The following is a 72,089-nucleotide window of genomic DNA, read 5'->3' on the forward strand; positions in this document are numbered from 1 at the left end:
ATGGAATTTAGAAAGATGGTGATGATGACCCTATATGTGAGACAGTGAAAGAGACACAGATATAAAGAACAGACTTTTGGACTCTGGGAGAAGGCGAGGTGGGATGATTTGAGAGAATAGCATTGAAACATGTGTATTACGATATGTGAAATAGATCCCCAGCCCAAGTTTGATGCATGAAACAGGGCACTCAGAGCCGGTGCACTGGGACAACCCTGAGGGATGGATTTGGGAGGAAGGTGGGAGGGGGTTCAGGATGGGGGACACATGTACATCACGGCTGGTTCATGTCAGTGTATGGCAAAACCACCACAATACTGTAAAGTTGTTAGCCTCCAATTAAAATAAATTTTTAAAAAAAGGGTTGGGCAGACTTAGCAACTAAATAACAACAACACCATGATAAAGACTGACTCAATATAATGAAGACTGAGAAATCATAAGCTGATTCCTGTGAATGTAATAAATCTCATTTAATGAGAAGGGAAGGGCTGTATTTGATCTCACCTTCTTCATCTTGGGGCATTCTTGCTCTGAAGTTCTCTGCTCTGGCAATTCCTTCCCACACATCCTAAGAGGGTCCAAGCTATTCCTTGTCTCAGAGTGTTTACACATGTATATAAGTTTATCATGTATTTCCTTATGTGTTTATCTTTCTTTAAGTTGCAGATTCCATGAAGCCAGAGGAAATATTTCACCCTTATAACTGTAGTGCCTAATATACTGTAACTGCTTAGTAAGTATTTATTGAATAAATGAAAAAGTTAATAGTCTTGGAAATTTCAGGTCTTTGGTTCTTGTAAAGTGGTTAAGATGTATCAAAGAATAAAACCTTGACTCACTTTTTTGACAACTTCATTCCTCAAGGACTAGATGAAACAGCATCTACTTTTTAAATTTAAATGTTACAAGTAATTAGGTTTTTAGTGATAAAGATCTTGGAGAATATAGTAGTAGAAAAAGAAGAGATTATCAAACATAGGTATGAAAGTGTGATCACAGAATCCTCTAGAGAATGGGAACAAAACCTGTCTGCATATATTATGGAATTCTCTTGAAGGTCGTATAAGTTAAAATAGGTAAGAAAGCTTGGAAAATTTTAAAGCCTTATACAACTTGTTTTTGTTCAGTTGCTAAGTCCTGCCCGGCTCTTTGAACCCATGGACGGCAGCACACCAGGTTCCCCTGTCCTTCATTATCTCCTGGAGTTGGCTTATACAACTATAAGACAGTAATATGCCAGTTTAGGGGGAGGATATTTCACATGTTAAGTAAGTAATGTCATTGCAGGTGGATTGTTTACCAACTGAGCCATCAGGGAAGTCCAAGTAATAGATAGGAATCAGAAAGGAAAGTGTTTCTAAAAATACATATAAAAACAAACCTGATCGAGGCACTTTATTTTAATTTTGAAGTAATAAATGTTAACTGTAGAAACATATATGGAATTAAGATTTAAAAATAAGATAAAATTCCCTTTAAAATTCTTAATTTTAAAAATCCCTTGGAAATAATCATTTTTGACATTTTGTAGATATTTTGACATTTAATTTTTTTATTTTAATAAAAATGGTGCAGTGCAGTTTTCTAAAATGACTTTTTAAAAGATATACTTCTTAGTGGGTGAATAGCTTTTCCCTTATTCAGTCTTATATCTGTTCACTGATTCAATAATTATCTTTTGCATACCTGCTCTATGCAAACAACCATATTTGGTGCTGGGAAGACAGTGGAGGTCATGACAGAAAAGAACCAAAAGTTATTCCATTACATATTTGGTTCTAATACTGATAAATGCTAGGAGGAAAGTACCTGCATTTAATGGGCTGTTTGACCTAGTTGGAGACTAGGAAGTCAGGGAAGGCATATTTTGAAGATGCCTTTGAAAGGAGAGAAGAAATTAACTAAGCAAACAACCAAAAAGCTGGCATATTGCTGACAACTTACTGTAGAAAGATACATGCAAATATGATTTTTGTGTGGGAACAGAGATTGGAGCATCATTAAAAAGTGAAATTCTGAAAATACTTTTAAACAATTCCAGCTAAGAAAAACAACAACAACAACAGGAACAACAACAAAAACAAAACAAGAGAGACATTTAAAGAAAGCAAAGAATAGGAAATATTTATACAATCAAATTTTAGAAGAATACCTAAAAATTATGAAAGAAGGGACAGAGAATAAAAAAACTTTTACTATTCATGGATCAATTTAAATGTCCTGCAATTTGGGGCACCTTCTCTGATCTCCTTAAATAATTCAATTGGGATATCAAATTGAGCTTAATACAGTACAGTCATTCCCTAACAGTTAGAAATAGACCCTGATGGAGTAATTGTATAGACCCCGTGAACTCTAAAGTGTATACTGTACACTGTCTTCATAGATGTGTCTCTGAATCATTTTTCACATGCACATATGTGGATGCCATGCTTAATGATATACAAATAGTTTTAGAAGCACTATTTCTCCCTAACAACTATATCACCCACTTCTGAGTTATATCACAGACTTGTAGGCCATTCCTCTCTTATACCTCATTTCACTTTCACTGGCATGCTTTCCAATTTTATAATTTTTTTGCCATAATTATGAAATTCAATGTTAACTTACAGGATCCTTTAACATCCAGACCTCTTTGTTGTTTGACCTAATTTTCCCCAGCCATTGTGTCCTCCTTCTAACATAGTTATTCATTCTTTATCTTTTTTGTTGTTGTTCAGTCACTCAGTGGTGTCCAACTTTTTGTGACTCCATGGACTGCAGCACGCCAGGCTTCCCTGTCCTTCGCCGTCTCCCAGAGTTTGCTCAAACTCATGTCCATTGAGTCAGTGATGCCATCCAACCATCTCATCCTCTGTCATCCCCTTCTTCTGCCTTCAGTCCTTCCCAGCATCGGGGCCTTTTCTAATGAGTCAGGTCTTTGCATCAGGTGGCCAAAGTATTGGAGCTTCAGCTTCAGTATCAGTCTTTCCAATGAATATTCAGAATTGATTTCCTTTAGGATTGACTGATTTGATCTCCTTGCAGTCCAAGGGACTAAACAAATCTCATTAATTTCAACCTCTCAGATGCTTCCACGTGAAAAAGATCTCCATATTCTCTCTTGGAATATTCCTAAGAATTAAGAAATTTATCATTAAATTTAAATAGTGATTTGTGACTTACAAAACATCCTCTCCTGCATTCTCTTTTGGTCTCCCACTAGACATTGCATCTAGTCCCTTGTGCAATCCTGATAATTGATGAAGTTAAGGTTTTAGTTTATTTTCCTGGAATATAGTTACATCAGATGAACTATAAATCACAAGAACCTTACTCATATGTCAATATTTAAGAAAAATTTCTCTGTGTTCTATTTGGCCACAAAAACCAACTTTCTGCAAGAAAATTATGCAAAAACTAGACTTCTGCCTATTTAAGCATTGAGGTGAACCAAAGGAAATAAAGGAGAGAAGAGGGGTTTCAAAAGGTGAGAAGACTGTGGATATTGCCAGACTTCTTACACTCTTTCATAAGCTTTAAGACATCACAAGGCATGCTCAACTCTTCACTCTCACCAGCTTAGAGCCAGAAAATGTTTAATTCACAGAGTTAAGCATTTAATAGAATCTCCATAAGTGTTGATTAGTGGGCTGATAATTTTCAGGATCCAACTATTTCAATAGTGAATTGGACACTATTTACATAAATTAGTTCCTACATAAGAATAAATCTTAATTTCTAATGACAGAGAGATGTCTTGAAACTGCCAAGAAAATATTGAAGTGAGTGTGTACATGTGTGTTTTCTTTCTAAGGCACAGATTAATTTTTTTAAATGCCATTCTGCTAGCAATTCATTTATTCACTTACTGATTCAGTCGTTCATTCATGTACCACATATTTACTGGAACTTCACTTTCTGCCAGGCAGTAGACTAAATTCTTGGGATATAAAGATGGAGAGAGAACTTTTCAAGGCTTCCAGTCTAGCATAGGTAGGAGGCAAACAATTCAAACAGAAATGGCAGCACGGAGCTCTTACTATTATATTAGAAGCATTAGAAGAGAAAAATAGCTAGTCTAATATAAAGAAATGCAAAGAGAAATTTATCAAGAGAAGATATAACCTGAGATCCAAAGGAGGAGCGTCTGATAGCAGGTCCAAATTGGGCATGGGAGAAGGGTGAAGAGAGTCGGTGTTCAGTTCAGTTCAGTTGCTCAGTCATGTCTGACTCCTTGCGACCCCATGAATCGCAGCACGCCAGGCCTCCCTGTCCATCACCAACTCCCGGAGTTCACTCAGACTCATGTCCATCATGTTAGTGATGCCATCCAGCCATCTCATCCTCTGTGGGAGTTCACTCAGACTCATGTCCATCATGTTAGTGATGCCATCCAGCCATCTCATCCTCTGTCGTCCCCTTCTCCTCCTGCCCCCAATCCCTCCCAGCATCAGAGTCTTTTCCAATGAGTCAACTTTTCGCATGAGGTGGCCAAAGTACTGGAGTTTCAGCTTTAGCATCATTCCTTCCAAAGAAATCCCAGGGCTGATCTCCTTCAGAATGGACTGGTTGGATCTCCTTGCAGTCCAAGGGACTCTCAAGAGTCTTCTCCAACACGACAGTTCAAACAGATCAATTCTTTGGCGCTCAGCCTTCTTCACAGTCCAACTCTCACATCCATACATGACTACTGGAAAAACCATAGCTTTGACTAGACGGACCTTTGTTGGCAAAGTAATGTCTCTGCTTTTGAATATGTTATCTAAGTTGGTCATAACCTAGTGGGTGTAGCATAGCTTAAGATGGAGTTAGCCTGGAGAACAAGGGACATTGGACCACAAAGTTAACTTCACTCCAGCACAATGTTTATGGAGTGGCAAGAGGTGAGATGTGAGACCCAGAAAGTTACTGAAGAGTCTTATAATGTATTAAGGAGGGCTCATAGGAGGTAGTCATGGGGTTTCAAGCAGGAATTTTGGCAAGATCATTATTAGATGCATTTATAAAGTACTGCTGGCTTAATTGGGCTTCCCTGGTGTCAGTGTTAAAGAATCCATCTGTCAATGCTGGAGATGTGGGTTCAATCTCTGGGTCAGGAAGATTCCCTGGAGAAGGAAATGGCAACCCACTTCAGTATTCTTGACTGGGAAATCCTATGGTCAGAGGAGCCTGGCAGGCTGCTGTCCATGGGGTCACAAATGAGTCAGACATGACTTAGCAACTAAACAACAACAAGTTTAACTGTTTTTCTTATATGTTTGCACTATTTTGATCATCAGCCCTGGTTCAGCTAATCTTGCTGACTTCCAGTACCTCTCTCCTCAGTCTGCGCTGTGTAGTGCATTTATCATAGGTTTTTAAAGGTACTTTGTAGACATTTCTTAATGAATTCTCCTAGGAATTTTGTATTTATAATTTAAATATTAATGCTGGAGCAAGACAATAAACTTCAAAGTAAAATGACTCCAGGGGAGGAGGCCAGGAAAGAAATGTACCAACTCATTTTGCCTAATTATAAAGGCCCTAGGAGGCTGATTAGTGTAATATGTGAAACCACCTAGGCAGGAAAACATGATGGTTTTCTAAGGCCTCAGAAATTGCAAATCAAGCATGTTTCAGAATTTATATAATGTAGACTTTGAGTCAAAGTCTATTAACTAATTTTTTAAAATGAGAACACAAGCTCAGGGGCTTTGCTTTCCTGCTCTGCTGAGGAACTTGCAGTTTCTTGTCCCAAGAGACTGGTAATTTTGCCATTCACTATGGCTTCCAAAAAAACACGGAGTCTAGTTTTAGAACAGTGCAGAACATATGACTTGAGTCACACAAGAAACAGCAGTTTAGATATATTGAGTACAACACATACCCAAGTGTTGTACTATGCAATCTGTAGAAGAATAATTTCTACTTCAAGAATAATTCCACCTCTCAATCAGTTCCATCATGGGAAGAAGAAGTTTCATGGGATACTCTGTACCTTCTCCTAAGACAGAGGATTTTCCATCATGCTATCTTGCTTCCAAGTTAATATCTTTAAAAGAAATGCAAAAAAGCAAAATGGCTGTCTGGGGAGGCCTTACAAATAGCTGTGAAAAGAAGAGAAGTGAAAAGTAAAGGAGAAAAGGAAAAATATAAGCATCTGAATGCAGAGTTCCAAAGATTAGCAAGGAGAGATAAGAAAGCCTTCCTCACGATCAATGCAAAGAAATAGAGGAAAACAATAGAATGGGAAAGACTAAAGATCTCTTCAAGAAAATTAGAGATACCAAGGGACCATTTCATGCAAAGATGAGCTCGATAAAGAACAGAAATGGTATGGACCTAACAGAAGCAGAAGATATTAAGAAGAGGTGGCAAGAATACACAGAAGAACTGTACAAAAAAGATCTTCGTGGCCAAGATAATCATGATGGTGAGATTACTCACCTAGAGCCAGACATCCTGGAATGTGAAGTCAAGTGGGCCTTAGAAAGCATCACCATGAACGAAGCTAGTGGAGGTGATGGGATTCTAGTTGAGCTCTTTTCAAATCCTGAAAGATGATGCTTTGAAAGTGCTGCACTCAATATGCCAGCAAATTTGGAAAACTCAGCAGTGGCCACAGGACTGGAAAAGGTCAGTTTTCATTCCAATCCCAAAGAAGGGCAATACCAAAGAATGCGCAAACTACTGCACAATTGACCTCATTTCACACTCTAGTAAACTAATGCTCAAAATTCTCCAAGCCAGGCTTCAGCAATATGCAAACTGTGAACTTCCAGCTGTTCAGGCTGGCTTTAGAAAAGGCAGAGGAACCAGAGATCAAATTGCCAACATCTGCTGGATCATGGAAAAAGCAAGAGAGTTCCAGGAAAACATCTATTTCTGCTTTATTGACTATGCCAAAGCCTTTGACTGTGTGGATCACAATCAACTGTGGAAAATTCTGAAGGAGATGGGAATGCCAGACCACCTAACCTGCCTCTTGAGAAATCTGTATGCAGGTCAGGAAGCAGCAGTTAGAACTGGACATGGAACAACAGACTGGTTCCAAATAGGAAAAGGAGTACGTCAAGGCTGTATATTGTCACCCTGCTTATTTAACTTATATGCAGAGTACATCATGAGAAAAGCTGGAATCAAGATTGCCAGGAAAAATATCAATAACCTCAGATATGCAGATGACATCACCCTTATGGCAGAAAGTGAAGAGGAACTAAAGAGCCTCTTGATGAAAGTGAAAGAGGAGAGTGAAAAAGTTGGCTTAAAGCTCAACATTCAGAAAGCAAAGATCACGGCATCTGGTCCCATCACTTTATGGGAAATAGATGGGGAAACAGTGGAAAGAGTGTCAGACTTATTTTGGGGGGCTTCAAAATCACTGCAGATGGTTATTGCAGCCATGAAATTAAAAGATGCTTACTCCTTGGGAGGAAAGTTATGACTAACCTAGATAGCATATTCAAAAGCAGAGACATTACTTTGCCAACAAAGGTCCGTCTAGTCAAGGCTATGGTTTTTCCTGTGGTCATGTATGGATGTGAGAGTTGGACTGTGAAGAAGGCTGAGCACCGAAGAACTGATGCTTTTGAACTGTGGTGTTGGAGAAGATTCTTGAGAGTCCCTTGGACTGCAAGGAGATCCAACCAGTCCATTCTAGAGGAGATCAGTCCTGTGTGTCCATTGGAAGGACTGTTGCTAAAGCTGAAACTGCAATACTTTGGCCACCTCATGCGAAAAGTTGACTCATTGGAAAAGACTCTGATGCTGGGAGGGTTTGGGGGCAGGAGGAGAAGGGGACAACAGAGGATGAGATGGCTGGATGGCATCACCAACTCGATGGACATGAGTCTGAGTGAACTCTGGGAGATGGTGATGGACAGGGAGGCCTGGTGTGCTGCGATTCATGGGGTCACAAAGATTAGGACACGACTGAGTGACTGAACTGAACTTAACTGATATATATATATATACACACACACACACACACACACAAATATATATATTTGCTCACTCACAATTGAAACTATCCTGTGGGGTTATCTTTAACTTCCTTCACCTCCCCAACCCAGAAGGGAACACAAATTGTTCATTCTTTCTGATGGCTCGTTTCCATCCTCCCAGAAGGCATTCTGGTGGACAACATTGTTAAGTCACTCCTGAACTACTGTTGCAGTTTCCAGACTGAGGGAAACTGTAAGAGCGTTATTTAAATATCTGAAGAACTGTGGTGTAGGAGTCGCAGCGCATGTTGCTTCAGAAGGCAGTGAGAGGACTGGTAGTGCAAGCCACTCAGCAGAGCACTGGTTCAAAATCAGGTAGCCTCACAGAAGAGGGAGTCCCTATTTCCTCCTTCCAAGCAGAACCCAGATGGTTTTCTAAGCAAAACAGTAGAAGAGATTTCTGCATTGGAAATGCAATGGGATTTGAATATGAAGTTCTACGATTATCTCTTTAAAGAGTTAAAGACATGTCTATTGCTACCATTTATCAAATTTCTCAACAGATTGGTAGGAAATTCAAGGTAGAATTAAGTACATAACGGGGAAATATGTAAACATGTTCAATGATATTTTAGGATAACATTTGACTCTAAGCATCTTATTAGGTACTATCTTTGGGACAATTAAAATTAAGCACAGATGTTCATCCATCTGCTTTATAATATTCTGATAATGATTTGTTTATATCAATTTCAGTTTAGTTAATCCCCATGTTCCCATTTTACAGAGGAGAGCAGACCACTGCCATAGGAATGCTGATACTTGCTCTATGACATTTTGCAGATATGTTTTTGTTGAGACTTCATGAAAGTCAGTAGAAGCCTTAAATATCAAGAGTATTTAAGATTTCTTACATTACACTGAATTGTTATGCAATTGTAGACGTCAGGTGAGATATTATAGGCAGGGATGCCATAGTGGATGAAGACGGGGGTTGCAGTTGGTGATTTAATATTACTCTGCATAGAGGTTGTACAAAAGGAACACAAACACAACAGAGTTTTGGACTCCCTCTTTACCAAAGAATAACTTATCACCTTTTAGAGTTTTAAATTGTTTAAATTATACAAATGCAGTTCATACATCCTTGTTGTGTGTGAACTTCATGTTCCACTTCTCTTATTTGACTAAAATATAGTTATGGAATGCCTCCGATATACCAGGGTGTGCAAAATAGATATGGAATGTATTAATCTTTTATGTGAATTCCTCCAAAAATCTTCTGGGCTCTTTCCTTTCCTCCAGCAAATGCTCCTTCCAGTCCACCCCGTACACCACTACCAGAGTTGTTATTTCAAAACACAAGTCAGATGGCATCACTGCCTTAGCTAAACCTTTTTATGGATCCCATTGGTGACTGAATGAAACCTAAGCACCTTTTCCACCATCTGCTTTCATTTCCAGGCTTGTGTCCTAACATCCTTCTGCGTTTTATTCCAGCCATCATGAACTACTTCTTAGAGACTTTAGCACAATTCTTCTTCCATGTCTTCACACATGCTACTTCCTTGATCCTGAAAGCACTTTCCTCCTTTTCCTTTTTTGCTCTAGGCTGCAGAATATGTAGCAAAGACAATTCCCACTGATTTTATTTTTATTTTTCTTGAAAATATTTTCTTAAGAATAAATGATTTGCTCTGTAATATCTTGGTTCTGATAACCCAGTTTGTATTCATGCTACCAATACCCTTCACTATTTATAGATACTCTGAGGAGAGTGGAGGAGGTTAGAAGAGATGATCAATGGGTTTAAGAAGTAGAAGGATGTGGAAGGGAGTCTTTATGAAGAGGATTCAATCAAGGAGGCTGACAGAACATCAGGGAGGCCCTAAAGGAGGCTTCCAACTTTCATTGCCAGTATTGACTGATTACACCACTCAAGAGGTTAGACAGATCACTCTTCTCTAGATTGAGACCTTGTATGCATTTCTGCCCCTTTTAATCTTCTTTAGTATCTTTCTACCATAGGGAGTCATGAATAATTGTCATCTAGTATTATGCTTAGAGTCTCATATTTCTGTCTTCCCCACCAGCCTGGTGTTTCCTGAGGATAACTGACTTAGAGTAAGCTCTTGATGTGCTTCATGGAATGAATAGTGGACTTTGCTTCCACAGAAACTTATGAAAGAAAATAGTATGGCTTCTTTTGTGCCAGACGTTGTGATTGAGTAGGGCTATGAAGGAGAACAAGACAGATAAGATCTTTTCCCTTACAGAGTTTAGAGTCAAGTATATGTTGGTGGTCAGGCAGACAATTTTAATAATGGAGGACCATGGTAGCGTTTTAGTTGCTAGGCCATGTCCAGCTCTTGTGACCCCATGGACTATAGTCCACCGGGCTTCTTCTCTGTCCACGGGATTTCTCAGACAAGAATACTGGAATGGGTGCCATTTCCTTCTCCAGGGGATCTTCTTGACCCAGGGATCGAACCCATATCTCCTGCATTCCATAGGCACATGTTGTTGTAATTAAAATATAATATGATGATGGCAATAATAACATTATATACAAATGCTACGCATATGGGCTTCCCAGGTAGCACTAGTGGTAAAGAACCTACCCGCCAATGCAGGTGATGTAAGAGACATGGTTTCAATTTCTGGGTTAAGATCCCATGGAGTAGGGCATAGAAATCCATTCCAGTATTCTTGTCTGGAGAATCCCATGGACAAAGGAGCATGGCGGGCTACAGTCCATAGGTTTGCAAAGAGTCGAAACTTAGCACATGCATGTGGCTAACTATCCTTAAGGAATAACTAGGTGGATAAAGGAGAAAAAGACAATATAATTTATGGGAAAACATTAAATGACATAGAGATGCAAGTGTATCAATACACATGTCTTCAGACCATGATTCAAATTCACTGTGGCTAGAAGTGAGGTTAGCATAGGAGGCATGGTATTTATTGAATGATGTTTCTGATGCAGCATCATGGTGTTAGGGAAAAATAACCCCAGATAGAGTAGACTTTGGAAACCTGATGAAGCTCTGCAAGACTGTAAGCTCCATGACAGCAGGGACTGTGCATTGACTTTGATGCCTTAATGTCTCACAGCATGTTTAAACATCCTGTGCTTGACTTACGTTTCTGTTCTCTCTTATCTGGCCTGTAAAGGCTTCTCCCGCAGCTCATTTGGTAAAGAATCTGCCTGCAGTGCTGGAGATCCAGATTTGATCCCTGGGTCAGGAAGTTCCCCCGAGAAGGAAATGGCAACCTGCTCCAGTATCCTTGCCTGGAAAATCTCACGGACAGAAGAGCCTGGCGGGCTGCAGTCTATGAGGTCACAAAGAGTTGGGCACGACTGATCGACTTACACTTACTTACACTTACCTGGCCTGTGAGAGCCCTGCTGTGATGAGCAAGGGCACTCCACAGGTACTGTTCCATAATTAACCATGTCCTATGTGTTTAAGAGCACTCTTAATGTGTATTTACTATTGGGAGATTTGGAGGAAGAATGGGAGTTTTGTCTTTTACCTTCATCTGGCATTGATTACTCTGGGCATTATGAAAAAAATGAGTCCAAGATCTATTCTCAAATATTAAAGATGCATTATCCATGCCAAAAGTTCAGTGCTAGAGAGACTGTTTTTCCTACAACACATATAAAATTCAAACAACAGACTTTTTGTTGTCACAAAGAAGATTGCCTTATTTAAGTAAAGTAACTTGATCTGTTCAAGAATTTGAAAGTGTTTCTATTTTATTATCTTTGATTTAGCAATATAGTGCTTGGAAACTACTTCCCAGTATAAATATAAGCTTATACTCAAATCAGCTTGACTCAGTTTGAATACTAGTTTAAGCACTGAGTCACAAATATGCTTTTTGGAATTCCAGCATTTTGCAAACAAGCAGTATAATTTTCTTTTTCCAGATATTCATATCAGTTAAGAGAAAATAGTTGTTAAAAGTATAATAGAATATCAAGCAATAATGCAAAAAAGTCACATGAAAATACTAGTGAAAAATCATAAAAAACAACTTGAGCATTTGAGAGAAACTATTAAAGAGTATTGGGTTCTTGGTTCTCATTTACCTTTTTATCAGCCCTGTTGCCAGTATGTACTCTTAGGTCCTCAAGACTTAAGTAATCTTTGTTTTTCTCATAAAGCATGAGACAATTAATTTATATTTCAAGCTGACATTTGTTCTCTATGGGAACCCACTTTTTCATTTAGTCCATACGTTTTGAGCCTGGATTGCTATATTCCACTTATGCAGAGCTAAGGTAAATGAAGACTATCCTGAGGAAGCTTTATAAAGCTTCTTAAATTATGTGCTTACCCCAAAGACAAGGGAGCCGCCCTGGGGTGAAAACAAATTTTCAATACAAATGATTGGGATGAGGGATCAGAGTGTTGTTAACATTAAAAGAACATGGCATTGCCCTTCCAAACTGAGTCCCTTTAATTCATTTTTAAAAACAAGGCCCACTTATAATGAGCTTAAAAGAAGTAAGCAAGTTTTTATGCGGGGTTTGCTGCACAGATTTGGGCATAATCAGAAATTCTAATCACAAAAGGCTGAGAGAGCATAATAATCATAGAAGAAGGAGGGCCACCAAGTGTCAAACACTCTGGAGGAAATGGAGATTTATCATCTCGGTGGTGAGGCAGGTGAAAGATGAATAGGGTGGTTTAGTGTCACTCCAGTGAATTTAGTGAGGAAGTGAAGGGCAGCCTTTGGGGGATATTTCGAGAAGGAGCTGGGATTTGTGAACTGAAATACGTGTTATACTAGAATGGATTTCAGGAAGCTTACTCATTCTTCAGTCACAGTTGCAACATTATGGATGAGCCCCAGACAGTGTTTTAATGAAACCTTTCAGATCAATTAAATGTTTATTATCACGAGCAACTGCCACATGGAGAACATATGTAGGTTTTCCAAATCTCAACTCTAGTCATTCCAGGAAGGTGAAGATCTAATTATGCATTGAGGTTTTCTTCCTGCTTAATAGAGATATTTGCTAAATAACAGGTTAACAAAGTTAGATGTGTTTTCTTCTTTCTGAGCTTGTGTACCTCTATCTATAGTTAATTTTTCACTATGAATGTTTAGAGGCTGTATAAGTGCCTCTAACAGATGGAAAGAAAAAATTCCTAAGGGTGAGACTAAGAATAAGGAACCTCCTGGTTTTACTGCCACCTCATCCTGGGTATTTCAAAACATCACGTTTGTAAGGTGAGCAATTTGGATTACCAACATATGAACTTCTAAGATCCTTCTTGTTCCAGGATTCAATGAAATAGGAAGGGAACTGTGACTTTATTTCATGCTAAAGCTAGACAGACTCCAGATATCTTCAGTGAAAAAGAAAACCAACTGTGTAAAAGAACAATAGCAACCTAATACCAAATCATAAATCTATCAAAATATTGGCACTAAAATATACACAAAATATTAACAACAATATAGTCTTATTCGGTTTTGTTATATTTATGCGTCACTTTATACAAATATATTCTGAGGCACATATTGCACTGTGTCTCTCCCTACATAAAAAAAAAAAAAATTGATTATTCACCCAGGAAGAAGCCTAGAATCGAAAAAAAAAAAAAAAATAGAGAGAGAGAGAGAAAATAGCAAGTGGTGGTGAGGGTGTTGGAGTCATTGGAACCCTGTGCACTGTTGATGGGAACGTAAAATGGTGCAGCTACTGTAGAAAATGTTATGGCTATTTTCAAAAGAGGAAACACAGAATTACCATTGTTGTTGCTGTTGTTCTGTCAGTAAGTCATGTTTTACTCTATGACCACACAGACTGTAGCTCGCCAGGCCCCCCTGTTCACGGAATCCTCCAGGCAAGAATACTGGAGTGGATAGCCATTTCCTTCTCAAGGGAATCTTCCCAACCCAGGGACTGAACCCGAGTTTCCTGCATTGCAGACAGATTCTTTACCATCTGAGTTAACAAGGAAGCCCATGACCTATCAATTCCACATTTGAATATATACTCCCCCCGCAAAATGAAGGCTGGGACTAAATAGGTATTTGTACACCCACGTTCATAGCATCATTACTTATAATAACTAAAACATGTACAAAGTCCAGGGGTCCATTAATAGATGAGCAGGTAAACAAAATGTGTTACATGCATACAATGGAATACTTTTAAGCCTTAAAATGGATGGGAATTTGACACATGCTATGACATGGACAAACCTTGTAGACGTTATTCTAAGTGAAATAAACCAGATGCAAAAGGACAAGCATTGTTTGTCCCTTGTATGAGACATCTACAGTAATCAAACTTGTAGAAACAGAAAGCAGAATGGTGGTTGCTGGTGGGAGCCAGGGGTGGGGAGTAGTGTTTAATGAGTTCAGAGTTTCAGTTGGGGAAAAAAAGTCGGGAGGTGATGGGTAATGATGGCTGCAAAACAATGTGAATGTACCTAAAACCACAAAACTGTACACTTAAAAATGGTTAAAATATGTTTCTGTTACATATATCTTGGCACCACTGAAAGTATCTTATTAACAAAAATATAACTAATACAGAAGCTCGGATTCGTCTTTGGAAACTGAATCAGTTTAGTTGGCTTCTTGTTCTGATCAGATCTTGGGCTAATTTAAATTTACGTTTCAATTTTTCACTATAAAGGAAGTAATAGTTCTCAAAGAATTAGAGAACTAGATGCTGATGTAAGCGAATGTAGCAAATGCTATCTATATCATGTCTCCAAAGGAAGATGCAAGAAAAAGCTAAACAGGCAGGTCAGAAAGTAAGAGTTAAGTCAACCATGGGCAGGGGTGCCGTGGAGTTTTGAGGAGGATCAGGAGGGTAATTGTAAATAAAGGATTTTAATTTTGGCATCTTTCTCCAACCATAAAATGGCCAACTCCCAGACATTTGTCACTTATGAATTAGTTCCTATTATCATTCCTTTTTCTTTTATTAATCAGTTTCATACATTTTTGCTTCTCCCACTGGATTGTTAGATCCTTAAGAATACAATTGATTCTATAATTATTCCTGATGTCTGTATAATTCATAATAGCTACTTTCCTAAGAAAGAAATGAATGAATGAATGAAGGTGAGGTGAGTAATAGAGTGTCTGTCCTGTCAGGATTTATACTGCAGGAAAATATTGATTTGCTTATTAGCCAAACAATAGGAACATAGCTTAATTGATTGAACCATCCACCCAATTGAGGAAAACATGTCCAAAAGATTTTGTTATTATGCTGGCCACACACACGACTACACTCTGAGGACTGGCACAGATCACCTATCTGCAGCACGGCTGAGAGGTAAGTCTTGATATCAGAGGTACACATGTCAGAGAGGTATCAGAATTCCAAACTAGCTGGAGCAAAGAAACTGCACCAGGCACGTTGTACTTTCAATTAAAATCCCACAAAGACTACTCTGTGATTAAGGGCCGAGCTCTGGAATAAGGGCCATGCCTTAAGACTAAGTATAAAATAGACTTGCCCTAACAAAGACTAAAATTGAGCTTAATAAAATGAAATGATCCACCAGCTATTTAACTCTCTTTTTGGACAAAACTCACAACTCAGAGGAAGATGATGCAATTGAGATTGCCTACATTCTATATTCCACAATAAGAAGCAAACAATCGAAGATTTTTTTACATATAGGGAAGCACCCACATTTTCTTTTTAGATTTTGTTCATCTACAAATGCAGAATAAAGTATAAATTTTGGTGAACTGCAGCCACCACAAAATAACAAAATGCATTAGTTAGTCTAAGACACTCAGTTGTGTCTGACTGTTTGTGACCCCATGTACTATATAGCCTGCCAGGCTGCTCTGTCCACGGTATTTCTCTGGCAAGAATACTGGAGTGGGTAGTTATCCATTCCCTTATCCAAGGTATATTACTGACCCAGGGATTGAATCCAGATATCCTGAATTGCAGGTATATTCTTTACCATGTTAGCCACCAGGGAACAAAATGCATAGAAAATGATGTCAAGATAATAAAAATAATAACAGTTTAACATATATTTACTGTTTATTAAATGGTAGACCCTATATTGTTCCTTGGAAGAAAAGTTATGACCAACCTAGACAGCATATTATAAAGCAGAGACACTACTTTGCCAACAAAGGTCCATCTAGTCAAGCTTTGGTTTTTCCAGTAGTCACGTATGGATGTGAAAGCTGGACTATTAAGAAAGCTGAGCACCCAAGAATTGATGCTTTTGAACTGTGGTGTTGGAGAAGACTCTTCAGAGTCCCTTGGATAGCAAGGAGATCCAACCAGTCCATCCTAAAGGAAATCAATCCTGACTATTCATTGGAAGGACTGATGCTGAAACTGAAACTCCAATACTTTGGCCATTTGATAGGAAGAACTGACTCAATGGAAAAGATCTTGATGCTGGGAATGATTGAAGGCAAGAGGAGAAGGGGACAACAGAAGATGAAGTGGTTGGATGGCATCACTGACTCAATGGACATGAGTTTGAGTAAGCTCCAGGAGTTGGTGATGGACAGGGAGGCCTGGTGTGCTGCAGTCCACGGGGTCACAAAGAGTTGGACACAACTGAGCAACTGAACTGAACTGAAACTATATTAAACAGTTCTTATGAATTCTCTTGTATAATCTTCACAATGAATTTGGAGGTATTTATTTTTATTTTACAGATAGAATAGTCCAAAGATATAAGTTTAAATAATTTTATCAAGGCCAGACACATGCGTGTGTGCATACACACACACAAGCATCGATTAATTTTAAACCCAGAGAAATGAATGTAAATTCCACAGGGTTTTAAGACAACAGTGTTTCCTGCCTGGTGACATAATGAACAGCAGACCAGAAGCACTTGACACACAATCAGGCCACCCAGGACACACAACTTCCTAACTCAGTGCTTTGTGCCAGTTATACAATGGGCTTCCCTGGTGGCTCAGCTGGTAAAGAATCTGCCTACCATGCGGGAGACCTGGGTTAGATTCCTGGGTTGGGAAGATCCCTTGGAGAAGGGAACGGCTACCCACTCCAGTATTTTCACATGGAGGATTCCATGGACTGTACAGTCCATGGGATCGCAAAGAGTTGGACATGACTGAATGACTTTCGCTTTCACACAGTGACTATTGGTGAGATCCTGAGATCCTTATTAGTGGTCACAGATGATCACAGAGCTTTTTTTTGAAGGAATGAACATTTTAGTTGTTTTTAGTAGTGAAATAATCTAAGCATTGTCAGGCAGTATCTGCAAGCCTGAGGCTTTTTATGGAGTGTGATGTGAATAGATAACTTTTAAAATTAAAAATGACAGACCTATTCCTGTAAAAGAGCAGCTAAAATAGGTTTTAAGGGAAAGATAAGGTTTAAAAGAGATACTTAAGAGTATCTCTTCTAATAAAACAAAATTGGTTTAACCATTTAAAATGTATCATTTTAGTTATTAATGCCAAACAATGAAGAATGCCTGAGTTCCCAGTTTGACTGATTGTTCAAAAATATCTCTTCTTATAAAGCATGGCTCTATGGTGTGTTTTTGTGATCCAAGTCCAGCTTTATATGTGGATTTTTAGTGTATCAGACATGCATACATGATGTGTATAATATTGCTGATTGGATGCACATTGAATGGTAATTATTAAACAGCCTATTTTATTCTTTGGTTTTATAGTACCATTAGGGCTTCCCAGGTGGCGCTAGTGGTAAAGAACACACCCACCAATGAAGGAGACCTAAGAGACATGGGTTCAGTTCCAGGCTGGGAAGATGCCCTGCAGGAGAGCATGGCAGTCCACTCCAGTATTCTTGTCTGGAGAATTCCATGGACAGAGGAGCCTGGTAGGCTATAGTTCATGGGGTTTCAAGAAGTTGGACGTGACTTAGCACAAATAGTACCATTAAGACCTGGCCTAAAGCTTCATTTCTCCAAAGGCCACTTAGTTCTACACAAAGGATATATAGTTGCATAGAGCCATTATCTGCACCTTTAACCTTATCTAACTGTTGTCCAAAAGTGTTGTATTGGGCAAGAGAGTTTCTATCATGGAAACAAAACTAAATAGAATAGAAAGGACCTCCATTCCATTCTCACTACGCAACTCAAAATACATGTGCTGATTTGCAATATTTTTACTTTATTTCTGCATTTTTGGATACGAATATCAATTTAATCATTGTATTCTTTTTTATTTTTTTTTAATTTTTATTTTTACTTTATTTTGCTTTACAATACTGTATTGGTTTTGCCATACACTGACATGAATCAGCCACGGGTGTACATGAGTTCCCAATCCTGAACCGCCCTCCCACCTCCCACTCCATATCATCTCTCTGGATCATCCCCATACACCAGCCTCAAGCATCCTGTATCCTGTATCGAACACAGACTGGTGATTCGTTTCTTACCTGAAAGTTTACCTGTTTCTATGCCATTCTCCCAAATCATCCCACCCTCAGCCTCTCCCACAGAGTCTAAAAGTCCGTTCTATACATCTGTGTCTCTTTAATCATTGTATTCTAATTTTAAAGTTGTTTTAATGAAGACAGATATGCAGAAAAAGAATCACTGACTGTATATCTCAATAGCTTATTTTGAAACGAACATTTCCATTTAGTCACTCCCCAGGTAAGCATGATCTTGCTTTCTAAGTCTGTTGTCTGTTCCTACCTCCCCCACCCCCGTGCTTGGCTGTTACGAATAAATCCATACTCACACTTCTGTTGGTATAAACAGAGGGATGGAAATTGCTACATCAAAGCGTAGGCTTATGCTTAGTTTAAAAACAAAACACTAAATCATTTTTCAAAGTTCATTGTTTTCTTTTATTGTTTAGTCACTAAGCCGTGTCCGACTCTTGCAACTCCATGGACTATAGCCCACCAGGATCCTCTGTCCATGGGATTTCCTAGCCAAGAAAACTGGAGTGGGTTGCCATTCCCTTCTCCAGGGGAACTTCCTTACCCAGGGATTGAACCCAGATCTCCTGTGCTAAAGGCAAAAAAAAAAAAACCCGAAAGAAAACACCTTCCGAGCCATGACTAAAGCCCTTGTTTTCTCTTACACTCCTACTAACAGTATATGAGAGTTCCCATTGCCTACGTCCCTAACCAACCTTCTTATAAGCTACACGGAGCTGATTTTTATTGTTCTATGAGTTTGCCAGACATTTTCTTCTCATTGGAGTATCTCATACATTTACACTTAATGTAGTCTCTGGTCTTTGATTATATAAATCTGTAATCTATAATTTGCTTAATTATAATAAGAAAGATGGAGGTGCAGCTCTTCCTCTAGTTTATGTCCGTCAGATGCTGAGCTGCGCCTCTTCACTTTTCAGTTTCCTCTTCTAGTTTAATCAGGGTCACTGCGGAAAAAATGAAGTCCCAATGATAACTTTTATAAGTACTTGACTATGCATATTTATATATTTAGTGCCTTTTATGTGTTAGGCATTTTATATACCTTATCTTATTCTCTCTTCTTTTTCTCATATAAAATTTTATATGAGAGAGACAGAGAAAGGGGACAGAGGACGGGAGGAGACTGGGGTTGAGGGGACGATAAAGAGGTAAAGTATTGTAGCCAAGGTCTGACCCATAGATTTAAGGGCTGGAGAGAGCTTAGGTTCACCATTGTTTAATCTCAAAGTCTACTATTTTCAGAGCATCACAAACGTCTTTTTGGTAGCAGACTGCTCACAGCCACCTGTTAAATATAAAAAGTAATCATAAAGCTAATAGCTTTTATAATTTTCCATGACAAATGGTTCTTTCTTTCTCTAAGAGTTTTAACTATAATTTTCAAATTCTTTCAATCAGGAAATCTGTGCATTTGTACATTAAACACACACATATGTGGATATACCTACAATATATATATATATATATATATATATATAATTTGAAATGTATTATTTCCCCTTTCATTATATATATACATAATATACATATAACATTTAGAATGTATTTTCTTCCCCTTCCTCTCTTTTTAAAAAGATTATAATCAAAGTTAACTAGTCATACATATGTTTTAAATTTTTTCTTAGATAAAAGATTTCTATACGACCCAAGGATTTTTAATTAAAATTATTTCAGGAAATCCAAAATATTTTCAATAGTAATATTGGCTTTATTTCTTAAAATATGTTTTTTTTACCATAGAAGTTGTTAACCAGAATTAAATAATTTATGTGTTCAGATATATGCTGTTGCTAAAAGTCCATTACCTGAAAACTGTCAACATTAGCAAAAGTAATCTAAAGTCATTTTCAACTTCAAAATAGCAAAATAGCCAGTTAATTTTGCTACTTCCAATTTGAATGTTACTATTATACTTTTACACATCCTCCATTTTCTTATCATTAAAAATCATCTTAGAAACAATCAATTCTAATTCTACTATTTGTTACCTACATTGGAAACCTTAGTATTGCACAAATTTAATATTACAGTTGACGATGAAATAGTTGACCATGACTATGAACTTGATGTGAAAGTCAAGCAGGATATTCTAAGAGGATTATACCTGTTTAAGGTCCAGACTGCAAGGAGATCCAACCAGGGCATTCTGAAGGAGATCAGCCCTGGGATTTCTTTGGAAGGAATGATGCTAAAGCTGAAACTCCAGTACTCAGGCAACCTCATGCGAAGAGTTGACTCGTTGGAAAAGACTTTGATGCTGAGAGGGATTGGGGGCAGGAGGAGAAGGGAACGACCGAGGATGAGATGGCTGGATGGCATCATTGACTCGATGGAAGTGAGTTTGAGTGAACTCTGGGAGTTGGTGATGGACAGGGAGGCCTGGCGTGCTGAGATTCATGTGGTCGTGAAGAGTCGGACATGACTGAGCAACTGAACTGAACTGAAATGAACTGAACTGAAGGTAAATATAGGACAAAGAGATGCATCAACATCAATATCAGAATAGCACAGAGAGGGACTTCCCTGGTGGTCCAGTGGTTAAGACTCCATGCTGCCAATGCAAGGGGTGCAGGTTCCATCCCTGGTTGGGGAACTAAGATCCCACAAGCTGCACGGACAAAATAAAAAGCTGGCCTTGAGACTCTATGGGAAACATTAAAAAAAATTAAGTTAAAAGAAGAAGAAAAAAGAAATTGTCGGAGTAGAGTGTGTTCTTGCTGGTCTGGTTTGAACCCAGAATTCTTGGAGGGCTACACTGAGAGGCTTCTTTTTTCTCCTTCCTCCTCCCCTGGGCTCCACCTGGCACATAACCTTGCTCTCAAATTCCTGTGCTCAACTTCCCTTTGCCAGAACTGTTACTATTGTTTGCAACAAACATCCAGAAGAGTTGAGCTGTGCTTCGCCACTTTATTATTTTTTTATTTAAATTTATTTATTTTAATTGGAGGCTAATTGCAATATTGTATTGGTTTTGCCATACATCAACATGAATCTGTCACGGGTGTACACGTGTTCCCCATCCTGAACCCCACTCCCACCTCCCTCCCTGTACCATCCCTCTGGGTCATCCCAGTGTACCAGCCCCAAGCATCCTGTATCCTGCATCGAACCTGGACTGGCAATTCGTTTCTTATATGATATTATACATGTTTCAATGCAATTCTCCCAAATCATCCCACCCTCTTCCTCTCCCACAGACTCCAAAAGACTGCTCTATACATCTGTGTCTCTTTTGCTCTCTTGCATACAAGGTTATCATTACCATTTTTTCTAAATTCCATATATATGTGTTAGTATACTGTATTGGTGTTTTTCTTTCTGGCTTACTTCACTCTGTATAATAGGCTCCAGTTTCATCCACCTCATTAGAACTGATTCAAATGTATTCTTTTTAATGGCTGAGTAATACTCCATTGTGTATATGTACCACAGCTTTCTTATCCATTCGTCTGCTGATGGACATTCGTCTGCTGCTTCCACATCCTGGCTATTATAAACAGTGCTGCGATGAACATTGGTGTACACGTGTCTCTTTCAATTCTGGTTTCCTCAGTGTGTATGCCCAGCAATGGGATTGCTGGGTCATGAGACAGGTCTATTTCCAGTTTTTTAAGGAATCTCCACTCTGTTCTCCATAGTGGCTGTACTAGTTTGCATTCCCACCAACAGTGTAAGAGGGTTCCCTTTTCTCCATACCCTCTCCAGCATTTATTGCTTGTAAACTTTTGGATTGCAGCCATTCTGACTGGTGTGAAATGGTACCTCATTGTGGTTTTAATTTACATTTCTCTGATAATGAGTGATGTTGAGCATCTTTTCATGTGTTTGTTAGCCGTCTGTATGTCTTCTTTGGAAAAATGTCTATTTAGTTCTTTGGCCCATTTTTTTGCTTCTCCACTTTAAAAGATTTTCAGGTTAATGCTTTTCCTGTGATTTTTAAAAATGCAATTTTAATTTTACTCTGGTGTTTAGTGAACATGTGATAAATATTTTAAATATTCTATGTCTGAACTTAAGATAGAACCTGGATTATCACATTAAGGATGACTAAGATATTAATTCAGCTTTCACGTAGAAAGGAAGTTATGTACAGTTGAAAACACAGACAAGCAAAAATAATTATTTTTTGCCTATTTCATGGTTGCTACTATACATACATACATTACCTTACATAACACTTACAAAAACTTCAGAGTAGTTACCATCACCTCTGTTTTATGGACCAGTAAACGAGTATTAAAGAAAGCAAATATCATGTTTTATAGCAAATGGGTAGAGATGAGGATTCAGAGGAGCCTGCTTCTAAAGTCCCTGCCTTCTTAACAAAACAGTTACCTTCTCAGACTTGTAACTACAGTTGATGTCTATTAATACACAGACAAAATTAGAATAAATCTATGCAAGCATTTTTTTTTTCTAATCTGTTTGTTTCCATGCACAGAAAACATGATGGTTCAATGGTGGATAACAGCACAATTTTTGTTATTAAGTGAGCATAGATTCTAATCTTAACTCTGGTGGTGGTGATTTAGTCATTCCATTGTGTCTGACTCTTTGTGACTTCATGGGCTGTAGCCCCTAAGGCTCTGCTGTCTATGGGATTTCCCAGGCAAGAATACTATAGTAAGTTGCTGTTTCCTTCTCCAGGGTATCTTCCTGATCCAGGGATTGAAACCATATCTTATGCATTGCAGGAGGATTCACCCTTGAACCATCAAGGGAGCTCAATCTTGATTCAAATAGCTAATAATTACTTTACCCAAATGGCAACGCACTCCAGTATTCTTTCCTGGAAAATCCCATGGACAGAGGAGCCTGGCAGGCTACAGTTTATGGGGTTGCACAGAGTTGGACATGACTGAGCACACACGTACCTGTTAAAGAGTTAATTAAGCTAAACCAGACTGTATGAGGCTCTGTTTTCTCATTTATAAAATAGGAATAATAGCAGCACCTCCACTGTAAGGTTGTTTAAGTTATAAATGAGATAGTGAAAATGAAGTGTGCGACATAGCTTATAGTAAGAAGGCAAAAAAATTAGCTATAATTATTAGTATATATTGTGAATTTTGAACATACTTAGAAACTGCTTTAAAAACCTGCCTCTTAGTAGGGGGAAAAATTAAGTCATGATCCACTACTGTGCTTGATCTAACAGCATAATTGATGTGCTGACAATCACTAAAAAAGGCATTTCAGTTCAGTTCAGTCACTCAGTCGTGTCCGCTCTTTGCAACCCCATGAATCGCAGCATGCCAGGCCTCCCTGTCCATCACCAACTCCCGGAGTTCACTCAGATTCATGTCCATCGAGTCAGTGATGCCATCCAGCCATCTCATCCTCGGTCATCCCCTTCACCTCCTGCCCCCAATCCCTCCCAGCATCAGAGTCTTTTCCAATGAGTCAACTCTTCGCATGAGGTGGCCAAAGTACTGGAGTTTCAGCTTTAGCATCATTCCTTCCAAAGAAATCCCAGGGCTGATCTCCTTTAGAATGGACTGGTTGGATCTCCTTGCAGTCCAAGGGACTCTCAGAAGTCTTCTCCAACACCACAGTTCAAAAGCATCAATTCTTTGGCGCTCAGCTTCCTTCACAGTCCAACTCTCACATCCATAAATGACTACTGGAAAAACCATAGCCTTGACTAGATGGACCTTAGTCGGCCAAGTAATGTCTCTGCTTTTCAATATGCTATCTAGGTTGGTCATAACTTTTCTTCCAAGGAGTAAGCGTCTTTTAATTTCATGTCTGCAGTCACCATCTGCAGTGATTTTGGAGCTCAAAAAAATAGTCTTACATGGTTTCCACTGTTTCCCCATCTATTTCCCATGAAGTGATGGGACCGGATGCCATGATCTTCGTTTTCTGAATGTTGAGATTTAAGCCAACTTTTTCACTCTCCACTTTCAATTTCATCAAGAAGCTTTTTAGTTCCTCTTCACTTTCTGCCATAAGGGTGGTGTCATCTCCTTATCTGAGGTTATTGCTATTTCTCCCAGCAATCTTGAATCCAGCTTGTGTTTCTTCCAGTCCAGCGTTTCTCATGATGTACTCTGCATAGAAGTTAAATAAACAGGGTGACAATATACAGCCTTGACGTACTCCTTTTCCTATTTGGAACCAGTCTGTTTTTCCATGTCCATTTCTAACTGTTGCTTCCTGACCTGCATACAGATTTCTCAAGAGGCAGGTTAGGTGGTCTGGTATTCCCATCTCTCTCAGAATTTTCCACAGTTTATTGTGATCCACACAGTCAAAGGCTTTGGTGTAGTCAATAAAGCAGAAATAGATGTTTTTCTGGAATTCTCTTGCTTTTTCCATGATCCAGCGGATGTTGGCAATTTGATCTCTGGTTCCTCTGCCTTTTCTACAACCAGCTTAACATCAGGAAGTTCACAGTTCACATATTGCTGAAGCCTGGCTTGGAGAATTTTGAGCATTACTTTACTAGCATGTGAGATGAGTGCAAATGTGCAGTAGTTTGAACATTCTTTGGCATTGTCTTTCTTTGGAATTGGAATGAAAACTGACCTTTTCCAGTCCTGTGGCCACTGCTGAGTTTTCCAAATTTGCTGGCAGATTGAGTGCAGCACTTCGACAGCATCATCTTTCAGGATTTGAAATAGCTCAACTCGAATTCCATCACGTCCACTAGCTTTGTTCGTAGTGATGCTTTCTAAGGCCCACTTCACTTCACATTCTGGGATGTCTGGCTCTAGATGAGTGATCACCATCGTGATTATCCGGGTCATGGAGATCTTTTTTGTACAGTTCTTCTGTGTATTCTTGCCACCTCTACTTAATATTTTCTGCGTATGTTAGGTCCCTACCATTTCTGTCCTTTATTGAGCCCATCTTTGCATGAAATATTCCCTTGGTATCTTTAATTTTTCTTGAAGAGATCTGTAGTCTTTCCCATTCTGTTCTTTTCCTCTATTTTTTTGCATTGATTGCTGAAGAAGGCTTTCTTATCTCTTTTTGCTATTCTCTGGAACTCTGCATTCAGATGCTTATATCTTTCCTTTTCTCCTTTGCTTTTTGCTTCTCTTCTTTTCAAAGCTATTTGTAAGGCCTCCCCAGACAGCCATTTTGCTTTTTTGCATTTCTTTTCCATGGGGATGGTCTTGATCCCTGTCTCCTCTACAATGTCACAAACCTCCATCCATAGTTCATCAGGCACTCTATCTATCAGATCTAGGCCCTTAAATCTATTTCTCACTTCCACTGTATAATCATAAGAGATTTGATTTAGGTCATACCTGAATGGTCTAGCAGTTTTCCCTACTTTCTTCAATTTAAGTCTGAATTTGGTAATAAGGGGTTCATGATCTGAGCCACAGTCAGCTCCTGGTCTTGTTTTTGTTGACTGTATAGAGCTTCTCCATCTTTAGCTACAAAGAATATAATCAATCTGATTTTGGTGTTGACTATCTGGTGATGTCCATGTGTAGAGTCATCTCTTGTGTTGTTGGAAGAGGGTGTTTGCTATGACCAGTGCATTCTCTTGGCAAAACTCTATTAGTCTTTAACCTGCTTTATTCCATATTCCAAGGCCAAATTTGCCTGTTACTCCAGGTGTTTCTTGACTTCCTACTTTTGCATTGCAGTCCCCTTTAATTAAAAGGACATCTTTTTGGGGTGTTAGTTCTAAAAGGTCTTGTAGGTCTTCATAGAACCGTTCAAATTCAGCTTCTTCAGCATTACTGGTTGGGGCATAGACTTGAATTACAGTGATATTGAATGGTTTGCCTTGGAAACGAACAGAGATCACTCTGTCGTTTTTGAGATTGCATCCAAGTACTGCATTTCAGACTCTTTTGTTGACCATGATGGCTACTCCATTTCTTCTGAGGGATTCCTGCCCACAGTAGTAGATATAATGGTCATCTGAGTTAAATTCACCCATTCTAGTCCATTTTAGTTCACTGATTCCTAGAATGTCGACATTCACTCTTGCAATCTCGTGTTTGACCACTTCCAATTTGCCTTGATTCATGGACCTGACATTCCAGGTTCGTATGCAATATTGCTCTTTACAGCATTGGACCTTGCTTCTATCACCAGTTGCATCCACGGCTGGGTTTTGTTTTTGCTTTGGCTCCATCCCTTCATTCTTTCTGGAGTTATTTCTCCACTGATCTCCAGCAGCATATTGGGCACCTACTGACCTGGGGAGTTCCTGTTTCAGTATCCTATCATTTTGCATTTGCATACTGTTCATGGGGTTCTCAAGGCAGGAATACTGAAGTGGTTTTCCATTCTCTTCTCCAGTGGACCACATTCTGTCAGACCTCTCCACCATGACCCGCCTGCCCTGGGTTGCCCCTTAGGGCATGGCTTAGTTTCATTGAGTTAGACAGGGCTGTGGTCCTAGTGTGATTGGATTGACTAGTTTTCTGTGAGTATGGTTTCTGTGTGTCTGCCCTCTGATGCCCTCTTGCAACTCCTACCTTCTTACTTGGGTTTCTCTTACCTTGGGCGTGGGGTATCTCTTCACGGCTGCTCCAGCAAAGCGCAGCCACTGCTCCTTACCTTGGACGAGGGGTATCTCCTCACCTCCACCGTTCCTGACCTTCAACGTGGGATGGCTCCTCTAGGCATTTAGCACCACTTAAAAAATAAATAATCTTTATTTGGGGAATAGAAGTGTCAGTACAAGTTTAGTTGCATTTGATTATAGGTTGGAGAAGACTTTTGAGAAACCCTTGGACTCAAAGGAGATCAAACCAGTCAATCCCAAAGGAAATCAATCCTGAATATTCATTGGAAGGACTGATGCTGAAGTTCCAATACTCTGGCCACCTGATGGGATGAGCTGATTCATTAGAAAAGACTCTGATGCTGGAAATGACTGAAGGCAGGAGGAGAAGGGGATGACAGAGGATGAGATGGTTGGATGGAATCACTGACTCAATGGATATGAGTTTGAGCAGGCTCCAGGAGATAATGAAGGACAGAGGAGCCTAGTGTGCTGCAGTCCATGGGTCACAAACAGTCAGACATGACTTAGTGACTGAACAACAAAATCCTAGTCATTCCTTCAGAAAAAGCATTCCCAAACTCATCCACTAAAACTGATAGTGCATTATGCTAACACCTGCTTGAAAAAGTAATTCCTTGACAAAATATATTTAAATCATTTTAAGTTACATACATGTAATCTGATAAGATATCCATAATTGTGTTCTATATACTCTCAATTACCAATGCATAATTTATTTTGATTTATAAGGACAAATTCATATCGCCATTAACAATATTGAGTAATTTATTTATTAATCCAAATCATCCTATTATGTCTATGCATCAAATAACTATAATAGCAGATTTACATAACAAAATTAATATGTTGCAGAATTTTTGTATGTTCATTAAAGGAAATGAATACTTTCTTTGAAGTGTCAAAGAAGCATACTTTTGAAAATAACCTGGTGACAATGTTTTATAAAGTCAATAATAGTGGCAATAAAGAATGATGAGAATCATAACTTCATTTCTTAATCTTTTGAGCCTCAGTATCTTCCATAATTAAAAAACAAAAATGCCTTTTCATGGTTTTATGCCAATTCTTTGTAAAAAGTGACTGGCTAGAAACATATAAAGGATTATTACTTAAATAAGGTAACTATTTCAAAATTCAAAAATTGTAAGTTCAAGCATATATGTTAATATATGTACACATTTAATGAAACAGATAAGAGGTTATCAAATTTATTAAAAATTGGAAATTGTGTATTGGAAATAGGAATTTCTTTGAAAATGTGTGTGTTTGAGTATACAACATTGGATAGACATGTGTATATTTGCTAAAAGTTTAAATTTATACTTTGAATATATAATTTTAACAAATTTGCCTAAAAATCTTTTAAACCTAGGGCTTCCCTAGTGGCTCAGATGGTAAAGAGTTTGCCTGCAATGTGGGAGACCTGGGTTTGATCACTGGGTAAGGAAGATCCCCTGGAGGAGGGCATGACAACCCTCTCCAGTATTCTTGCCTGGAGAATCCCCATGGACAGAGGTGCCTGGTGGGCTACAGTCCATGGGGTCACAAAGAGTCGCACACAGCTGAATGACTAAGCACACTTTTAAACCTAAGTCTTTTCATAAGAAAATATATATGCGCTTGTGCTGGGAAATATGACCCAGTTTTTCAAATTAGCATTCATGAAAGTGGTGGCTGAGTCTTAGCAGAACATATTGAAAATGTAGCTCTAATTGTTTACAACCCTTTCTACTCCTATATTTTGTAATATCAGCATTTAGAAAGCCCCTAAGGATGTATTTCTCTGAATTAAAAGGACCTAAAATCACATGGTTAGGTGATTGCCTTTTTGCTCTGAAGATTTATTGTTACAAAAACAAGTTTATGTTTTATTGCTGATTAAATTAAAAATTAACGCATGTTCACTTTTTTAAAAGTGGTAACAATAAAAGATAAAAAGAAAACAAAAATTTATGCATTATCCCGCTCATCCAAATAAAATCACAGTTACTATTTTGGTGAATTTTGGATCCATTTACATTGAAACTACTGAAATTTAAATTTGCATAACATTTACATACTGATGGTTTTAACTTAATATTATGCCCAAGTCCTTTTTTCCAGCATTATCATACAGGCTGTTAAAACATCATTGTAGCAGTCAGGGCTTGATCAGAGGATAGAATAGGAAGGCATTTATTATCAGGATATGATCTTATGCAACTGAGAAAAATTAAACATCCTAGGTGAAGTTATTCTTTGTCTGGTGCAAGAACTTGAAGACAGTTGGGCAAGCAACCTAGAAGGAAAGATAGCCATGAAGTAAAGGAGGAGCACAGTAAGCTGTGAGGATGGGCTGGGACTGATATGGCTAAACTGGAATGAGCATACCAAGTGCCGGTATTTCTTTGAAATGAGTTATTATATTCCTTTAGTGGGAATTACTAGAAGTGGGATTACTAAAGATTTAAATGTAGGGCATGGCAGCTGTAGTCAATAATACTCTATTGCAGGGACTTCCCTGGTGGTGCAGTGGTTAAGAATCTGCCTTGCAATGCAGAGGATATGGGTTTGATCCTTGGTCTGGGAACTAAGATCCCACATGCTGCAGAGCAACTAAGCAGAGTCCAGGAGCTCCACAGCATATGCAACTAAAGAGTCCATGCACCACAAAGAAAGATCCCACATGAAGGAACAAAGATCTCAGGAGCCACGAATGAGAGCCAAAGAAACCAAATAAATAAATCAATTAATAGCACTCTTGGAATAGCACTATATACTTGGAATTTGCTGAGAGTTGATCTTAAGTGTTCTCAACGATGCATGTACACACACACAATCATAATGCTGTGAGATAATGGATGTGGCAATTAGACAGATTGTGGTAATCATTTGACAGTGTATTCAGTTCAGTTCAGTTCAGCTGCTCAGTCATGTCCGACTTTTTGCGACCCCATGAACCACAGCATGCCAGGCCTCCCTGTCCATCACCAGCTCCTGGAGTCCACCCAAACCAATGTCCATTGAGTTGGTGATGACATCTAACCACTTGTACTCTGTCACCCCCTTCTCCTTCTGCCCTCAATCTTTCCCAGCATCAGGGTTTGTCAAATGAGTCACCTCTTCCATCATGTGGCCAAAGTACTGGAGTTTCAGCTTCTGCATCAGTCTTTCCAATGAACACCCAGGACTGATTTCTTTTAGGATGGACTGGTTGGATCTCCTTGCAGTCCAAGGGACTCTCAAGAGTCTTCTCCAACACCACAGTTCAAAAACATCAATTCTTCGGCGCTCAGCTTTCTTTATAGTCCAACTCTCACATCTATACATGACCACTGGAAAAACCATAGCCTTGACTAGATGGACCTTTGTTGGCAGAGTAATGTCTCTGCTTTTTAATATACTGTCTAGGTTGGTCGTAACTTTCCTCCCAAGGAGTAAACGTCTTTTAATTTCATGGCTGCAATCACCATCTGCAGTGATTTGGGAGCTCAGAAAAATAAAGTCTGACACTGCTTCCACTGTTTTCCCATCGATTTGCCATGAAGTGATGGGACCAGATGCCATGATGTTAATTTTCTGAATGTTGAGCTTTAAGCCAACTTTTGCACTCTCCTCTTTCACTTTCATCAAGAGGCTCTTTAGCTCTTCTTCATTTTCTGCCATAAGGGTGGTATCATCTGCATACCTGAGGTTACTGATATTTCTCCCAGCAATCTTGATTCCAGCTTCTGCTTCATCCAGCCCAGCGTTTCTCATGATGTACTCTGCATAGAAGTTAAATAAGCAGGGTGACAATATACAGCCTTGACGTACTCCTTTTCTTATTTGGAACCAGTCTGTTGTTCCATGTCCAGTCTAATTGTTGCTTCCTGACCTGCATAGAGATTTCTCAAGAGGCAGGTCAGGTGGTCTGGTATTCCCATCTCATGAAGAATTTTCCACAGTTTATTGTGATCCACACAGTCAAAGGCTTTGGTATAGTCAATGACGCAGAAATAGATGTTTTTCTGGAACTCTTTTGCTTTTTCCATGATACAGTGGATGTTGAAAATTTGATCTCTGGTTCGTCTGCCTTTTCTAAAACTAGCTTGAACATCTGGAAGTTAACAGTTCACGTATTGCTGAAGCCTGGCTTGGAGAATTTTAAGCTTCAATTTAGTAGCGTGTGAGATGAATGCAAATGTGCAGTAGTTTGAGCATTCTTTGGCATTGCTTTTCTTTGGGATTGGAATGAAAACTGACCTTTTCCAGTCCTGTGGCCACTGCTGGGTTTTCCAAATTTGCTGGCATATAGAATGCAGCACTTTCATAGCATCATCTTCTAGGATTTGAAATAGCTCAACTGGAATTAAATCACCTCCACTAGGTTTTATTCACAGTGATGCTTCTTAAGGCTGACTTGACTTCACATTCCAGGATGTCTGGCTCTAGGTGAGTGATCACACCATCATGGCTATCTGAGTCATTAATATCTTTTCTGTGTAGTTCTTTTTGTATTCTTGCTACCTTTTCTTAATATCTTCTGCTCCTCTTAGGTCCCTACCATTTCTGTCCTATGTTGTGCCCATCTTTGCACGAAAATTTTCCTTGTTCTCTCTAATTTTCTTGAAAAAAATCTCTAGTCTTTCCCATTCTATTGTTTTCCCCTGTTTCTCTGCATTGATCGCTTAGGAAGGCTTTCTTATCTCTGTTTGCTATTCTTCGGAATTCTGCATTCAAATGGATATATCTTTCCTTTTCTCCTTTGCTTTTTGCTTCTCTTCTTTTCACAGCTATTTGTAAGGCCTCCTCAGACAGCCATTTTGCTTTTTTGCATTTCTTTTTCTCGGGGATGGTCTTGATTCCTGTCTCCTGTACAGTGTCACAAACCTGCATCCACAGTTCATCAGGCACTCTGTCTATCAGATCTAGTCCCTTAAGTTTATTTCTCACTTCCACTGTATAGTCATAAGGGATTTGATTTAGGTCATACCTGAATGGTCTAGTGGTTTTCTCCACTCTCTTCAATTTCAATCTGAATTTGGCAATAAGAAGTTCATGATCTGAGCCCTAGTCAGCTCCTGAACTTGTTTTTGCTGACTGTATAGTGCTTCTCCATCTTTAGCTACAAAGAATATAATCAATCTGATTTTGGTGTCAACCATCTGGTTTGTCCATGTGTAGAGTCTTTTCTTGTGTTGTTGGAAGAGGGTGTTTGGTATGACAATGTATATGTATATCAAAACACTACACTGTATACCTTAAATACATACAATATTTATTTGTTGTTTACCTCAATAAAGCTGGAAAACTTAAAAAATGTTATCTGAAAGTGAAAGTCGCTCAGTCATGCCCGACTCTTTGTGACCCCATGGGCTTTACAGGCTATGTAATTCTCCAGGCCAGAATACTGGAGTGGGTAGCCTTTCCCTTCCTCAGCGGATTTTCCCAACCCAAGGATGGAACCCAGGTCTCCCACATTGCAGGTGAATTCTTTACCAGCTGCGCCACAAGGGAAACCCAAGAATATTGGAGTGGGTAGCCTATTCCTTCTCCAGGGGATCTTCCCGACCCAGGAATCGAACCAGGGTCTCCTGCAATGCAGGCAGATTAGGGTAATTGCAACTTTTCTTTCATTACAAGCAAACAGAGGTGAATCTCAAAGTAAGCTAGAATACTCAAATAGCACTGGTAAAATTTTGATACATCAATTAAAAGCAAATGCAAAAAATGATTAATTGCCTCCCTTTCTCACTGGATTATTTTATATTTGGTGGGCTCTAAGGTTTAAGATAAACAGCTGTGATTCCAAGTGCTCTTCTGTTTTAAATTTGCTCCAGCAGTTGAACTTCACTGTGCTCTCCATCTCTGACAGTTAGATTCCAAGATCACTTATCTCTGTCAGACCAGCTGCCTGGAGCCACAGCTGGGAGATGGATCTACCCTGATGGTGACAAGGTGAGGGACAGTGGGAAGTATTGGTGTGCCTGAAGGTACCCACCTGGAAATATGATAGCTCATTCTTCCTCAAATTTGGGATCTTTGTTTCTTAAGCAACAAATCCCAGTGAATGTGTCGGCCATTAAACTAGAATAAACAACACAGCTTACTTAACTATTGAATAATAAAGTGAGATTTTTATTTTTATTAGAGTATAGTTGATTTATAGTGTTGTGCTAGTTTATGCTATATAGTACTCATACATACTGTATTATTCAGCTGATTGAAATTAAGTGAAAAGTAACACATGAGAATTTGCTAAGATGGTTGATCTTGGACTATAGAGCTTTGAAATATTCTTTGTCACTTATGTATTCTCCAACACATTTGTGCAAGATGGTGGAATAGAGGATGTGCTTAATTTTATTTAGAAGTGCCTTTCCTCTAGAAGAAGGATTATAATTTAGTAGAATAATTTCATTCTTCCTGTGTGGTTTCAATTGCACTGAGGGATAACTTCACTTTGGATTCACTTCATTTCATTGTACGGAACACCTTTCTACTCTCTGGTACCTCAGAAGAGTGACATTTGGTTCTCAAAAGGTAGAGACTGATGTGAGGTATATAAAAAGACTAGGGAGAAAAGAATCATGACAGCTGATGATTATTGCTGCTTCAGAGTCCAGCACTTTCATCTCCAGATCCTTATCTTATTTCTTTATTCCCAACACACAGAGCATAGAAAACAATCAATAACTTTTCAAACAAAAGAAAGGGCAGTAGAGCCTGGTAGAAAATAGGCATTACATTGAAAAGAAGCTTACTGCTGGTATTTCTGGGAATTTGGATAGTCTGATATTTATTCTTGAATGCTGGTGTTTTATATGGGCTGGGAGACAGGGGATAGAGCAAGATGCCACTTACTGCATGCTGCATCACCCTGCCTGCCAGGCAAAAGTTGAAAACAGCAGGATGCTGCGAAGACTCCTTGGTCCTTCATGATGTGCGTGCGGGTACCTCAGCTTTTGTTGCTCTTCTACTTCGGCCCCTTGCAGAGTGCATCGCTACATCCCCTCCTAACTTCCGTCCACCTCCTTTTCTTATTTAGAGTTTTGATTTGCTTATTTAGAGACTTGCTTTAGAATTATGGTAGAAGAACAGAGGTCCAAACCACTTTCCCTTTATCATTCTTTTTTAATAGGTAAAAAGTAGATTTATTTAATTCATTAATTTTTGGCTGTGCTGGGTCTTCGTTGTTGTGTGTGGGCTTTACTCTAGTTGCAGTGAGCGGGAACTCCTCTCTAGCTGTGGCGCACAGGCTTCTCATTTTGGTGGCTTCTCTTGTTGCGGAATGTAGATTCTAAGGGTGGGCAGGCTTCCGTAGTTGCAGCATGTGGGCTCAGTAGTCGTGGCACACAGAACCAGTAGATTTGTGGCATGTGGAATCTTCCTGGATCACGGATCAAACCCATGTCCTCTGCATTGGAAGGCAGATTCTTAACTGCTGGACCCTCAGGGAAGTCCCCACTTTTCCTTTAAAATGTTGCTCATCTGTATACACTATAAACTGGAAGAAAGGCGATACCATGGTCCACTTGTGGTGACTGAAAGAAAATGAGTAACTGGATATGAATCCACACATGTAATAGAACTACTAGGCCCTGGCTCTTCTTCTTGTTAATTCACAGGAGAGTAGGGGAAAATGATAGGGCCTCCCACCTATACATCTGATAAATTAAAACTAATTCAAATACTGTTATTCTCAATTGCAAAACCTATTTCTAAAGGATTGGATGTAGTGCTCTATTTAGATTCTGAATCATTCCAAAAAGAGGTTTGATTTGGATTGCATATATAAGTATAATACAACCAGTTATACATAATGTGTGGTACATTAAGAGAAAATTTGCAATAAAGTTTGAAAAATAAGGCGTAGGAGTAAGGATAGTCTACATGCAGAGGACAGGGCCTCGTGATAAGATTTTTTGGTGTGGAATTGTTAGAATTGATCTGTAAATTAGTCTCTTGTCTTCCCAATGGTCAGGATGTATAGCTTCATAAAACGAATTCCTATGGATTACCAAGGAAATAGACACATTACTGTTTCTGGTCTGAAACTTGTAAGACATTTTCTTATAAAGAAGAGATAGGTTAATGCATTTAACATTTCCATAATAAATGTAGTGATGAATTTCAAATAACTGGTCCTCAATGATGGCCCGGGTCACAATACCAAAGCATGGTTTAATCAAGGCAATTCCATGAGAGGCCAAAGAATTTTGGCCCCCCAAACACCATTTTCCATATCTAGATTGATCCAAGGATAAATTTAGTCTATAATACAATGGTTAGTATTATACTCCATAAGGGTAGACAAATATCAGTGGAATATTAAAGAGTTCAAACATAAACTTATACTTATATAGACCATAGATTTTCAACAAAGTGCTAATGAGGAATAAAAGTTTTTTCAACAAATGGATATCCACATGCAAAGAAAAACCTTTACCACTACCTCAACGCTATATACAAAAACTAATTTGTGATGGTCATATACCTAAACTTAAAGCTAAAACAGTAAAGCTTCTAAAAGAAAATCCAATAAATTATCTTCATAATATAGAAATTGATCTAGGTTTGCTTTTTCAGTCACTTAATGTGATTACTGCTAGAGAAGGACTTACTATTGCCATTTTGATCATTGTTTTCTGTCTTGTAGGTTTTTTGTCCCTCTCTTCTTTTGTGATTCATTTAATTTTTTTTTTTGTATTGACAAGCTTTGATTTTATTCTCATTTTATTTTTTGCATCTTCTATAGGCATTTTATTCGCATTTACTGTGGGGCTATATAAAACTATATATAGCCATGGGGCTATGTAGCCATAGTGTTAGTCATTCAGTCATGCGACCCATCGCATGACCCCATCTACGGTAGCCCGCCAGGTTTCTCTGTCCATGGGATTTTCCAGGCAAGAGCACTGGAATAGGTTGCCATTCTCTTCTCCAGGGGACCTTCCTGACCTAGGGATCGAACCTAGGACTTCCACATTGTAGGCAGGTAGCCATGGGGCTATATAAAACATCTTATAGTATAATAATCTATTTTAAACTGATAGCAACCTTAAATGAGCACAAAACCCTACACTTTTACTCTTCCCATACGAACTTATTGATGCCACACATTATAATCTTTTGTTTTGTGTACCCATTAACATATTATTATTGCTATATTTTTTTGAAGACTCAATTTTTCTAAAGCAGTTTTAGGTTCACAGCAAAATCACTCAGAGGAGCCACTGAGAGTTCCCAGGTACTCCCATCTCCCACACATGCAATGCTTCCCTCACTATCAACACCCCCCACAAAAGTGGTGCACTTATTACACAAATGACGAACATGCATTGACACATCATAATCACCAAAGTCCATGGTTTCCATTAGGGTTCACTTTGGGTTTTATGTATTCTGTGAGTTTGCACAAATATACAATGACATGTACCCATCATTATAGTATCATACAGATATTTTCACTGCCTCAAACATTCACTGAGCTCCACCTATTCATGCCTTCAACCTCCCAATTTCTGGAAAGCACTGATCTTTTCACTGTCTTTATAGTTTTACCTTTTAGATAATGTCACAGAATTGGAACCATTACAGAGACACAAAAGACATGAGCTTGATCCCTACGTCTGGAAGATGCCCTGAAATAGGAAATGGCAGCCCACTCCAATATTCTTGCCTGGAAGATTGCATGGACAATGGAGCCTGGTGGGCTACAGTCCACGGGGTAACAGTCAGAGATGACTGAGCATGCACACACACATGCTTTCCTTCACTTAGCATTAAGTTTTTAAGCTTCTTCTATGTCTTTTCAAGGCTTGATAGTTCATTTCTCTTTAGTAGTGAATAATATTCCACTTTCTAAATGTACTGTAATATATTTATCCATTCACCTACTGACAGACATCTTGGTTGCTTCCAAGTTTTGTCAGTTATGATAAAAGCTGCTATAAACCTTGTCCAAGTTTTTGTGTAGCCATAAATTTTCAGTTCCTTTGGATAAATACCAATGAGCATGAATTCTGGATTATATGGTAAGAGTGTGTTTAGTTTTATTAGAAACCACCAAACTCTCTTCAAAGTGGCATTACCATTTTATGTTCTCAGCAGCAATTAATGAGAGTTTCTATTGCTTTACATCCTCATCAGCATTTGATGCTTCAGTTCTAAATTTGGCCATTATAGTAGGTGTGTAGTGATATTTCATTGCTGTTTTAATTTTCATTCCCTGAGATTCCAGGGGTTTCTCGAACCTTTTATGTGGATGTATTATCTCCACTGTTGTTGCCAATTTTTTTAGTTGCTAAGTTGTATCCAACTCTTTGCGAGCACATGGACCATTGCCCACCAGGTTTCTCTGTCCATGGGATTTTCCAGGCAAGAATACTGGAGTGGGTAACCATTCTCTTCTCCAGGGGATTTTCCTGACCCAGGGATTATACCCACATCTCTGTCTCTTGCATTGGCAGGAGGTTTCTTTACTGCTGAGCCACCAGGGAAGCCCATTATTTCTACTTGCTTCCAAATTCAAAATTAGAGGTGACTGCTGGTTTCCCTTTTCAGAAGATTTTAACACTTGTTCCCTCTGATATCTATCTGAATTACTGTAGGTTCTCTGGAACTACCAAGTTATCTGCCTGTCTTTTATTTTCTGTGTCCCCAGGCTTCCAGAATATGCTGGAATATTGGGTACCTTGCAGAATATCCCAGAATATGGGTACCTTCACTAGTCTGAGTTGAGTAAGACAGAAACCGGTCCCTTAGAGTGGCCCCTGAAAAGTCTGAACACTGGTTGTATAGTCAAGTCTCCCTCTCTCTCTCCTCAGGGAGAAGCTGGGAGCTGGAAGTTTTCTCCTGGCGGTGTGGCCTGAGCTGAGGGATGAGACTACTGTGGATGAATGCCATGAATTTTCCTGTTGATTTTGGTAAGGCTGGTGTCAAGGCCCTGGGGTCCAGGAACCTCTAAACTGGCTTTTCTCACAAAGAGCATCATTCCATGTATCATTGTTGAGTCCATGTCCCTCTAAGGGGAAAGATGATCCTCCTCTATCAGAAATATTGAGTGTTCCTTGGGCACACAGCACTGTAGCCCTGTACAGAGTGGGCTGGCTTTCTGGCTGTTGTTATCACTGTGAAAAGTTAGCAGATTCAGCTTCATCACTATATACTTACTTTACTCAGATCCTTACTCATGTCTGTGAATGAGATTAGAGAAACTGGAAAAGCAGAAGTATGGATTAACCATAATGGCTTTTTCTCAAACTGGATGGATAGGTTTTGGAAGTGAAAACCAATATATCTCCTTTGGGAAATCAATTCCTATTTTTCATACTCACTAGATGTGATTAGTACCTAATGAGGCCAAAGGGAATAGCTTTTCTTTATACTTCCTCTAGTTTCCTTTTTAAAGTGCCTTTAGAGGTCATGGAACTTTTTTTTTTTCCCCTAAGAAAGCAAAGGATCTATATAGGCTAATTTAAAGGGACAATATGTACTCTAAACTCTAACCTTTGAAAAGTAAAACTTGTTAGTAAGTGCCTGCTTCTCTCTTTTCAGTTGCTACACCTATTAGAAACTCAATCAGTAAATGATTTTATGACTAGCAGAAAGTGGGGAAATAACATTTCTAGTGAGACCTTGAAGGACGCAGCAGAGTGGCAAATGAATATATGTCAGAGTAATATTTGGTTGTTTTCTGGAAAATTTTATATTTAATACATCTGCCTGCATTAGTAACATCCAAGTTTCAGCAAGATTTGCAACACATCAGGGAAAAAATTAGAAAGCCAGAAATCATTTGACTATCTTTAAGTTATTTAAGAAAAACATGGCCACAATTTGAAAGTTAAGCTTAGAAAAAAGCTTTGCCAAATTGCTTAAAAAATGGAACTTGAATGTCATTGATTTAGAATTCATCTACTAACTTAATTATTTACAAACATTCCTCCAATACTGTTTTTATATAACCTCTTTTTAGGCTGTAAGAGCAATATGAGGAGTAATTCTATGATTCATATGCAAATAACTATAATAAAATTCCTAATGGAATTAATACCATGGGAAAAATATAAGGTGTTACAGAAATTCAGAAGAAGGAGTATCCATTCCACTGGAGTGAACAGGTGTTAGCTCCAGAGGGAAGAAACCATGTTTATGTTCTATTGTATCACTGGTGCATATCAGAGGAGTCCAAGAATGGCTGAACAGCATCAATAAGAAGGTACTTCTTTGATAAGATGGTTCAATTTAAACTGCGTTGTGAATTTCAGAGAAAGAAAGAGGAGGCACTTTAGGCAGAATGAGTAGTAGTAGTACACTCTGAGCCATATTAGAGGAAAGAGGAAACTATAGAACATATTCTGAAAGCAATTAATTCAGTTTAAGTGCCTATTAGATGTGATAAGGCTGGCAAGGTAGATGAGAGCCACTTTATAGAGGTTTTAAACTGTTGCTCACTAGGAAACTGGGGCCTAGGGAGGTTTTTTAACATAAGAGTAACAGGATTAGATATTCTTTGGAAAAGTTAATCTGATAGAAATTTATAAAATAGATTGGAGGTAAAAGAAACCCATTAGATAATTGCATTGTTAACAGTAAGAGTTAATGAGGGCCGAAATTTAAGTTGTGGTAAGTAGAAGAGAAAGATATGCATGAAAGTATATAATGGAGGAGGAATTGTTAAGATTTAGTAACCAACAGGATGTAGAATAGTGAGGATTGTAAAGTATCAGGTATATCCTTATATATACATACATATATATCATTATAGTGGCTCAGAGGTAAAAGTGTCTGTCTCTGGGTCAGGAAGATCCCCTGGAGTAGGAAATGGTAACTCACTCCAGTATTCTTGCCTGGAGAATCCTATGGACAGTGGAGCCTGGCGGGCTACAGTCCACAGGGTCGCAAAGAGTTGGACATGACTGAGCGACTTCACTTCACTTCATATTTTATTAAAAACAATTTCTGTGTCATTTGTTTCTTGCTTAAGTTATATGCCAATTTAAAAGTGAAATATTAACTCACAATTGATATTTGATATCATCCAAAAGTTTATCTACAGTTGTCTATAAATTATTAATTATATCAATAGTTTTTAATCTAATAAAAAATATTAATGTGTGTTTATAATATCCTAAACACACACCCAATTGTTATGAAAAGTTCATCAAAAAGAGGCTGTTAGAGTTACTTTTTCATTTAGTATTCACATATCTGATTATTTATAATAAGTATTTTAACTTTAGATACAGCAATAACCAGTAAAAAATAATGAAGAGTGTGAAATAGTCAGTGGGTATTCAAAAACACTAGCCTGGAAAAGTTTCTATAATTAAAACCAAAGCTTTCCTCTGAATCTAGTCTAAACAGATGTAACACTGAGTTACAATAATCTCATTAGATGAGAAATGAAAGCATGACAATTCACTAAGGGAACTAATTCTGGTGTCTAAGAGACATCTTCATATAAATTATTTTCAATCATAATTTTACAGAAATATAAAGGCCATTCAAAAGACCATTTTCATAGAGCCATTCTTAATACTGACCCTTATTGAAAGTGAAGAAAAATGGGTTTATTACAAAAGTACAAGTGTGCCAAGGCAGTTGCATGTTCAGTAAATTAGTGGTCCTAGGTATGTAGCTGTCTAGTATTCTGACCTTATGTTGGGGTGAGACTCATAGAACTCCATTCTAAAGGAAAGTGTCTTAACACTTCCCTAGTCTATTCTTAGTTAGTTCGTATATACTAGATTATTTCAGACTTATTGAAACAATAGGATGTTTTCTCACATCGTATTGTTTCAATATATATATATTTTTCCTTAACTAGAAGGTATCTATGATGAGATATACAACTATCGGGAATTCACACACATTAATGAATCTTGCATATAGTATAGTGGCCATATTTATCCACTAACAAAGGGGATGACTATAAAATGCGACTAAAGCAATTCCAGCTGGATTGAGACACACTTCTTTGTATCAAGAGTTAGCCAATAATGCAATGAACAACTAAATGGGGGGAGGGGAGAGAAATATGTAGTTTTTTAAAACTGAAAAAAAAAAAAGTTCAATTAAGTGTGCTTTGGTGTGGACTTGTGTGCCTGTGGCACAAGCAAGTCTTCTCCCTGGGAAGAAGACATATATTTATTCATTAATATTTCTTAGGATGTCATAAGATAATCATAAAATTTAGTTCCTAAACTGAGACTTTGGGGAATTGATGTTGTTGTTCAGTTGCTAAGTTGTGTCTGACTCTGCGGCCCCACGGATTGTAGCATGCCAAGCTTCTCTGTCCTCCACCATCTCCCAGAGTTTGCTCAGATACATGTGCATCGAGTTGATGATGCTATCTAACCATCTCATTCTCTACTGCCCCTTCTCCTTTTCTCCTTTTGCCCTCAATCTTTCCAAGGGACTTTATTAATTATGATGCCAAAGAAATAAACATCAATTGGGATTGTCAAGGGCACATTAGACTCACACTGTGATCCAGAAAAAAATGGTTTACTTTCAATTAATTAGCTATTTAAATAAAGCTTTTTGATTTCTATAGCTTCTCTCTGAGGTGATTAATTTATAGATGATTTAATTAGAGCTCTGTGGCAAGACTTTGGACAGAAAGGAATGTTCACACCTTCAGCTCCCTATGCCTAGACCACTCTTTCTGCGTTATTTTCATCCTTTGTTCACAGTGAAATTATCACCTTCTGTAAATCTCTCTCCTTCAGTCTAACACAGCCCCACAATTTGAGCTCCAAAGTAAATACAAAGAGGAACACTCTTCTTTTCAGTAGAATGTAAACACACACATGTAGAAGCAGTGATATAGTTAGGATAAAGATCTCTCTGGAACCATATCTAGAAATATATATATATGTGTGTATGTCTGTGTGTGTGTATGTCTGTGTGTGTGTTTGGGTGTGTGTGTGTGTGTGTGTGTAGACAGAGAGAGGAGGAAGAGAAGAAGGAGAAGGGAAGAGGAAGAAGGGAGAGAGGAAGAAGAACAAAGAAGGGCAGGGCAGGGAAGTAGAGAGAGAGAGAGAATAATGTGGCAAAATATCAACAAAACAAGGCTAGGGTTTTTCCTGTGGTCATGTATGGATGTGAGAGTTGGACTGTGAAGAAGGCTGAGCGCCAAAGAATTGATGCTTTTGAACTGTGCTGTTGGAGAAGACTCCTGAGAGGCCCTTGGACTGCAAGGAGATCCAGCCAGTCCATTCTGAAGGAGATCAGCCCCGGGATTTCTTTGGAAGGAATGATGCTGAAGGTGAAGCTCCAGTACTTTGGCCACCTCATGCGAAGAGTTGACTCATTGGAGAAGACTCTGATGCTGGGAGGGATTGGGGGCAGGAGGAGAAGGGGACGACACAGGATGAGATGGCTGGATGGCATCACGGACTCGATGGACGTGAGTCTGAGTGAACTCCGGGAGTTGGTGATGGACAGGGAGGCCTGGCGTGCTGCAATTCACGGGGTGGCAAAGAATCGGACACGACTAAGCGACTGAACTGAACTGAACACAGGTGGAAGTGCTTATGCGTGTTTATTGTGATGGTTTTGCAAGTTTCCTGAATGGCTGAAGCTGAATTTTTTAAAATAAAAATTTTAATAAAAAATTGAGCAGTAGCCTCTCTTCTTTTTATTGTCCCTTACAGTGCCGTAATTTCTTCCTGTAGCACTTACTACACTTTGTAGATTATTTACTAGCTTATTTATCATTCATGGGGTATATTTGGTTGAAACTTTATGACTCTTGTATGACTTTTTGGTATTTCTTCTTTGTGCTAGTTGAATGCCAGAAAAATTAAATGTATTTAGTAGTATTTACCAATCATACAGGAAAGGTTTGGATCCTTAATCTGATATGGAAGTGACAAACAGAGTCATAGTCATTTGACTTTACAAAAGACAAAAAGGAATTCAACTTTTTCCAAGCAGGAAAGTCTCCATTTAATTTAATTTTCTATGTTGGGATGCAGACTACAGTAATACATACTATGCTTGTCTTTCTATCTAGTTTGTGTAATTTCCTGTGTTAACAGTGTATCTCAGTAATATGTTTCTTTCTTTAACTCTTTAATACACTCCCTGTGGAGACATTAGTGAAGTCACCACCAGTGTTGGAAAGATCACTGAGTTATGGATTTGTAAATTACTTCATAATGTCTGAGACAACTTTAATTTTTCAAGATTAAAATTGATACTAAAGATTGTGTGTATGTATATGTGTGTTCTTCTCTGTATCTTAAGGGTCATTTGCTTTAGTGGTTTCTAATCAGAGACCTCTGAACTGTAGCGAATTGTGGAATTAGTGCAGACTTTCCAAACTTCATCTGTGTTTGGCGCATTGCCCAAGCACCACATTAATACCTTTGTCACATAGCTTTTAAATGCTAGACAGATGCTATTAAGACTGCTAAAATCCATTTATGAAAGTGTTACCTAATTTAAGGCACCAGTTTACCATGAATAAATACTTAATTTCCAACTATGATCCTGTAGGAGTGTAAAAAATTGAAATATTTAAAAGAAGTTCTTTCATTTTTGCCTTTGAGGAGGGACAAAGTGATGTGGTTTTGAAGTATGGAAATTTGTTTTATTATGAAGGAAATATGACAAACTGTTGATGCTTATTACAATTGTTGTATGGAGTGCTTAAAGATTAAACATGGTTTAAAATGTTAATCTTTAAAACTATACCCTTATTTTTGAAAACATGGGCACATATATCCTCTTATCCCAAAAGTTCGCAATGTGTTGTCCTGGAATCCTTGGGATCCCTGAACAAATTTAATGGGGTCTACAAAGTCAAAACTCTCTTCATAATAACACAAGACTGTATTCCATGGTAATGCAAGACTTTATTTGCCTTTCTTTCTCTTCTCTCAAGGGTTTGCAGAGATGCATGGTATGTGATATTACAGCAAATGAAATGCAAAAGCACATGTGAAGATCCACCTATCCTTTATAAGAAACAAGATTTGTGAAAATAAAAACCAATCCCACTACTTCACTATTTTTTTATTTTAGCAAATGCAGTTATTTTAATAAATACATTATTATATCAGCATATAATAGGTTTATCATTATTTTAAATAAATGCATAAACAAATGTTTTACATTTTCTCAGTTTTAATTTCTAATATAGTAAATATAGATATGTACAACAACACAAACAATGCTCTTTCAGGTTCTCAGTATTTTTAAAAGTGTGAAGAGGACCTGAGACCAAAATGCTCTAGGACCACTGTTTTAGTTTATGTAAATTTACTGTCTGTCACACTTCCAGAAAGAGGTTGAACCCGGTCCCTATTTGGTAATTGCAACTTCAAGAACTTGTAAGGAACATTGAAATAAAGTTTTCAATGTTTTAAAAATAAATAATTCTAGTGTTCTTGATTTTTGCACCTCAAAGTCCTGTATAATAATTTATTTGGTAACATGAGAAAGCAGAAGCTTATAAGCTTCTTTTTATTCCCAAAGTAACTCAGTAAGCATCAAAATAGGATTCTCTACTAAAAATTCAACAGTCTTTTCAGTCCACCAAATATACCTGTCTGCGAAAAGGAGGTATTATATAGCTAGTGATTTCCTTTATTTCGACTTCATAGGAACTTGAGCATAGCTTTGTTATCCGGCTCAGTTCAGTTCAGTCACTCAGTCATGTCCGACTCTTTGCGACCCCATGATGCAGGACGCCAGGCCTCCCTGTCCATCACCAACTCCCAGAGTTTACTCAGACTCATTTCCATCAAGTCGGTGATGCCATCTAGTCATCTCATCCTCTGTCGTCCCCTTCTCCTCCTGCCCCCAATCCCTCCCAGCATCAGAGTCTTTTCCAATGAGTCAACTCTTTGCATGAGGTGGCCAAAGTATTAGAGTTTCAGCTTTAGCATCAGTCCTTCCAATGAACACCTAGGACTGATCTCCTTCAGAATGGACTGGTTGGACCTCCTTGCAGTCCAAGGGACTCTCAAGAGTCTTCTCCAACACCACAGTTCAAAAGCATCAGTTCTTCGGCACTCAGCTTTCTTCACGGTCCAACTCTCAAATCCATACACGACCACTGGAAAAACCATAGCCTTGACTAAATGAACATTTGTTGGCAAAGTAATATCTCTGCTTTTCAATATGCTATCTAAGTTGGTTGTAACTGTCCTTCCAAGAGTAAGCAAGTTTTAATTTCATGGCTGTAATCACCATCTGCAGTGATTTTGGAGCCCCCCAAAATAAAGTCTGACACTGTTTCCCCTGTTTCCCCACCTATCTGCCATGAAGTGATGGGACCGGATGCCATGATCTTCGTTTTCTGAATGTTGAGGTTTAAGCCAACCTTTTCACTCTCCTCTTTCACTTTCATCAAGAGGCTTTTTAGTTCCTCTACACTTTCTGCCATAAGGGTGGTGTCATCTGCATATCTGAGGTTATTGATATTTCTCCAAGCAGTCTTGATTCCAGCTTGTGCTTCCTCCAGCCCAGCGTTTCTCATGATGTACTCTGCACAGAAGTTAAATAAGCAGGGTGACAATACACAGCCTTGATGTACTCCTTTTCCTATTTGGAACCAGTCTGTTTTTCCATGTCCAGTTCTAATTGTTGCTTCCTGACTTGCATACAGGTTTCTCAAGGGGCAGGTCAGGTGGTCTGGTATTCCCATCTCTTTCAGAATTTTCCACAGTTTATTGTGACCCACATAGTCAAAGGCTTTGGCATAGTCAATAAAGCAGAAATAGATGTTTTTCTGGAACTCTCTTGCTTTTTCCGTAATAACTTAATGCTAGATTTCATGGTCATACAGCTTATTACTGATTAGATGTCCTTTTGACGTCAATTTCCATTTACTCTGATGTTTATTGATGTCATATATGACTCCAGTTCAATCTAATGGCTAAGGATAGACTGGATAGACTGGATCAAATAGTCTATACTAATAGGCTTGCCATTAGTTTGTATGAGATGATGCTCACAATTCAAAATGACTTACTTTCATGAGAGAATAAACGTGTTACTTCCCAGGAAGATGCAAGGGGAATGAATTCTGCCTTTCAGGAATTCCTCTGTTCTTGGTCTGCTGAGCAAAGAGATGATACATCTCCTTGTGTGATATCTTAGTACAACTCATCCAGACCATGAGCAGGAAAGTGAAGAAAATGTGCAAAGAAAATGATACATTTCAGGTACAAACAAGAATGCTGCTGAAGATACTCAGGTGGTAGTTACTCAGGTGGGTAAGTAGCTCTGTTAAAAAACCATATTAAAGCCATAATAGAACACAGCTTACCAACAGAGTCAAGGCAGAGAAACAAAAGGAGATGAAGAGCAGATTGTACACAAAATTTAAGGGGTGGCGAGTGGAAGGAGAACTGTATGCTTACCACATGCTTGTGAACTCCTTTAGGGCAAGGGCTTGCATCATTTCTGGCACATCTTGAATGTAAAAATGAGTGAATGAATGAATGAACTAAACCATTAGATAAATACAAAACAAGGAAAATAAACTTATACAGGTCCCATGGACAGAAGAGCCTGGTGGGCTACAGTCCATGGGGTAACAGAGTCAAACATGACCTAGTGACTAAACCCCCACCACCGATGGAAGAGTTTGAAAAGCTAAGGGTGAGAAATGGGTAAGGGTAATCAACATTATTCACTATTCCTGAGAAGTGGCACAAAATGAACAGTTAAAAATATTTTTGAATGGGGTTCTAAAGAGTTTATTTGTGGCTGGAGCAAATAGTATTCAATAGAATGGTATGGAATTTGAAGAGAAGCAAAAGAGTAGTAAGGAAAAAATGATTGTAAAGAAAGTGCATGACTATATGGTGACTACAGATAGTTCTCTCAAGAATCTTGGTGGAACAGTGTAGTGAGAGATCATAGCAATTTGCATATACAGCAGGTACAGGTAATTTATTACAAAACGCTTTTAAATTTTTAGAGCGAAAAATATAAGAAACTTTTCTGTTACAGTTTAAAAATTAGGAATCTTGAAGAAAATAGAAGGATAATGTACATGCAGTATTTTTAAACCTTTATAACCATAGCAATATGAAACTCTGCTTATCTAGAATGAGAGTTTAGGCAAGCGTGCTTAGGGAACAAAAACAGGATGAAGAGAAGTTTGGAAACTGCCTTATTAGAACTGCATACACTAGAGAAGGCTGAGAGTGTCATGGTAGTTGGTTTCTATTAATAATGAACACAACATGGAAATATTAGAAATTTAGATATCAGCTTTACATTTAGACATCCCAGTGGACATATGAGAGGCTTCCACTCTTCAATTTCCAATTTTGTGAAGAGGATTTGAAAGAATATGAAAGAACCATGTTTACTATGGTTGACATTCAACAATTTTCTTGAAGGGAAAACCCAAAGAATAATAAAATAAAAAGTCCATTAGAGAAGTTTTGGAATTCTTTCCTGGCTGAAAGATGGTCCCAGTTTTCTGACCTCAATCTGCACATCAATTATTTCCCATGCAATCAGGTCACTCACTCTTCTCTGAGTCACTGGTGTCCAATAAATAAAACTGAATTTTAAAGTTTTTTTTTTTAATTTTCAGACTACATAAGGGTTTTTTGGGCTCCTCTGGTAGCTCAGTGGTAAAGAATCTGCCTGCCAATACAGGAAAAAGATACAGGTTTGATCCCTGGGTCAGGAAGATCCCCAGGAGAAGAAGGAAATGACAACCCACTCCAGTATTTTTGCCTGGAAAAGTCCATGGACAGGGGAGCCTGGTGGGCTACTGTCCATGGGATTGCAAAGAGTCGGACACAACTTAGAGACTAAACAACAACAAGGATTCTTTGGAGTATTAAAAGTTGCTGCATTGTTACTCCAATAAAATTACACAGTGGTTTGGCATTTGGAATAATTAGGTTTAGCTTATTATTGTAGTCCTGCAAATCTTGGGTTTCTCAAACTAAAATATGTCAAATTAGGAAACTATGGTCACCCAAGAGCTTCAATCAGTTTTATGCTTTGACAAATTTATTATGCCAATATTTAGATTTACAATTTGAAGCCCTAATTACTGTAAACAGCTATGTAGTTAACAGTGTCTCATGTTATGAGTCTTTGATGACTGCAAAGACCCTTAACTGAACCAAAGGGACATTTTCCCCCATGACAGATGTTTCTACTGCTGTGCATAATACAACAGGCGCAATAAATTATTGTGGCCAAAGAAAATGTATTGAAATTTTAATTCCAACTTGATCTGATGACCTTCCATAATTTGCAAGACCATATTTAACTGCCATTGCTGTTGTAGTTACCCCTTCTTGTACATATATTAATATTATTTAAAATTAAAATTAATAGCTAAAAAGTAATAGTGCATCAAAATTTAGGACTATTTGAGTTTTTTATTAGCTTTCATTCAAATAAAATAATCATGTTTTCTCATAGACAGAAGTAGGCTTAAAATCTATATCTAATCATTTTACAGATAAGTAAACATATCTAAATTTAAAAAGTTATTAACTTTATTATTTCTAGCATATTAAGTTAAAGTTAAAAAATAAATTAATAATAAAAGCAGACCTTAAATTCTTTTTTTTTGCAGACCTTAAATTCTTATTCCTCAACTTTTTACTGATGGTCTTTCCATTACCATATACTGATTCAGTTCAGTTCAGTTCAGTTCAGTCGCTCAGTCATGTCCGACTCTTTGCAACCCCATGAATCGCAGCATGTCAGGCCTCCCTGTCCATCACCAGCTCCTGGATATCACTCAGACTCACGTCCATTGAGTTAGTTACTACCTTTATTTAAAGGTATTTTTCATCCTAAGGTCCCTTATTATTAATTGACTTAGGAACAAAGGCTTAATTTAATCATCAAAGTCTATGAAATTTTAGCGAAGCATTTTAATAGCATTTCAGTTTTACTTGTTAAAAATATAATCTATTATGAAGATAATAAAGCACAGTTATTATAAATGATCCCTTATGTTTGTGACTAAACTAGCAATTCCATACATGCAAATATATGTATGCATACATGTGTTTACCTTTCAGAAGTATCATCCTTGCATAAAGACAGAATTTTATTTTTTTTTTTTTTGGAAAAATAAAAATAGCTTATTGGGAATTAGGCTAAAGGGATAAAATATTTTATAAGATATAATTTTTTATTCTATGGAAATCTGTGGGTGTGGAAGTGAATTTAAACCCAAAGGTGATACAAAACATATAGATATTGAGTTGGCCAAGAAGTTCATTCAGGCAATGTTATTGCTTCTCCAGACCTGAGGGAATTGAAAGGAATGGGAATGATCTTTAATTTGTACAAGGTTTCTTTTCTGAAAGACAGAATTTTAAAATTAATATAATTAAAAAGTATCAGGAATGGTGCTTGTTGAAAGAAATCCTATATTTAGAATGTTGAATATTTAAGTAGGCTGATGAAACAGCTGGGAAAGCTGGGAAGGAGGTTTGTTCCGTTTTGTTTTCTTTCAAGGACAGGATGGAAAGTGAGGTGTGAAGTTCAGAGCTACATTTCTTGGTTCTGTATTGAAAGATCTTGGGATCACAAGTTGATGTAATTTGAAGAATGTGTATCATTTCCATCATTTAGAGTATTTTCGGGAGGTGTTTCCTCTCGTCTTCATCTGTTAACATGTTCACGCAGCCTGTCACGAGAGAAGGAATTTTCCCTGGCGGCCATGACCTAATTTCAAGGTTCTGGCAGACAAATGCAGGCAACTGACAGCCCAGGCATTCCTATTTAGCATATTGATCGCCTATATTTTTAGCATACAGCCATGATAAAAGGAAGTGTGTGGAGACTATTCCAACCTTTTTGAAAACAAGCTAATGGTGCCACTCTAGACCTCAGATTTTCTGGGCATAATTTCTTTTTTGTAAACATCTCTGAGCTTCCAAAGTTTCTGTCTGGTGTTTGACTTAAACATATGCTGTGTATAAAGAAAGTGATTAGATTCTAGATGATGACAGAGTTTACTAGCATGTTGCCTATGCAAGATTCTGTTGATGACCTTTATTATTTGTTTATTTCCTTTCATACTTATTCCTGTAATTCAAGGAAAGGTATGTCTTTCTTCGAAGGGCAGAAGTAAGCGCTTATGCAGAGGTGAATGAACCACTACGCTATTCTATTTTCTGACCATATGCATTCTTAGGAACAGAATAGGAGAAATTTTATTGAATCAGCATTCAAAAATATATTACTTATGTTGGGTAAAAAGTCAATGTTCAAAAATGTTATGGAGTCTATTGTATGGGAAAACCTTTGGGCTTTTTGGAATATTTTTCCTATTTGATTTCTTGGTAAATACTGTTAAATGTTTGCTTTTTTTGCATTTACTGGTGATAGAAAATGAAACAGACCATTGTTTCCAGAAGAAGCTATTGTTTTGGGACTCATTTTATTATTTTTGATTTGCTTTGTTTGACGTATGATCTTTAGCCAAAAAGATTTTTTCCTCTTTCAAGTAGTCTTGGGCTATTATTTCTCTCCAAAAGGAAGTTTAGTAATAAACATATCAGCATTTTTAACTGCCAAGGTGAAGATTTTATTTCTGTTTGGGAGTTTAGCTAAAGGTCAGTGATAAAACTGATGACAATGCAAAGGACAGCTCAGAGAAGTTGTGTTCATCTTTGACTTTGCTCCTAGAGGCATTTACGGAGGGAAATAAGGAGAAGAACTCACCCAGCAGGGCCAATTTGAAGAGAGAGGCAGTTGATTAGAAAGAAGGCAGAAGAATTATCTGCTGGTAGTCCAGATACTGGAAATTTTCTAGACTTAAGAATAAAAGATTGGGTACGTGCAAGAATGGATTTCTTAAAGATCACCAGCTAAAGTTTGGGATTTTTCACTCTCCTGTTCCCTAGGACAGTCATATTTTGCCATTTTATAGATAAATAAAAATGACTACCAGGCTTATTTCATTGCAGACTGAATTACTGTGTCACAGGATGACAAGCCATGACAAATAGATTCCCTGTAATGAAATGTCTGGCAGACCCTGGGATCTCAGTAAGACATGGTAAGAGGAAACAAGGCAGATTTTCCTTTCATTCGCACTGTTTTACATGTGGGCTAGAGTATTGTCAATCTCCATTATATCATTAGGTCGCCTGGAAAGTCTTAAGCTTGATAGGGCAATGTTAAGTCTCAGGGTAATTTTTCTGACTAGCAATCCAAGGCTAATGTGGCAAAATTTGAAAGATCAATTAAATTACAGAAAAGGCTTGCATAACATAAATGTGTTTTGCCCGCTTGTCAACATGGGTAGAGACATTCATATTCTAATAAGAGCAATGACAGAATTCCATTTTCAGATTCTAGATGTTTTAACGGATGCCATAAAAGTTATTCAAATGACGGATTTTGTTTCTTTATTAGTTTTTTGTAAAACTTGGCAGTCTTTCCATACACTGCAAATGTTCCAATACCACATTGACTCTGCATTAGCTAAATTGCCTAGGCTCTCCCTCTAAATACAACTTACTCCTGGAAGTAAAAAGACAGTGTGAGGACTGCAAGAATGGAATGTAGTTCTTGGAGGTAAAGGGCTACCTCATTTCATGTTTGTGGTCCCCTGTTTGCCACATAAAAGTGAATTAGTGAATATATAAATTTGTGAATTAATAAAGACATTTCTCTAGAGAGGAAGATAAGAGACCTGAATTCTTGTACGCTTTAAGTGACAGTCAGCATTAAGTAGGTGAACTTGAGTAGCTTGAAAGTGAGGGTACTGAGGATGAAGAAAGGGTATTTTTACTGTTCTTAAATAGGAGATGCCATTATGTAATATTTTCCATTTAGACTCAAAAAAGAAAGTGACTTTTTCTACAAAAAAAGGAAAATGTAAATCTGTTTCCTTCTTCACCATATGCCACCAAAAAAAAAAAAAAAAAAAAAAATCACAGATGTCAAGGAGAAAACAGGCTGGAGGGAGCAAGCTAGCTAGTTATAAGGACCAGGGTTCTTCCCAGTTACAGCTCAACAATAAATCAAAATTCAAGATTTGTAAGTATATTAGAGAGGAAAAAAGTTTTTGGAAGATATGTGTTTAAAGTTTACCTGTAACATGTACATACATCTCCAGAGACATTACTCTGCTGACCAAGGTCTGTATAGTCAAGGCTATGGTCTTCCCAGTGGTCATGTAAGGTTGTGAGAATTGGACCATAAAGGAGCCAGGGCACCATATAATTGATGCCTTCAAACTTCAGTGGTGAAGACTCTGGAGAGTCCCTTTGACAGCAAGGAGATCAAAGCAGTCAACCTTAAGGGAAATCAACCCTGAATATTCTTTGGAAGGACTGATGCTGAAGCTCCAGTATTTTGGTTACCTGATGGCAACAGCCGACTCATTTGAAAGTCCCTGATGCTGGGAAAGATTGAGGGCAGAAGGAGAAGAGGGCCACAGAAGATGAGATGGGCTAGATGGCATCACCAATGCAATGGACATGAACTGGGGCTAACTTCAGGAGATGGTGAGGGACAGGGAGGCCTGGCATGCTGCAGTCCATGGGGTCGCAAAGAGCTGACAAGACTGGGCGACTGAACAGCAACATGCATCTCTAGACCTTAGATTTACCTTTACCCCTTGGACTTTAAACACATTTCATTTGTCTGGAAGTCAAGTTCTCTATTCTATTGTTCTAATGTATCCTTTAGAACTTACATCTGCATCACTTCCTGAATCCTTCCCTGCTTTCCTGGAGCTCCGTTTCCACATCCTCTAGCAGCATATTACATATGCCTTTCTCCCTTCTTCCATGTTCTTTTACTCTATCTTTCTTATGCTTTTACTCCAACTAGAATTTGGGCATCTTGAGGCATGAAAGTGAGTGAAAGTTTCTCAGTCATGTCCGACTCTTTGTGAGTCCATGGACTATACATTCCATGTAATTCTACAGGCCGAATATTGGAACGTGTAGCTGTTCCCTTCTCTAGGGGATCTCCCCAACCCAGGGATCAAACTTGGGTCTCTTGCATTGCAGGTGGATTCTTTACTGTCTGAGTGACCAGGGAAGTCCATAGATTGTGTCTTATTTGTTATAGCTCCTCCAGCTTCTAGCATGCCACTTGACACATCTAGAAAACAAATAAATGTTTATTAAATAGTTGTGTTTAATGAAGTAAAATTCAAAACTCACTAACAAGAACACATAATCAAGGAAAGGAAGGTCCTAATGCTGGCAAAGGGGACACAGCAACCATTAGATAAAAGTCTAGGAAAAGAAACCAGAACAGAAAAGATATCTTTTTTTTGTTCAATACAAAAATATTTTGATTCAAGTTAGAAATATTTTGATTCAATTTTAAAATTTCCCACTTTTCATATACAATTTTTTTATTTGTGAGTATATAGATGTGTATTTTAAATTCTAAACTATTGGCGACTTTCTAGCTATGTTGTATTGATGCTGAACTTAATTCCATCACAGTCAGAGAATGTGTAATTTTGATTTCATTCTTGGAAACTTACTGATATTTGCTTTTCTTAGCAAATGTCAGTTTTCTTCTTAAGTTTCTTGAAAAGATTTTGTAATGTGTAGTCTTTGAGTATAAGACTCAATATATTCAGTTAAGTAAAAATTTTGTTTACAATACAGATTTATATTCTTGTTGACTTTTTTGGTCTGCTTGTTCTTTCAGTGAGAAAAGTGAGAAATTTCCATATTTTTTTTAAAGTATTAATTTATTTTTATGTTTTGGACACGATGCATGCGGGATCCTAGTTCCCGCAACCCCTGCACTGGAAGAATGGAGTCTTAACCACCGGACTGCCAGGGAAGTCCCCCATCCTATATTCTAATATCCTGCTCTAATGTGGGGTATTCAAGCTCCACAAAGGCAGAGATCCTTACCTGTTTATCTACTGATGGGTCCTAAGAGCTTTGAAGACTACCTGGCACAAAGTAGTTTTCAATAAACAGTTGTAAAATGGATTAGTAAAATACATTGACTGAAAATATCACCTGCTCCTTAGAAAAAACAGCTAAAAGTTAATATCAAAATGCTCAGGACAGCATAACTTAGTTTTTTGGGGGGGGATTGTTAAGAGATATTTTTAAAACTCTATAAAGTAGTCTCACTTATTTTCAATAAATCATTTATTTTTTTTCATCAAATTCTGAAATAAAGAATTCAGAAGGGTTATAAGGATACCACACTTATAGATATTTTTCTGATCATTATGTGAAGATTTTGGTACACAGTGAGCAAAAATCAGAAGTCCAACTAGATAAGACTTGTTTTTGCCAGGATGAATTAGACATTATATTTGTAGCCCTGGCATCAATTGCCTGTGTAATTAAAGTAGGGAATATTCATTGAGTAACTTCTGTCAACCAGGCCTCATATCCTTTTACTTAAATGATTTTTTTATCAATAACTCCTTGAGATACGATTACTATTCCTGCATATAGATGAGAAATTCTGACTCAATATACTTAACTGTGCCATCTGACATTTTCACATTTCTTTTTTGTGCTCTTCTGCTAATGAGGGTTGTTCTTTGAACTCGTAGATTCTCAGTTTAGGAATGTAAACTTTAGCCTGGTTTGTCAAGAATGTAACTTGCCAAGAATGTAACTTTAGCTTGGTTTCTTAGTCTCCTCAGGCCATAGTTTTTCTTTACCTGTAAACAGTGAGGATTAAAATAGCTGCAATTTTTGTACAAAGATCATCCTGATTCCACCAGATTAGAACAGATGCAAAGAGTTCAAAGTCTGCCTCTATGTTTCATCTAAGTTTATTTTTCCTTTTTTCTAACTTTCTCTGGTTGCCATCAACTTTTCTATTTCCCCTAAAGGCTGGAGAAAAAGCTGGCGGGCGGTGGGCAAAAAATGATTCATTCAGAGTTCTCAATAGACATATAATTCATTTTTTTATTCAAAGGTAATTATTTTATTGAATCCCAGACTATCAGGACTTTAATTATAGCAAACAAATTCCAGCATTTTTAATCATTTAAAAATGGCTTTCTTTTTCTCCCACAGTATTTTATTTTAGCCTTTAAGCAATTCTGTGAGGTAGCAATTATTACAGTTGTGTTACAGATGAGGAAACAGGCATGATAAAATATTTTATCCACCCAAGACTTCACTATTGCAGGACAACTCCAAATATATCACTTTTTTGATACCACATGACTACAAATGGAAAATAAGAAATTGCTATTGGTGTGTCTGATTATGCTTGACATAGAAAGGAGGAAAATAAATATGGTAAAGAGCAGTTTTCTTACAGAATAAACAGTGATTTGATTAAGCTTTCCCAGTTTTACTACCCAATAGCCTTCCCTTTGTTTGATATGAATTTTAGAGCAGAGAAAGAAATAACTGATTCATTTTTGCTTTAGAAGTTATCATGGATGGCAAGCTGAAAATACTCTTTTGATAACTTTGTAACCACTTTCTTTATCCAATTTCATTTCTGAAGTAAAAATCAGAACACTTTGCCTTACTAATGACTAATAGTTTGCTGATTTTGTTTTTAACCTAGAGAATTTCTCCAATCAGTCGCTCAATCGTGTCCGACTCTTTGCGACCCCATGAATTACAGGACGCCAGACCTCTCTGTCCATCACCAACTCCCGGAGTTCACTCAAACTCATGTCCATCGAGTCGGTGATGCCATCCAGCCATCTCATCCTCTGTCGTCCTCTTCTCCTCCTGCCCCCAATCCCTCCCAGCATCAGACTCTTTTCCAATGAGTCAACTCTTCGCATGAGGTGGCCAAAGTACTGGAGTTCCAGCTTCACATCTCTCCTTCCAAAGACCACCCAGGACTGATCTCCTTCAGAAAGGACTGGTTGGATCTCCTTGCAGTCCAAGGGACTCTCAAAGGGTATACTATTTTATGTAATGTCTAAACTCATATTTAAGAGAATTTGGGAAAGTAATCCTGAAAATGATACTCATATACTTTTCAACATATCTATTCTTACATCAATAATCTTACATCAATGATCATAACAAAATTTATGGAATTTGAGAAAAAAGATAAATGTTATCCTTATTCTCAAGCAATATTTCCTATAAAAAATCTTAAAACACATGTGAACAAAAATTAGAAAATATGATGCCAATATTCATTTACATTAGGGGTAATAACTTAATATCTTGATGAATAATTATATACACCATTATGAAAATGGAATCCGTCTCTGCATACTGGTTTTTGATTTTGTTTTTTTGCCTAAAGTGTATTTCTAACATCTTTTTAAGTAATTACATATTTTTCTAAAATTTTTTTTGCTACACTTGCATCTACTAGTATTTTTCTCCTATGATATTACTGTCTTGCCATCTGAGGTAATTGCTATGCTAGATTCTGTATTTTATGCTCTTTCTACTTAAAAAAAAAAAACATTTGCATAGTAACACATCTAGAAAAATACATAATATGTAATGAAAAGATTAATATGGTCTTTAAAAGTAACCTTACATGGAAATAGCATGTGTAAATACCACCTTGATGCATCTCTGTTTAACCTCTAATGCTCTGCTTAACACAGATTAAAGTAACTTGGACACAGCAGCATAGAAAGGGTGTTTACAGAAAATAACTCTAGTTAAGGAACCTGGAAATCAATAGTCAGAAGGATAGGAAGAGAAGTTACAGGTGAGAATAGTGTCATGCTAGATCACAAAAAGGGCCGAAAGCATAAGCACAGTAGCACAAAGCCTTCCTCCTGACCCAGGAATCAAACCCACATCTCTTAGGTCTCCTGCATTGGCAAGTGGGTTCTTTATCACTGGTGCCTTTATCTGGGAAGCCTTTGTTGTTCAGCCGCTCAGTTGTGTCTAGCTCTTTGAGACCCCATGGGCTGCAGCACACCAGGCTTCCCTGTCTTTCACCATCTCCTGGAGCTTGCTCAAACCTGGGAAGACTGAAATCCTCAAAGGAGTCAAGAAAGATGTAGGCTGAGACTTTCCCACTGGATTTAGAAATTAGCAGGACCCTGATGACATTTTTGCCAGGAAGCTTTGGTGGAGTAGATGAAGAGAGGCCATCAGATGGAAATAGAGTGAATAGAAGGCATAAAGTTTTAAGAAGCTTAATAAAGAAGAAGAAGAGAAAAGAAAGAAACAAGAGGACAGTACTTAGGCAGGACAGTTTAACCACAGAAGTCTGTTGGTTTTGTTTGTCTGTTTTTTATGAGAAAAGAGATTTAAGTGTTTCTATAGTCTGAAGGGAAAAGCCAACAAGTAGTAATGTTGCAGATGTGGGCTGGAGGGGACAAGAATCAGGCAGTCGGGGCAGGAGTTGCAACTGGAGGGCACTCCACTGGTCTGAGAGTGAAAGGGAAAAGAACATAGGTTATGTGTGATCAAGCTCCATTTGAAGCTGAGGGCATTTTCTACTGCATCCTGTTTGCTTGGTGAAATAATTTCCTAATATTGATAAGGGTAACCTCAATAATTTGGAATATTTTAGGAGAATGTGCGATGGTACAATAGAAATAGTGTAAAAGAAGGAAAGACAAAAGTTGAAAGAACATAGCTGGAAAACATGAATTGGCATTTGTATCAACCACTTTTTTTCCTGAAGCACTTAAGCCAAGTAGGGCAGTGAAATGTGGATTTTTTTTTTTTTTCCATGTTGGGGGTACATAAGTTAAGTGGGTAAGGAGACAAGGAATCTTACTTTACATGATCAGTCATGGAGTCTAAACTGGGTGGGGAAGGATGTGAGGCCAGAAGTATATTGATAGGGGGAAGGATCAAAAGATTTGAGATCTGTGTAGCCAAAAATCAAAGACTCCTGAAGCAGTGAAAGAGCTAAATGCAGATAAGCAAGTCTTGTGGTTAGAGTTCATGCATTCAGGCTTCCACGTATTTTAAGTTAAAGCTGGTGTTATAAACACAGAAGGAAAAGAAAAATTGCAGTCTTTCTCAAATATTGTTTTAAAAGAAATCAAGCTAAAATTGTATTTTAAATTGATGAGGCACTTGATTGATACCTATAGGTTAGTAATATATTTATTTCAATAGTATTAATTTCCTGAGAGATCAGAAACTTGCTAATAAGTTTGGCAAATAGTAATGCCATAAACAAAGAATTCTTGGCTTTAGAATACTAAAAGAATAAAAAAACCTAGGGGAATAGATAAAAAAGAAGATGGGTAGAGATCAATTTTATTAACTTTACAGTGTACTTTCTAGGCTGAATTTCTGAAAGTCTCTGAAGTTGTCTCCTGGGAAGCTGTGTGTTGCTACTGTATATTTGTAACATGCATAGGACAGAGGAAATGCAGTTTTTGAAATTGCTAATTCAAGTTGAGCATAAAAATATTCACTGACCTGGCACCATTCTGTCAATTTTCCTCTCACTTCCTGTGATGCTAAAGATGTAAGTACCCTAAAAGGATGGGTGGAAGCTATTAGTAATCTGTCATGAAAAGAAATTGATCTTTTTTTTTTTTTGAAATTTTAAAAATGCATCTCACCCAAGAGCTCTTTGGTACTTTACAGAAATTGAAAAGCTCAATAATTTATTTACAGTGAGTTCAGAGCTAGGTAAGCTCAAAGAAATTTCTTACATGGTCCCAGGATGATTTAAAAATAGGAAACTAAGAGAATGTTAGAAATAGTTATTCCATGCAAATATTCTTATTCACTTAATACAACTATATCTTTTAACTAACCTCACAAGGTTTGATTATCTAGATACTTGATTCAGTCACTTTAGAAAACCACCGAACATGACAAGTGTAAAATGTCACTACAAATATTTATCATTATCAACTACATAGTAGCGGATTCAGTATCTAGGATCAAATACATGTTATTAAGCAATGTCTTCCTGAGGTTCTCTATGCTCTAGCATTTTGACTGTTTAATCTAGAAAGACTGATTTTTTTAGTCTTAGTAATATAATTTATTGAATACAATTTTGACATTTTAATTTTTGAACTTGGAATCTACATTAAAAGTATATTGACTGTGCTTCCTGCTTGCTTGTCTTCTCTCTCTTTCTTTTTTTCTTCATTTTCCTCCTTCTTCCTTTTTCCTTTCTGAATAATTTAGATTAAAAGCCAGAGGATGAGGCTAAGGTTTTCAAGCAGAGCTGTGGTTGGTCCTCCTGCCAGAGTTTAGACCTTGAGCAAGAAAGGTGACCAAAGGTCAAAGCCCAAGTGGGAAAAGTAATTATTTGGGACAGTGGCCTCGTGGGGTCAAGAGATTGGTTACATAGGGAATATTGATTAAATAGGTAAATATGTTCAGAACAGTAGCAGCTAGATTTCTCATTGCCAGGGAAGAAGTTATAAATATGGAAAGATGGAAAATATTGCCATAGAATAAGTATGTTGTAGCATACTGGAATTGAAGGTGTTGGGAGAATATATAATTTTCAATATGCACAAGTAAATATGGAAAAAAATAGATGTGTGTGTGTATTTCTTTTTCCCATTCTGGTCCACAAATAGGGCCTCATAGCAGTGACACCCTGCAGGGGCAGAAATTTTTTCTTCTTCCCTTCTAGGTTCTTTGGCTGGTCTAATAATTCAATAACATAAGACAGATTAGTAGAAGGAAAACTGATTTTCTACATTCAGGATTCCCAAAGATATGCTCAAAACAAGTACAATAATTGTGACTTATAGACCATCCTTAGCTAAGGAATGGGTTAGGAGCCTGGAACATGATAGGGGAGGGGGGCAACTTACAGGAAGATAAGAAGAGAAGATATTTGTTCTGTCATGTAGGGAAATCTTTTAAATAAAAAATTTTTCTTTCGTAACTGTTCTCTTTCTGGGCCAGACACCCCCAATGGCTATACCAGGTAAATAATCATCTGTGAAAAGATCTTAAACTCAATTTATTAAAACCAAGTAACACTAAGCCAACCCTATAGGTCAAGTAACATTTGAGACTGATATTTGGTTTATATTTATGCAATATGCACCTGTGTGTAACTTTGTGTGTAACTTTGTCCCAAAGCTCTAGTATTAAGTTGTCTAACCTACCTAACAAACCTATGAATTAGATATAATTATTTTCCCCTTTCCACAGATGAGGAACTGCAGCATGGAGAGGTTGAGATAGATTAAGTAACTTCTCCAAGGTCATACTGCTGGTATGGCAAAGAGCCTGAATTCTCATGTAGGCAGCCCAGCTTATGTTGCCAAGCGTTATTATTCCATTGCTAGACATCTCTTAACTTAAATTGTTAAATAACAGAAACATTTCAAGACTCTGTATGACAGACAAATCAATTCTTCCTAAGGTTTATTTCTTCCCACAGGAACAATAGGCTTAAAGAACAAAGTCCTTCTGCTGTTCAACTGTGTGAATGAGTTTAACTGTAGACTGAAGGGAATGGCAACCTACTCCAGTATTCTTGCCTGGAGAATTCCATGGACAGAGGAGCCTGGTGGGCTACAGTTCAGGGATCGCAAAGAGCTGGACACGACTGAGCAACTAACACACCCGAGTGTAGACTGAGCCTTCTTTGTTAAGTTCTTTCTGTTTCTATAAAAGCCTCTTCTCTGTAATCTTTTATCCTATTATCCCCCTCCTTAAAGACAGATTTCTTCCAAGTACATTTAACAGTCATGACCTCACTTTTCATCCTCTCATCAATTCACTGCTTTACGGATTCTGTGTCCATGACTCCTTTTAAACTTGTCTCTAAAACATACGGAGATTTCTAAAGGGTCAGATATCTTGGGGTCATCCTGTTTAACCTCTCTTCAGCTTTCAACTTTGTTGAAAATATGTTCTTTCCAGAGTTCCCTTTTCTACTTATTCTTGCTTCTTTTTCCCAAAGATGTTTGAGGTGTTAAAGATTTGTATTCCCCAGGCTTTTGTCCCTAGCCTTATAGCTTGAACTGTCACATATATACTAAGACTCCTGATTCTATAACTCCAATGTCAGCATCACTTCCAGTGCAGTTCTACAGCTCAAAGTGTCTAATAAACACTTTTTCCTGGTGTCTCATAGACCTTGAAGTTTGTGTGTGAAAATATCAATTTTACCTGCCATCTTCAATGGTGAAATGTGTGCAGCTATGGCCCACATCCAGGCCCTCATAATTTCCAGCATGTTACTACCATATCCTTTTCTCTTTGCCTTCAAAAGCACATTTTTTTCCACAAAAACATAGAAAATGCAAATTCCCTACACTGAAAATTGAGTGACATTAAAGTTATTGTCAGAAGGTGGTAGGATTTTTTTTGAATTAATCACAACCAGATTAAATAGGAATGAAAATCCACACACTCTTCCATTCCTACTTTATATCCAGAACAGAGAAAACTTGGCCAGGTAAATACACTCTTTACCATCCCTTTGCAATGTCTGGCTCTTAAATAAGAAAAGGGACTGTTCTAAACGGGAAACCTGGCAGCCATTCTTTTATGGCCAGATGGAGTTTTTTGTGGGCAGTTGAGAGCTGTTCATCATTTGTACATCAATCTTTCTCTTTCCAGAAAACAGCTGGGCAGGAATCACGTGGCAATTGAAGTGCCACACTGCCACCCAAGAGGCTGCTCTGTAAGTGGTACACATTGAGGGTGAGATTTTCATGTATGTGCCCTCGTGGTATCACAGCACCAGGACACATATATAAGGAATGATTTCAAGCAGTAAAAGAAAGCCTTGCAAACAGCAGGAATTGAAAAAGAAACTGCTTACATCTATGAATTTGTTTATCAAAATAACACTATGCTGAATCCACTGCAGATGAGGAAATATTAGAGAAAGAGAAGTTCCCAGGAAATAATTATTCCAAAGATTGAAATAAAATTTAGAAAATGTATTGATTCTCACTAATGAAGAATCACTGCAGATGGTGATTGCAACCATGAAATTAAAAGACGCTTACTCCTTGGAAGGAAAGTTATGACCAACCTAGATAGCATATTCAAAAGCAGAGACATTACTTTGCCAACAAAGGTCCGTCTAGTCAAGGCTATGATTTTTCCGGTAGTCATGTGTAGATGTGAGAATTGGACTGTGAAGAAAGCTGAGTGCCAAAGAATGGATACTTTTGAACTGTGGTGTTGGAGAAGACTCTTGAGAGTCCCTTGGACTGCAAGGAGATCCAAACAAACAGTCCATTCTAAAGATCAGTCCTGGGATTTCTTTGGAAGGACTGATGCTAAAACTGAAACTCCAATACTTTGGCCACCTCATGCGAAGAGTTGACTCATTGGAAAAGACTCTGATGCTGGGAGGGGTTGGGGTCAGGAGGAGAAGGAGACGACAGAGGATGAGATGGCTGGATGGCATCACTGACTCGATGGATGTGAGTTTGAGTGAACTCCGGGAGTTGGTGATGAACAGGGAGGCCCGACATGCTGCAATTCATGGGGTCACAAAGAGTCGGACACGATTGAGCGACTGAACTGAACTGGACTGAATGAAGAATGAAGGAAGTGTTTATTAAACAAGAATAGAAATCCCCAAGGGGAAGGCTGAGCTACATGGATAAGAAAATGAGTTATAAAGGTATGTAAGAGACATAAAGAAGAATTACAAGGTAAATAAAAGAACAATAGAAGGGTTTCAAAGCCTATATCAGAAGCATTACAGGTTAGAATTGACAGTATACAGTAAAATAATAGATCTGAAGAGCTCTCCTAGAATGCAAAGGGTAAAGACAAAATTAAAGAAAGAAAACATATTAGTATAAAAACATATACATAATAATAAAAACAGAAAATGAGAGTGCAACTTAAGCATTATTGGTAAGTAAAAAGAAGACATTTTGAACAATAGGAAAGGAAGAGGAAAATATAACTCAAACAGATTTTTCTGAAGTTAAAAAAATGAATATCATAAAGGGTAAGTACATTCTAGACAATTTCACCAAAAAGCATCCTGGTACATCCGATCAAAAGTGTTTAAGGTAAAAAAAACAAAACAAAAAAAACAAAAAAGAATTAGAATCAACCATTAAGTGGTAAAATACGCATTCTCTTTTCCCAAAATATAAATACACATCTTAAGTCAAAGGAGATGCATCTATATACAATTTCAAGGTTTGCATCTTGAGAATGTATTTGTACCTAAGTTGTCTTTCCCAAGTAAAAGAATAGATAGTCTTCTGTATGAGTGCTGTGAAAGTACACTACCCACATGCTCTTTTAAAAGGCTTTTGAAGGTTTGTTCCAGTCATATAACACCAAAATGCAGATCTTAAAATGTAGACAATGTAACTAGAAAAAGATTTTGCATTGAGACTATTGCTGGCAAAAATAATAGCATAACTATTCAGGCAGCTGGATGGATAATATACAGACAGTAATAGGAAATCATAGAGAATGTAAAGCATTGACAGAATGACAGAAGAGACATCAGATATCACTTTTATGGCCCTTTCACTCTATTTCTTACACCCCTCAAAAGGTCTGCATAGGAAATCTAGACAATACATTGTTATTCCAATCAATACACCCTTTCTCAATACTATCAGGCTCACCACTGCAAACCCACTGAAAGACCAACCCTGTAAGCTTCTATATTTATATCTGTGTGCCCCATAGCTACCACCAGGATTAACTTTATCATGTCTTATTTTCCTATACACTTTAGCTACCAGATGAAACCCAGGCTTCCCAGATTATCATATTATTAGAAAAGGAATACATAAGCAGACGAAACACTGACCTTAGAAGCCCCAAGGGAAGTTCAGCCCTGCCATTCCATCCTACCTAGTGGTTCTCAACCCCATCAGATCCAAAGTCCTGCTTCTATAACAAATATTTTATCGTGCTTGCTTTACTCTCCTGAAATGAAATTTATAAGCAATTATAACCTACATGCACACATAATTAAAAATAATCATCCTGGGGTAATATAAAGGGAAAAAATAAGGCAAATTATTTGTAATATAGTATAATATAGTGTAATATAGTATACTATATTACAGAACCTGTGCTGTTCAGACACAGCAACACTAGAGGACGCGATGAAGGGTTAGAAGCTTACCATGATGAATAGAATCATCAGAATGTGATGACTGCAAAGAAAGACTGAGACTGGAGTGTCTTATTGCAGCTCATAAACAGAGCAGTAGTGTGGTTAGTGACATGATTTTTCTAAAATGTTGAATAATGGCTAGTAAATTTACAAACAAAGGATACCACAATCTTCCTTCAACTTAAATGGTAGTTCCCGTTCCCAGAAAATTTACCATTAATTAAATTTCTACTTTAAATACAAAGGTAGACAGAAAACCTTTGTATTTATTTGCAAAATAGAGATAATGGATACATGTATACATATGGCTGAGTCTCTGCATTGTACACCTGCAATTATCAAAATATTATTAATCGGCTCTACTCCAATATAAAATAAAAACTTTTTTAAAAATGGAGATAAGCTGCTGCTGCTGCTAAGTCGCTTCAGTCGTGTCCGACTCTGTGCGATCCCATAGATGGCAGCCCATTAGGCTCCTCTGTCCCTGGGATTCTCCAGGCAAGAATACTGGAGTAAGAGCAGATTTTTCATCTATATTAAAGTTCAGTAGGATATTTCAAGTTTGTATGTTGGTGTGTGATAAAGAAGTTTTGGGGGCACTCTACCATTGATTGAAGGATATCAAGCAGTTTTAGCACTCTTCCATTAATTGATTCATGGGAAATAGATGGGGAAACAGTGGAAACAGTGTCAGATTTTATTTTTCTGGTCTCCAAAATCACTGGAGATGGTGACTGCAGCCATGAAATTAAAAGACGCTTACTCCTTGGAAGGAAAGTTATGGTCAACCTAGATAGCATATTAAAAAGCAGAAACATTACTTTGCCAACAAAGGTCTGTCTAGTCAAGGCTGTGGTTTTTCCAGTGGTCATGTATAGATGTGAGAATTGGACTGTGAGGAAGGCTGAGCGCAGAAGAATTGATGCTTTTGAAGTGTGGTGTTGGAGAAGACTCTTGAGAGTCCCTTGGACTGCAAGGAGATCCAACCAGTCCATTCTGAAGGAGATCAGCCCTGGGATTTCTTTGGAAGGAATGATGCTAAAGCTGAAACTCCAGTACTTTGGCCACCTCATGTGAAGAGTTGACTCATTGGAAAAGACTCTAATGCTGGGAGGGATTAGAGGCAGGAGGAGAAGGGGACGACAGAGGATGAGATGGCTGGATGGCATCACTGACTCAATGTACCTGAGTCTGAGTGAATTCCAGGAGTTGGTGATGGACAGGGAGGCCTGGCGTGCTGCGATTCATGGGGTAGCAGAGTCGGACACGACTGAGCGACTGAACTGAACTGAACTGACTGACTGACTGAACTTATGGCTCAGCTGGTAAAGAATCTGCCCTTAATGCGGCAGACCTGGGTTGGATTCCTGCGCTGGGAAGATCCCCTGGAGAAGGAAAAGGCTACCCACTCCTGTATTCTCGCCTGGAGAATTCCATGGACTATATAGCCCACTGGGTCGCAAAGTGTCGAACACGACTGAGCAACTTTCACTTTCATATTAATTATAAGTGGTACCACTCCAATCATGGGGACAATTAAAAATAATACCCACAAATTTCCAAAATATCCCCTAGGGGGCGATACTGCCCTTGTTGAGAAACTGTTCAACTAGGATTAGTCTGAGTACTGAGCGACTAACATATATACCTAGGAAAGCCTATTGGAAGCCTTTGTTGCTCTTGTTTAAGGCTTCCCTTTTTGTTTAATGTAAGCTCTAACGCTGGCTTTATCTGCAAGCACATGCAAACGTATCAATGTGAATGAAAAGCAGTTTGAGATATTCCCAGAAAAAAACAAAACAAAAAAAAATCTGAACTATTTGTGCTCCAAATTTTATGATGTTTAAACTCAATTTTCAGAATTAGTTCTTTGTTTTAAAGTTTAAAACATTAAAAATGATTACTCTTAAATTCTCTAAAAGCTGAATATCTTCAAAAAATTTAACTGTTAGAATAGAAATTGTTTTTAACATTTTTAATGGGATGGCTGGATGGCATCACGGACTCGATGGACATGAGTCTGAGTGAACTCCGGGAGATGGTGATGGACAGGGAGGCCTGGCGTGCTGAGATTCATGGGGTCGCAAAGAGTCGGACACGACTGAGCGACTGAACTGAACTGAACTGAAGGGAAAGAAACATTATTTTGCTGGTAAATATGGTATCTTTAGCTTATAATACCAAATCATTATAAGTATATGAGTTTTAAATTATATAAAATAATAAAACAATTCTTTGATAATCCAAAAGATGTCGTAATTCTTTTTTTTTTTAAAAGATGCCCTAATTCTAAGAGCAGATAAAAAAATTAATGTTTGTAACATAATATGGAAAGTAAGTGCTAAATGAAATGAGTAATCAGAATGGGGTAAAATTTATTGGAGAGACATTTTTGCGTAAAACATTCTAAAACTAAACTGGTAAGTATAAATGTTAGAAAAAATATGGCTGTATTTGAAGATAGCTCATGGAATGTGAAAAGACATAAAAGTAGAAAATTGTTCATGAGGTAACAAGTTGTAGAATGAAACAATTCTTTGATTACTAAAAATCTAAAAGGTGGAATTCAATTACATGTTCTTTTAAAAAGGTTGATTTTTTCTTTACTTGATATTTTTTATTTATTTCACCTGGGCATCAAAAAAGTAGTCTTGGCCATATTAACAAGGCATTTTATTTTTTATTTTTTTAGCAATTTGATTGCTCAACTGAAGGCATTTACCATCACTTCATGGCAAATGGATGGGGAAACAATAGAAACAATGAGAGACTTTATTTTCTGGGCTCCAAAATCACTGCAGATAGTAACAGCAGCCGTGAAATTAAAAGATATTTGCTCCTTGGAAGAAAAGCTACGACCAACCTAGACAGCATATTATAAAGCAGAGACATTATTACTTTAACAACAAAGGTCTGTCTAGTCGAAGCTATAGTTTTTCCAGTAGTCATGTGTGGATGTGAGAGGTGGACTGTAAAGAAAGCTGAGTGCTGAAAAACTGATCCTTTTGAACTGTGGTGTTAGAGAAGACTCTTGAGAGTCCCTTGGACTACAAGGAGATCAAACCAGTCAATCCTAAAGGAAATCGGTCCTGAATATTCATTGGAAGGACTGATGCTAAAGCTGAAACTCCAGTACTTTGGCCACCTGAGTCAGTTCAGACCCTGATGAAGTGAGTCAGACCCTGATGCTGGGAAAGATTGAAGGCAGGAGACTGGGAAGACAGAGGATAAGATGGTTGGATGGCATCACCGACTTGATTGACATGAGTTTGAGCAAGCTCTGAGAATTGATGATGGACAGGGAAGCCTGGCTTGCTGCAGTCCATGGTGTCGCAAAGTCAGACAGGACTCAACTGAACTGAACTGACTGAACAGTAGCCTGCCAGGCTCCTCTGTCCATGGGGATTCTCTAGGCAAGAATACTGGAGTGGGTTGCCATGCCCTCCTCCAAAGGATCTTCCGAACCCAGGCTTCGAACCCAGGTCTTCCACATTGCATTGAATTCTTGACTGTCTGAGCCACCAGGGACGCCCAAGAATACTGGATTGCATAGCTTATCCCTTTCCCAGGGAATTTCCCAACCCAGGAATTGAACCAGGGTCTTCTGTATTGCAGGTGGATTCTTTACCACCTGAGCTACCAGGAAAGCCCGTGGCAACATCTGGAACACATTTATCCCTCTAGGGATTTTTTGAGACATAACAGAGACTATCTGATTACTGAAGCATAATTCAGGACACTATTCTGGACCACAGTAAAACTTGTGTTTGCTTCCAGAAACATCAATGATTCAATTTTGAAGTCTTGAACAAATAACAAACACTTTAACAATTACAATTACTGGAATTCTGATTATGGGCTTTGCATATTTGTGTTCTAATAATTTAATTTTAATGTCAAATTATTCACTCTCTGTATTTAAGTTCTCAAATAAAGCAAATGTTTGGTTATACTAAAACATATATATATGTGTGGTGTATGTGTATATGTACATATCTATATGTATATGTACATGTGTATGACACACATATATACACATTATATATGTATGTATGTGTATCACATACAGTGAATATGAGTCAAATTTAGTACAAAAATAATTATACCCATATATTGGGTTAATAAAGCATCTGCTTCTTAAATTGTAAACTTTCTTTTAAAATACTTCTAATTGCTCACTAGTGTGGAATAATGTAAATCAAAGATATACAAAGGAAGAAGCTACTTTATCAAAACACTATTAATGCCCCAAATAAATTATACCAATTCATGGAACTCATGGAAAAGCTTTCTAGAATTATAAGCAAAATAAAAAGGTGGCAAAATGTCAAATTTAAAATAACCTTGTCAATTCAAGGACAAAATGAATTGTTTCAATTATACCAGCATGTTTGGTGGTCTGGTCTTTGTCTGGGCCCCCTGCTTTCCCCATCCTTGTCACCTGGGCTTCTCACATTCATACCCATAACCGTGTCATTGACCATGGTATTGTTTAAGAGCACCGTGATTTCTAAAAGGATGTGTGTGGAGGTCATGTTTAAACCTTTGTCAGTTGCTATTATAATTACAGTGATTGTTATCTAGTGAAAGCTTTTTTGGCAGATTTCCACCAGAAGGCTAAAACTTGCATCCAAGTTTATTTTCATTAAGCTATTGGGGTTTGCCTTTCTATTTTAAAAGAGATTTAAATCCAGTTTAAAAAACTAATGTTAGCATTATTGAATTCCAACACTATCAAAAAGGGCTTCTGAATTCATTTAAAAATAAGTTAACTGATTATTTTAAAATTGTCTCAAACCAGGACAATAAAGTCATGTCCGACTCTTTGCCACCCTGTGGACTGCGGCATGCCAGGCTTCCCTGTTCTTCACCATCTCTAGGAGTTTGCTCAAACTCATGTCCATTGAGTCAGTGATGCCATCCAACCATCTCATCCTCTGTTGTCTCCTCCTCCTGCCTTCAATCTTTCCGAGCATCAAGGTTTTTTACAAGGAGTCAACTCTTCGCTTCAAGTGGCCAAAGTATTGGAGCTTCAACTTCAGCATCAGTTCTTCCAGTGAACATTCAGGATTGATTTCCTTTAGAATTGACTGGTTTGATCTTGCAGTCCAAAGGACTCTCAAGAGCCTACTCCAACACCACAGTTTGAAGGCATCAGTTCTTCGACCCTCAGCCTTTTTTTGTTGTCCAGTTCTCACATTCGTACATGACTATTGGAAAAACCATAGCTTTGACTATATGGACTTTGGTAGGCACAGCAATGTCTCTGCTTTTTAACCGTTTAGGTTTCCCATTGCTTTTCTTCCAAGGAGCAAGCACCTTTTAATTTCATGGCTGCAGTAACTGTCCACAGTGATTTTGGAGCCCGAGAAAATAAAATCTGTCACTCCATTCATAGGTAGCTCCAATAGGAGAATAATTCCTTTGATAAATTTTACTTTTGTTTACTATTAACTACATATAAGGAAAAGTTAATGGATTTATAAGACAGCTATTTAGTAATCAGAATTTTAAATGGTATGCTATTATATTTTGAAAATACAGAAAGGTGGCCCATTATCTGAGAATTTTGTTTAGTCCATTTTATTCTGTATTTGCTTATATACACTGAGAGGAGAGAGAAAGGAGATTAAAACAATACCACCATTATGAAAATTAAAGTCCTGCCCACTCTTGTTCTTCATGGGTTTCCCAGGTGGCTCAGTGGTAAAGAATCTGCCTGTCAATGCAGGAGCCACAAGTTCAATTCCTTGGTCCTGAAGATCCCCTTGGAGGAGAAAATGGCAACCCTCACCAGTATTCTTGCCTGAAAAATCCCATGGACAGAGGAGCCTGGCGGGTGATAGTCCGCAAGATCAAAGAGCTGGACAAGACTGAGCGTGGACGCACAAGATCATTCATTAAATAAACTCTTTTATCAGAATTATCTTCTAAGCGAAAGCTCAACACTTAACTTCGTTTAGATTAAAAAATGCATGAAAGTAAAACACAGATAAAGATCCCAGACTGAAGGCTACCTCATGGCAAGATACTTGGAAATACTTCGAAAAGTTCTTCTTTTTGCATTTCTAGAATTCATATATGCTTTCCAAATTGCTTGTTTGTGTGACTTTTAGCCTTTTAAAGTATAGCCATCCCTTGGTATCCTCAGGGGATTATCTCAAGGAAAACCAAGAATACCAAAGTTTCCAGATACACAAGTCCCTGATATTAGAAGGCGTAGTACAGCCCATCCTCTGCGTCTGCAGGTTCTGATTCCCCAGCCAACCAAGGATCAAAATGCAGAACCCACAAACACAGACAGCCAATTTTAGAAAAAAATATTTTATATTCACTAGCACTTGACAAGTTATGATGCATATTCACAAACATTTCCATTCAAATAGAAGACAATCTTTATATCATGCATTTCTTAAAATGTTATCTAATTTAAATTCAACCCAAAGGCATCAACTGAAAAAAAAGAGAAGACGTTTGTTTTTCCTTGATATCTTTTCATCATTGAACAAGAACTAGCTCTTTACTACTGAGCAAATATTTCAGATTCACTGAAGTGGGAATACCTGAACATGAAGATATTAATCATCTATGAATGTATCTGTTAATGCCAGTTTATATATCTATTAAAAAATGAACTTCAGCATAATAATTTTAAGAATTCATTTGAGAAAAAAATCTATTCCAAAATGACAATATAAAACAAGAAATTGATAGGGGCACACTTTGCCCACAGGAGCCAGGGGAAAATTATATGGCCGCCCCTCAATATCCCATAGGTGTTGATTCCAGGATCTCCATGGAAACCAGAATCCAGGGATGACCATGTCCCTCATATGAGGTGACCATCAGTATATGTGGGTTCTGAATCCACAGATATGAAGAGATGACTTTATATTAGTTTCAAGTCATGGTCTTAAGAAAAGATCCTTTGAAACAGTGCATTTGGGGGAAGAATTTTAATCATCCTCTAAATTATCTCTTCTAAAAGTATTTATGGCAACTTCATCATAATTTTTTAAAAAATCTACTAAGTGTGATTTTTTTCATGGATAAATATTGATTGGAATAGTCTAAAACACAGATTCCATATTGCTTCATTTATTTTTTAAAATGTTAGTTTTGTCTACCTCCTTTTCCTAGGGTCAGACAGTTTGACCTTATTTACACCTATTTTGCCATTAAAAAGAGTATTTGATATGTATTTGATAAACTAGTTAAATGCCAAATCATTTTGACATGATTCTCATCACATCCTAGAATCATTATGCTTTAAATGTAAGATTGACAAATAGAAAATAGCACTGGAAGAATCATAAGTTAATTCTTGACTTGTAATAATGTAAGCAAAGAGAAAGGAAAGAAGAAATGCTGATACTTTAGGTCAAAGAAGCAGAGAGAATGGAAAGGAAATGGGAGAAAAATCTGCTGTGTTTCAGTATGCCATTATTTCCTAAACAAGAACAATGGAACATTGACCTCAAATGGCTTAATTAAGCCCCAGTCACAGCTTCTACTATTGCCCTGGGTTAAAGCTGACATTTGATGACCATGTACGATATTTGTCTCTTGGTAATCTGTTGTTTGGATTGGCCTTACATTTGTTGTTATAGTTACAAAACTTAAGGAATGCAGATTCTCAGAGAATCTCAAATTGGAGTAAACATGGAACAATATGTTCTAGACCACAGAGCATTTCTATATATATGTAATCCTAATATAACATTAATAATCCTTATATAATTTTTTTTATGTAGGAAAGACACCTCATTTCAGACCAAGATGATCATACCATCAACAGTAAATACCAAGAGAAAAACAGCCATAGTTTAAAAATACAATTTATATAACAGATGGATGGTTCTAACTCCAAGCTAATGTGTATATATATATATATATTTTAATTAGCTAGTACTTATTATGGTGGCTCAGATGGTAAAGAATCTGTCTCAATGCAGGAGACCTGGGTTTGATCCCTGGGTTAGGAAGATCCTCCAGAGAAAGGAATGGTTACCCACTCCCGTATTCTTGCCTGGATAATTCCGTGGACAGAGGAGTCTAGTGGGCTACAGTTCATGGGGTTGCAAAGAGTCAGACACGGCTTAGCAACTAACACTTTTCCACCTATTTTAGGTTTGTATTTTGTTCTAAAACTTCAGGTATAATATCTAAATGCTTGCTCTTGCTAAATGATATGGTTCAGTAAAATCAATTAGTTGCTGGTGATAGAGATGAAAAAGAAGTTTCAGTTTTGCCAATTAAAGAAATGGAAAAGAATTTGAACTAAAATATGCTCCTGTAAACAGTAAACTTGGCATGTTTTGTGTTTCTATAACATGGAATGACCATAAAGTTA

Source organism: Budorcas taxicolor, chromosome 4, assembly GCF_023091745.1.
Source record: "Budorcas taxicolor isolate Tak-1 chromosome 4, Takin1.1, whole genome shotgun sequence".
Lineage (NCBI taxonomy): Eukaryota > Metazoa > Chordata > Mammalia > Artiodactyla > Bovidae > Budorcas > Budorcas taxicolor.